The sequence below is a fragment of the Patella vulgata genome, chromosome 6 (assembly GCF_932274485.2).
Source record: "Patella vulgata chromosome 6, xgPatVulg1.2, whole genome shotgun sequence".
Classification (NCBI taxonomy): domain Eukaryota; kingdom Metazoa; phylum Mollusca; class Gastropoda; family Patellidae; genus Patella; species Patella vulgata.
In genome coordinates this window covers 6,283,722-6,355,810 of record NC_065884.2, presented here as the reverse complement: position 1 = coordinate 6,355,810, position 72,089 = coordinate 6,283,722, and the positions used below count along the sequence as shown (strand labels likewise).

General features: G+C 37.4%; 1 protein-coding gene and 4 long non-coding RNA genes across 11 annotated transcripts; 4 read left to right on the top strand and 1 right to left on the bottom strand.

Annotated features, from left to right (window-relative positions):
* The first annotated feature begins 11,455 nt into the window (after positions 1-11,455).
* On the top strand, positions 11,456-40,717 carry LOC126824930 (uncharacterized). Its single transcript, XM_050554384.2, has 12 exons — positions 11,456-11,736; positions 23,589-23,654; positions 27,612-27,810; positions 29,809-29,921; positions 31,385-31,516; positions 32,673-32,846; positions 33,670-33,740; positions 35,092-35,190; positions 36,450-36,523; positions 37,249-37,403; positions 38,377-38,469; positions 39,432-40,717. The coding sequence occupies exons 1-12, from the start codon at positions 11,611-11,613 to the stop codon at positions 39,522-39,524; spliced, it is 1,395 nt and encodes a 464-aa protein (XP_050410341.1). The 5' UTR covers positions 11,456-11,610; the 3' UTR covers positions 39,525-40,717.
* A 2,265-nt stretch (positions 40,718-42,982) lies between these two features.
* On the bottom strand, positions 42,983-47,752 carry LOC126824998 (uncharacterized). The gene is made up of 3 exons (XR_007681735.2): positions 47,557-47,752; positions 43,999-44,125; positions 42,983-43,111 (listed from the first exon to the last, which is right to left on the bottom strand). It is a non-coding gene; the product is annotated as an uncharacterized LOC126824998 (long non-coding RNA).
* Positions 47,753-49,243: 1,491 nt separating this feature from the next.
* On the top strand, positions 49,244-52,976 carry LOC126825007 (uncharacterized). The gene is made up of 3 exons (XR_007681746.1): positions 49,244-49,347; positions 50,875-51,001; positions 52,857-52,976. It is a non-coding gene; the product is annotated as an uncharacterized LOC126825007 (long non-coding RNA).
* Positions 52,977-55,322: 2,346 nt separating this feature from the next.
* Positions 55,323-64,546, top strand: LOC126824984 (uncharacterized). 7 transcript variants are annotated; one of them, XR_008788376.1, is made up of 6 exons: positions 55,323-55,341; positions 58,021-58,100; positions 58,845-59,013; positions 59,894-60,033; positions 61,046-61,172; positions 61,779-64,546. It is a non-coding gene; the product is annotated as an uncharacterized LOC126824984 (long non-coding RNA). The 7 variants fall into 7 exon arrangements; XR_007681715.2 differs by lacking the exon at positions 55,323-55,341 and adding an exon at positions 55,348-55,460; XR_007681717.2 differs by lacking the exon at positions 55,323-55,341 and adding an exon at positions 55,531-55,549.
* A 2,697-nt stretch (positions 64,547-67,243) lies between these two features.
* On the top strand, positions 67,244-70,145 carry LOC130013074 (uncharacterized). Its single transcript, XR_008788379.1, has 3 exons — positions 67,244-67,361; positions 69,253-69,379; positions 69,967-70,145. It is a non-coding gene; the product is annotated as an uncharacterized LOC130013074 (long non-coding RNA).
* The last annotated feature ends 1,944 nt before the right edge of the window (positions 70,146-72,089 follow it).

Genomic DNA, 72,089 nt, shown 5'->3' with positions numbered 1-72,089 from the left:
TAAAGTCTGCTTATTAGATGAAAACATCAAAGGGCTGTAACCTCAAAGAGTACTCCTCAATAACTTCGGATGCAACTATACCTAGGGCTTCGCTTCGACCCTGGAGACGGATATCCCAGTGTGAGCAACTGACCCTTGGTACTAGCGTTGTCAACTGATGGACAAAACCAAGCCCCATATGCAAGTAGATTGCTTGGCCAAAACTTCCGTTTGATCCGAACACCGTCCTCAGTAAAAAAAGAAATGTCAAATTCAATTTAGTACTATGAAAAACAAAGTAAAACGATCAGAAATTGGCTTCTGGTTTCAATCGGAATGGACAAATACATGCCTCACTGATTTAATAAAATTTAATTATTATCAATGAGACAGTCGCAAGTTATATTTGGGCGATGTACAAATCATATTTATCACCCAATAATACATTTTACAGTAGATATCACTTTTGTGATAAATTTCATAATCTACTGCGATATCACCTAGCAGTGGGAGGAAACCGGAGGACCCGGAGAAAACCCACGTACAACCGAGAAATCGAAACCACACCCGTTGACTCAGTGACAGAGCTTATGATACAGAGCGCACGTGCTAATCAGAGGCGTAGCCGTGAAATATATATTGGGGGTGGGGGGTCCGCAACCCTAACCCCTAACCCTAAACCTTTTTTTTAAAACCCCTAAAAAATATAAACAAACACCATGTGGCCATGCTGTCTTCACAGCTCGTTTGCTGATTGGCCCAGACACCGCGTGCAAAGCATTATGGCTGGCTGAGCGGGCTAATCATTCGGTCACCCCCACCCTCTCGCCTATGATCAAACGAAGCGCGAGGAAAAAAAATAATGTAAGGTTTTTGCATTGTCTTGAAACGCGTAGTCAGAAACCGGGATATGGGTAGTGGGTAGGTCGAAAGCGGGGGTGGGTTGCGGGTGGGGGTGTGTAATGGAGGGTATATTGAAGTTTGACATCTTCCATTAAAAATCTTACGTGGAGTCGTTTTTCTTCCAATTTACTGCACACAGTGATGACATGAATAATATAAAATACAACTAGACAAAATATAGCCTACATGTAAAAAAAACAATACTTGGATAATGCTAACCAACCAAAGACACGTCCTTTCTAATTACCTTGAAGGGAGCCTTACTTAAAGATACATTGTGTAAGATTTAGATAAAGAGCTAGCCATTCTTGCTATAATAGTTTGAAAATAGATGTAAAAATTTCATTCAAATTACTTTATTGCGAGCGACGATATTAGCCTTTGAAGGTTTGAAAAGACGTGTACAATAATTTCAACCACCGTACTGGTTGTTCGAAGCTAAGTCTCGCTCCTCCATTTTTAGCTTAAATCAAAATATGGCTGAACTGTTCTAATCTATTCAATATCGGAGGAATCCAGTGCCATCGAGAGTTGATTATGGCCTGGATAATTTAATTAATTTCTAATTAATAATTTAGAAAGACCTGCAATAGGTAGACTTAGCTCTTGCATAATGTAAAAGGTAACGTAAATTATACACGCTTAATGGGGAAGTAACAGTACGCCCTCGCCATTATGTTTATATATGCGACGTATTACGTCTGGTCAAGGACAAAGGGTTGTTCGCTAATTCTCCCGTCACATCGACCTTTGGACCATGTACTTCATCCCATTTTTCTTTACAGTAACACCCGCAGAAACCAAGGCCTACTGCCAGTAACACGGTAACGGGTAAAATAAAGAATAAACCAAACCACATAAGGAATCGTAAATGACAGTTCGGTTTCACCGAGCTCTTATGGTTGTAAGACCATTCGTCTCCGATCCTAATAATTAGTTCCTGCTCTTTACCGAAATCGAGTTCAAGGTCACAGTCTGTTTGTTGTCGGCATTGTCTAACTGTCTGGGACAAATCGTACACCGTGTTATTGATAGTTATGTGTTGGTCCACACCCTTGTACGGTGACCTTACTACGTAATAAATGTCATCTGACGTCACATCGTATACACCGGAATCATTTTAGAGCTGCAATCGTCCATGATATCGACGGATTTTCCTACGGAACTTGGGTGGTTTCCAAAATCCCACTCCTTCCAATTTCTGTCCCCTCTGATAATCAAAATTTCACTTTTTGGCAGAGTTTTGTTAATTATGCAGCCTTTCACGTGAATTGACGATCCCTGTCGTAAGAAGGAGGGGTAATAATAATAACCAGTCGTATAATTATATATTGCGTCAGTCTTCATCAAGTTAACAACATCACGCATTGTCTGGCTAATTTTCGCTTCTCCATTGATGAGGAAAACGTCAGCAGAGTAGTCTGTGTCCAATCCGTACTTGTCGCAGAATACCGTCGAGAAACCACTAAATATATCGCTTATAACGTATTGCTGTCTTTGATAGAGGGTGTCGAACCGGAAACGATTACAATTTATCGCTGAAGGTGAACAGGTCATAACAAGGACAATCACAGGTACACAAAATCTGGCGTAATAATAACAATATCCTTTCCAAGAGGTCATCGTTGGTTTCGTCAATCTGAAACGACACGGAATCAGTCTGCATTTTTACTTTGATAATTATGTCCACCATAGACCATCATAACACAGGAAGAGAGAGAGAGAGAGAGGGAGAGAGAGAGGGGTGGATGGGGGCACGTCCACTCGACACACACTAGATCATTTCGGGACTAACATATGGGTCAATTTTAATTCAATAAATCGCTTGCGCGTGGCCACCTACCTCCCCAGCGAAGAATGGGGTTTAACGTCCACTCGACACAAACTCGGTCATTTCGGGACTAACATATGGTTCAATTTTATTTCAATAATTCGCTTGCGCGTAGGGGTCTTTTGCAGTGGGAGGAAACCGGAGGACCCGGAGAAAACCCACGAGATTGGACAGGCGCCCCTTCTCCTTGTCACGTACAACCAGGGAATCGAAACCACGCCAGTTGACTCAATGACAGACTTTATGATACAGCGAGCACGTGTTAACCCCCCCCCCTCCACACACACACACACACACACCCACACACCCAACAGGAAGAGGGGACCCCAAATCATTTTTTTTTTAGATAAGTGGACTCATGAGGTTTTTCCAGGCGACCGGTGATATGATACTTTGCAAAAACCCAGACACGTGATTCAGCAATGCTTAGTGCATAATGTAATGTTTAAAGTGTAGCTAATTCAAAATTGTATTTTTCTTCAGAATGTATGAAGGCATTTTATAATGTACAAACTTAACAATTGCACTTTGTATTTTGAAAAGTATACTTTGCATTTTACATCATAACATTAGTACTTGGAAACATTGCAAAATGTCTATCTTCAGACTTTTGGCAACGTTTTATGCCCATAGCACTATATAGTAAGAGCCCATTACATACATCACAGAAGAAGCACAATAAATATGTATAAATTATGCTTGTTAAAAAGAGAAACAATATTTTTATGGTATTCAAGTAATCAACTGGCAATATAAAACTAATCGGGGTCAAAAGTTTCCAAATCGCCGAATCGCATAGTGAGAGAATAGTTCAACATTATTTTTGCCATTGTCGCATATTCTTTTTTTGTGTCACAACTAATGTGATCGAGGCCTAGCGAATTGACAATTTACACTGTTCTACATAATCGATACCCTCTAAAATTTCCTTATCCTGCTCCTGAGTCCCAGGGACTGGCCTCGGTTGTAATTGCCCCACCCCTACCCCTCTTATATGTTTAGACGTCTATCACTTCTGAATCATTAAAATGATACATCACAGATGTTTGGTCAGACTGCAAAGGAATATAAAATTGAAAATAATTAATCAACATAGGGTAGCAAAGAGAAATATTTCCTGAATTAAGGGATAATAATGAAAGCAGCGATTTGTTCAAATTTATCTGTAGTAATTCTGGGATCTTATGCACAAACTTTTTTAACTTAAAGATACATTATGGGAGATTAGATAAAGAGCTGGCAGTTCTCACTATAGTACTTAAAAACTAGATACTGTAAAAGGAATTTGCTGAAAATTTCAGCCCAATTGATCCACTATGAACCGAGATTTTAGCGATTAAATTTTCGGCCTAGCCTCGATCATCATTACTAAAGTCGGTAGGATAAAACAAACATAGACTCGATTATCCACTTTCATGATTTAATTATGAATGAAAGTCGAACAGCAAATCGGAACCTAATCCAATAAACATAGCGATGCCATCGAGAGTTGATTATGGTCTGGACAAGTTAATTAATGTCTAATTAATAATTTAAATAACATTTCAGGCGTAAAGAAAGACCTGCAATAGGCACATTTAGCTCTTGCACAATGTATGTTTAAACACTTTAAGAATACAGCCCTTTCATTGGCTGAGAGCTTGAATGAATACTACGATTTTAACCATCAATCATTTAAAGGGCTGCATCCTTCGATAGTGTAAATTTTCATTAAAATGACACCAAAATAAAAACAAGATATATTTACCTTTTATTTGTAACAAGACGTCTGCTGATTTGGGGGTTCCTTCCACTCGGTGTAACTGATTTAGTGTGTGTTGGTGTATCAATACATATGATTATATCGACATAGCGCAACATATGTGGCAATATGATAAAGGATTAAGAGATAATTCTTTTTTTAAAGGAGCTAAATCGCTAACATTTGGGACCTAGAAATTCACAAAAGTGGGTCGCAACGCATATAATACTGTAATATGAATGTATATAAACTGATTTACATTTAATGGTTTCCGTTTTTACTCCAATTTCAAATCAGTTATGTTCGGCGAAATAAGTCAGCAATCTCAATCGAGTACAAATTTCTAGCGTCTAGTTATTCTAGTCTACATAACTCCATTTGATTTGGTGCAATGTGTCTAGCCTCGTCCCTCGAGTCTCTCAATACAACTGGGGCTGAAGCGCATTATGGTACACGATTCGTGTACCAATGTTAAAAAAATTATTTTATCTTAAATATCGGATATCAGACACTCATCTTTTCCCGGTAAGTTTACATCATCAATGTTGATTTAAATTGACCAATAATTCGTGTTTTCGTTGTCGAAGATTTTGGAGGATTTTGAGTTACGGACTTAGGTCCTTTAAACGTTTATCATAACATTGTTGTCAAGATCTTTATCTTATCGACTTTAACCCTTCTTTGGAGGCAGTCTGGTTAAAATACAGATTCGTTTTTTTTATACTTTTGATGTCATACACTACATGAAGATCTGACAAGTTGTACTGGAGGGTCGCGTCGGGGGTCGTAAGAGCGGCTTTTGACCCTATGGCGTCAGACATTGATTAATCAATCAGGATCCGTGTTTTAATCAGATTACTTTGCAGGGTTTGGATGGCTGAATGGTTAGCACGTGTGCGCTGTATCATAAGCAGGGCTGGGGCCATTACATTGCCAATGTAATTAATTACATTACCATTACCATTACTTTTTAAATGTAATCATTACAATTACTTTCTCATTTTAGCAATGTAATTAATTACCATTATTCATTACATTGAAAGTAATTAATTACCATTACCCATTACTTTATGACTATATAAATAAAAAAACATTTTCATAGAAATAAAAAAGACAACATTATTTTTCTGCCATGAAGTACCTACAAAATCAAACTCAAAATAATCCTTGATTCACTTAATAGATATTTGTTTATGAATTATTATTTCTAGCAATTATAACATCAAGGCAAATTTTATAGTGACGGGCAGTGGTGACAAAAACTGACATTTTCACTGTATGACTTGAAAAATGAATCAAAACTATAGTTAATTAACTGAATTTTCTTTTAAGTAATTTTTAAAACAATTTAATCAGTCCAAATAGTTTTTCTATAAAATATTGTATAATAAATGGTAAATTATTCAGCATGACTCTAAAACAAAATATATATTAGTTTTAAGTAACCATAAAATGATGAGATACTTGAAGGTCATTGTTTGGTTTGTCACTTGTTACCTTGAGATTAAGATTAAAGTGCAGTAAGACTATTTATTGTCTTTTAATCTAATTGATTGATTGATTGATTGACTGAGTGATTGGCTGCAAATTAGTACTAATCTTTGATTATAATATACATCTTATCAGAAATCCACTTCTTAGGTTACATGTCTAAAAAAGGTTCCCACATAAAAAGTAATAAAGAAAATGTTTAATGCCTTCTTATTTTTCTTATAATTTTTTAAAACTGATTTAAATCTTTTTTTTTTAGAATTATAATGAATTGGATTTGTGTCAGATACACTTAATTACTTCTTTGGTGCTATAAAATTTGAGGCTTGTCATATTGGAAATATTTATATATGTCATAAAATGTAATTGAAAAGTAATTGACCATTACATGATTTTTGGAATGTAATTAATTACATTTCCATTACTCATTACTTTTGAAATCTTCCATTACTCATTACATGGCCATTACTTAAAAAATGTAATGATTACATTCCATTACCATTACCCCAGCCCTGATCATAAGATCTGTCATTGAGTCAACTGGCGTGGTTTCGATTCCCTGGTTTTACGTGACAAGGAGTACGGCCCCCTGTCCATTCTCGTGGGTTTTCTCCGGGTTCTCGGGTTTCCTCCCTGCTAAAGACCCCTACGCGCAAGTGAATTATTGAAATAAAATTGAACCATGTATTTCGACATTTGTACACTAAAATTAACACCTCTCTCTCTCCCTCTCTCTCTCTCTCTCTCTCTCTCTCCTTTGCGTTGCTTGGATTGGATTCAGTCGGATTACAAAAGAGTCCATCCTAATACATATAGGTTGTTTGCGATATCACCTCGGTGGAAGCGGACGTTAAATAAAGCTATTTCACACATACATATAGGTGTCACTCGGTTGTTTTATCGTCTGCAAAGGTGTGACATAGTGCCTAATAACTTGTCTATCGTATAAGATACGAACTATGGTTTAGATGGAGTGAACTTATTGACCCCCCAGCTAGTTTTGATAATATATGATATTGGCTGTTCAACTATACACTTTATTCTACACACGTACGCACTGTGTTGTAATTATGGAGTTACTTAATCCCATTATGATCTGTGTACAACCTGGTGACCAGCTAATTCAAACAACTCCATGACGATGACTTTGGGTTGTAAGACCCTGTTGAAAGGTATATAACCATCAGTTAGAGACAAGAAGAGAGACGGAGAGCCGGGAGAAAGGGAGGAATAGAAACTGGCGTATGAACTCACCCGTTTTCAGCCGCTGCCGTGGCAGAGGGACGGAATGGTTATCTATTAATGTACCGTGTTAATGTTATTGTTTATATTCCCGGTGTAGTTTAGTTCCTGTTTAATCCATGTTCCTGTTTTATACTATTCAAAAAAAGTAGGGGATATTTGATTTTGGGGGCATAATACTAAAATATGCAAATGACTACGAAAAAAGTCACTATACAACCTAACAGAAGAAACATTTCCAGTTACATGTGACGCCCAAACGCACCAATAGCTACCGCATGGAATGCAGGTGATGCTTGGGATCATCATGGGGGTCCAACCCAAGATTTGCACGACTCTGACTTTGAATGTTACAGTCATTGTGGCATTGAATTCCAGGGTGGAAACATCAGTTTAATTGTTTTAGTGACCAGAAAACAAATTTTGATATGCGTCGGCTTACCCAAAATGAAAGGTTACGTGCCCTTGGCATGCTACAGATCGGCACAACACAGGCGGTTGTGGCGCGGACGATGAATGTTTCACAGTCTGTCATAAGCAGGCTATGGTCCAGATACCGTGATACACAATCTGTACAGGACAGACCACGCTCAGGTCGACCAAGGGCGACAACTCAAGCCCAGGATCGATTTATCCGTACCTTGGCCTTGAGAAATCGTGTCATCACAGCAAATCAGATCAGCGCTCGTCTTCAAACAGACACTGGTGTGAGAGTGAGTGGCCAGACGATTCGGAATCGACTGCATAGGGGTCACCTTCGCGCCCGACGTCCTCGCGTGATCCCTTGTTTGAGAGATCATCACATTCAGGCAAGACGTCGTTGGTGTAGGGATCGTCAACACTGGGATAATCGACGCTTGAGCAATGTGATGTTTTCAGATGAATCAAGGTTCACTGTTGATTTTTTGGACAGACGTAGGAGGGTGTGGCGTCGTCGAAACGAGCGCTTCCAAGACGTTAACGTCATCAGACATGATCGATTTGGGGGTGGTTCTGTTATGGTGTGGGGAGGCATCACTGTTGCTGGAAGAACGGCTTTACATGTTGTTGCAGGGCGTGTTACAGGCCAGTACTACCGGGACAACATCTTGGCAGTCCATGTTGGGCCGTTCGCACGACGTCATGGCCGCCGTTTCATCTTCCAGGATGACAACGCAAGATGTCACAGGGCCAGGATCGTTACAGGTTACCTCCAACAACAGAACATCACCACATTACCTTGGCCAGCACTGAGTCCCGACCTCTCCCCCATCGAGCATGTCTGGGACATGCTTGGACAGAGGTTACGTCAACGTCAACAACGTCCTGCCAATGTCCAAGAACTTGCTGCTGCGTTGCAACAGGAATGGGACAATCTGGAGCAAAATGACCGTAGACGTCTCATTAGGAGTATGCCACGTCGGATCAATGCTTGTTTGGCAAACAGAGGAGGATTTACCCGTTACTGACTTGGTTGTGATGCTGTGGTAACTTTGCTGTTTGACCCCGGGTATCATTTTACCCTTATAATGGTCAGTCTGTGCCTTACTTAGTCTAACGATCATTTGGAATAAATCGATGAATGTGAACTTCATTTCATTTTGTCATTTGTTTCTTCGTCAGTTTCATTAGGTGACTTTAATAACACTTAAAAATCAAATATCCCCTACTTTTTTTGAATAGTATATATTCTGATACCGATGTAAACAAACCCTATATGTACGAGGCTGATCTCTGTTATCACTACTATAATAGTGTTGAAGATGATACCGAATGTTGTAAAATATTCAGTTCATCATATCTTTGTAAATACTGAACCTGGGCGGCATAGGCGTACGAGCTGGGGGGACCGGGGGCGGCCGCCCCCCCAATTTGGGCACCAAATGCTGGGAAAATTTGGGCACACAATTGTACTTTGTAAAAGTTGTAAAAAAAAAATATTGTGTTCTTGAGTGTGTTCAATTTAACAGCGAATTTATTATCATTATGTACTAATATACTAAGAACCTAACTACATTTTTTGGGCACCAACCACCACCGCCCCCCCCCCCCCCCCCAGTCAAAAATTTCCCCGTACGCCTATGCTGGGCGGGGTTGAATCATTTTAAGACTGGTTTTCTTTTCTGGCATTAAGGGGTTGGCCCCTTTTTTTCATAAATTGACTGGTGTAAATACTTCACCGATGCCTTAAAGGCATTTAGGCGGTAATCGTACAAGTAATTGATAAATACAGGATTACGAGGTAGTCTTTATTCGTAAGCACTATGGTTATGAATAACATCTTCCATTATATATGGGGTCACGGTGGCAAAGTGGGTAAGACGCTAGCTCGCTAGCCTTGAGGTTTCCCCTTGCCAGTGGTGCAAGGCAGAGGGCCTGGCAAGGGACAGCGTATAGTCGTTCGGATGGGACGAGAGACCGAGGTCCCGTATACAAATTGCCTAGCACGTAAAAGATCCCTTGGCAGTTGGGATTCGATATTAGAGTAGGCCGTAGTGTCGCTGTCTGGACAAAATTCCCCTCATAGTACACTGTATAGTATACTCGTCTTCATTAGCCCAGTCGGAGCAGAACAGTGGGACGTCGAACCCAATTTTATTTCATTTTTTTTTTTCTGAAGCGGAGCTATTGTGTACAGACAGCGTTTAGTAAACGAAGCTAGAAAATTCTGAGGAACTTTTTTGACCAAAGTTGGCATCAAACCGCGACCACCGTGTTTTTACAAGTTAGTGCCTCACTGAACCATCGTTGCTCCTGAAAAGATTTGTTGAAAGAATACTTCAGTTTTAAATTAGCATTTTGATATAACGATAAGCGGATAAAAAAAAAATAATATTGAAAACAATCACTGGTTTCATTAAAGGCTCAATACCACTCTTGTTGTAACTTAATAATATGTCCCAATTTTTATTCTGGTCAACAAATTGTACTATTTTACAGTATTCCAATTAATTGATGATACAAATTTCATCTTAACACACCTAATTTAAAAAATTGGACAAATAAAAACTAAATGATTTGAAAAGCCTAACGTAAAACTTTTCAAATGTGACTTGGATTTAAAAATATTTTCGAACCCTCTGGACGCGTAAAATAGGATGTAATGGATAATTTACACAACAGGTAGGACACTTAAACATCTAATACTTAGAATAAGGCTAATATTTATTTACTGGAGCTGTCAAGCCAGCAAGGGTGTTATTGTCCCTTTAAATGATAAGCGGATAAAAAAAAAAAAAATACTGGAAACAATCACTGATTTCATTAAACGATAAGCGGATAAAAAAAAATTATTGGAAACAATCACTGGTTTCATTAACGTACCCGTGTATACTAGTCGTCCCATAGAATTGTTTCAGATTTGTGATAACAATAATTTACTTTGGACGTTTTGATTCGAATTGAAATTATATGCAATGAAATGGGGTTTAACGTTGTACTATTCAGCATAGACTGGGCTAATGAAGACGGACATATGCTATAGTGTGCTGCGAGGGAAATGTTTCCCGGGCAGCGCCAATAAAACCTATACTCTTATTTCCAAAGGTTATTTTTATGGGTACGCCAATGTGTACACGGGCCTCTGTTTCTCGTCCCACCCGAACGACTAGACAACTGTCCTTGCCAGGCCCTCCACCCTGCACCTGCACTGACAAAGGGCAACCACGTCGGAAAATCCAGATGAACTTTCTCGACCAATACCGGGATCGAACACAGGACGTCCAGGTTAGCGATCCAACGTCTTACTTACTGAGCCACCGCGGCTACAGTTCAATATTAGATTGTATGCACAATTCCGAGAAATGAAATGAAATGAAATGGGGTTTAACGTCCAACTGTTCTGCTCTGACTAATGAAAACGTGCTCTGACTGGACTAACGAAAACATGCACATTCTAAGACTAATCTGCCAAGCCCACATCAAATACTCTACCATTTTGAAATGTAATAAAAAGAACTTCAAAATATCATATAATTTGTTTTTATTCCTGGCTAGAACTTAAAAAAAAAATGCAGTTTTGGAAAGCGTAGGCTGTGGACTATTTTAAAAATGTTGTCAGCTCTATTTTCATAAAAATGACCAAGAGCCTGTTTTTTTTTTATGGGAGCAACTCACTTATAACCCAACAGTTATTGTTTTGAAATCTGGTTGACTGTCTAACCGCAAAACAGGACTTTAAAACCACGTATCCGTTTCAGTGGTTATAGTGCGGCTGGAGTGCGAATCAACGCATCCTTGTTACCGTAGTGAGACGAAACATCCCAACGCACTGAACACTGGGATTGGCTGACTTAAAAATGTAAATAAAACTGTATAACATCGGCACAAGTGTAAAATTAAACACACGACACACTCGGAGGTCCGTGTTCGCACAATGGCTCTATAGTATCGTGAAATACGTCATTTAATAAGTGTTTAGCTTCATCATTTAGTTTATGAAATAATGGGAAATAGTAACACACCACCTAAAACTGACGAACCTCATCCTCTAGCTGATGGTTGGGGACACAACAGATCCAGAAGGGCTTCAACGAAAATTTATAATGCCAGTTTATCCAAACTTTTTGAGGTGAGTGGCACAGGCCTAAGCCTAAAATTATAAGATAATTTTTCTTTTCCATTGTCCGTGCTGCAAATCAGATTATTGACGATAATTGTAGTTACCAGTAGGCCTAGGGCCTACATGTATTTGAGGCAAAAATTGGCAATTTTCACTGACTGAAGTTAACCATTTTAAATTCATTTTAAGACCTAAATAATTAAGCTTAGATGTATTGACCCATGGACCCTCAACTCATAACGGGAGCCATGGTGGATCAGTAAGTAAGACGCTGGTTCGCTAACCTGGAGGTCCTATGTTCGATCCCCGTGTTTACCGAGAAAGTTCATCTGGAGTTTCAACATGGTCCCCACCCCACCCGAGGCCAGTGGTGCAGGACTTAGGTCCTAGCTAGGGACAATGTATAGTTGTCAGATGGGACGAAAAACTGAGTTCCAGTGTACATATACAAGAACCCTTAACAGTTGGAATTAGAAATAAGAGTAAGCCATAGTCACCCATAGTGTGCCACTGTCCGGGCAATACATGTATTTCCCTCATTGCACATTGTAGGCCTACACGATAAATCATTGAATCAATGTATCGTGATGCACCATCTCACGATTCGTGTATTGAATCACGAGATGCTGAATCAATGTATTGCGATTCTTTTTTTTTTCTTTTTTTTTTTTGTTGCTTCACTCACACATTATTCATAGGTACCGTACCGTACACAAACACTGTTAAAGTTTTTTGGGTCAGTAACATGATAAAAAAGTTTAATTTCTTCGACTAAATATATCATGATACATTGATTCAACAACATATCGTGCCAGCACTACTGTCCAGGCAAAATTTGTCTCATGTACCATACCGGATGTATGTATGTCCAACTTTATTAGCCCAGTTAGTGCAGAAAATGAAATGAGAGAGAGAGAGAAATGGGGTTTAACGTCCACTCGACACAAACTAGGTCATTTCGGGACTAACATGGTTTAATTTTATTTCAATAATTCGCTTGCGCGTAGGGGTCTTTAGCAGTGGGAGGAAACCGGAGGACCCGGAGAAAACCCACGAGGTTGGACAGGCGACCCTACTCCTTGTCACGTACAACCGGGGATTCGAAACCACGCCAGTCGACTCAATGACAGATTTTATGATACAGCGCGCGCACGCTAACCATTCAGCCATCCAACCCCCCGAAAATGAAATGAAATGGGGTTTAATGTCCTACTGTTTTGCTCCGAATTGGGCTAATGAAGATGGGAGGTTCAGAAAAGTAGGGGGAGTGGATGGCCGAATGGTTAGCATGTGAACACTGTATCATAAGGTCTGTCATTGAGTCAAATGGTGTGGTTTCGATTCCCCTGTTGTACGTGACAAGGAGTAGGGTCCTCTTGTTTCCTCCCACTGCGAAAGACCCCTACGTACAAGCGAATTATTGAAATAAAATTAAACCATATTAAGTCCCGAAATGACCTAGTTTGTGTGGAGTGGACTTACCCCCCCCCCTCTCTCTCTCTCTCTCTCTGTAGAAAAGTAGGATGCTAAACAATGAAATCCAGAATTAGAATGTACATGTAAAGAAAAACATTAAATCTTAAGACAACTGCATCTCCTCATTGGATTGGCAGATCAGTCTCAAAGTTTTCATGCAAACACTCAGAATATTACTACATCACCAATTTCAAAAATAATATATTTTGTCCACCATCCAGTGTGGTTTCCTCTTGTCAGTGGTGCAGGAGGGAGGGCCTGACAAGGACTGTATAGTCGTTTGGATGGGACAAAAAACAAACGAGGCCCTGTGTACACATCGAATTGGCATGCACATAAAGGATCCCCTGGCAATTGGAAGTCGATATAAGAGTAGGTCTTAGCTCTGCTGCCGGGCAAAATTTCACTCATAGCACACTGTACGTTTGCCCATCTTCATTAGCCCAGTCTGAGCCGAATAGTATTACGTTAAACTCCATTTCATTTCATTTCACCACCCTCTAGTAAATAACAAAAAAGTTGACCAAAGTTCTAATGCTTCTTTAATCATAAGGGGGGTTGGTTGGCCGAATGATTTGCACGTGTGCGCTGTATCATAAGATCTGTCGTTGAGTCAACTGGTGTGGTTTCGAATCCCCAGTTGTACGTGACAAGGAGTAGAGTCGTCTGTCCAACCTCGTGGGTTTTCTCCGGGTCCTCCGGTTTCCTCCCACTGCTAAAAACACCTATGCGCAAGCGAATTATTGAAATAAAATCATAAAAAAAAATATCAACACTAGTCAAAACCTGTGGCAAGACCCAATCTGATTAAAATATAGATCTATATTGCGTTTCGTTTTTTATATACTTTCGATGGCCTCAACTACATGAAGATCTGACCGGTTGTAGTGGAAGGTCAAGTCAGGGGTCATACGAGCGGCTTTTGACCCCATGACAGACATTTGATTAACCAATCAGCGTTGATGTTTCTTGTGGGTTACCCACAGTTCTGTGTACCTTGGGCAATCCCTCACATCATCCAGAGCGCAGGTTATATAACAACTCTTCCAGATCCTAGTGTTGTGAAGACAAGTAAAACGAAATTTTGAACTATAAAAATCAAAACGAAATAGGGTCTGTGTTTTAATCAGATTGTGGCAAGACCTTGAAATATTATAAAAGCATTTTCTGTTTTTAATAAATATTTCAATTGAGAGTAAAAATCATCCATTATTGTGTATTGCCATGTACTTTATTGTAAGGTCTGTTAATAAACTTATGTATAGTTGGTCCAAGTTATTCTATTTTTCTACTCTTTCTGTATAAACTGAATGTAATAATGTATTGTTATTTGTTTATGAATGTAAAGCTTGTGAAACATGTTCATGTAATCTTGTTTCTGAATGAAAGAGTATTTTTTTAAATTATACATGTAAAAAGTAAAAATATGTCATAGTGGTCAGTTCTATTTTTGAGTTAGTAGTTTAAACTGAGCTGTCATGTACATGTACATCTAAACATCAGATTCCTATCTATTCCCAGATTTGGGGGGTTGATGGCCGAATGCTTAGCATGTGCGTGTTGTGTCATATGGTCTGTCATTGAGTCAACTGGTGTGGTTACGATTCCCCGGTTATTCATGACAAGGAGTTGGGTCAACCTGCCCTGTCCAACCTCGTGGGTTTTCTCTGGGCCCTCCGGTTTCTTCCCACAGCTAATGACCCCTACGCACCAGCGAATTATTGAAATAAAATTGAACCGTATGTTAGTCCCGAAATTATCTAGTTTGTGTAAAGTGGCTGTTAAACTCTCTCTCTCTCTCTCTCTCTCTCTCTCTCTCTAATAGAAACTTTGATTGTACATGTAGGTTAAAACAAATTTTAATGTCCTGAAATAACCTAGTTTTTCATGTATATTGATTAGATATTAAAACTTCAAATGTGTATAAACATTTTTATCTTTTCGCATAAAAGGCAAAACAGACTTTTGGACGAGAATGCTTGAATTGAACAGAACAACAAGTGGGTTTAATTACAACTTCAAAATAATGTTTAATACAATCATAATTACCAGTACAACAACTGACTTCCACTTTTCAGCCAAATTAAGGTCAAATAAATACGATGGACTTGTATTTGTTCGGGAGGCCATTTCAGAAGGGCCTTGGTTCAATGTGACTCCGATCGTTTGTACCTGAAATTGATTATTCCACACAAAACTTAAACAATTTGCTACCAGATGGCGCCATTAACTGGGGTTCGTTGAAAAAGTGACTTAGATCGTTCTTCCCCGGGGCTCTTCATTTTGATCATTTCAATTACATATATTATAATTTAATCACTAAAAATATGTAAAGTAAGTAATCTAAATGAATTTATTTACAGCCACAAAAAACACGAAGCTTTGTTGAGAACCTAAACAATTTACAATGCATATATAATATACATGTACTTTATTGTATAATGGTAAATTCAAGTTAAATTTATAATTAATTCATAAGGTTTTTATGTGGTGAATGGTTAACACAAACTGAATGTATAGCATCAGTGTGTTTAAAGAAAAAAAGAAACAGATTTCCTTGTAGAAATTAAAACAAAACACCTTTTACTCAGAGTATATAAATAAACTATTATCTTACCTGGGAGATATAAAGGGGAAATAATGTATAACCCTAACTCGGTTGGTCATTATTATACCATAACTTACAAACAGTGGTTGGTCTTCTTTACAAATATTCATTATAATTACACATTAAAGGGATGTGTACATCATTGTTATAGTTTAAAGGGAAGCATACATTATAATACAGTAGTTTAAAGTACATCTACATCTACACTACTATTATAGCATTGAGGTCGGGTGTTCTATCCCTGCATTGGCCGAGAAAGTTCATCCAGATTTTCCCGTGTGGTTCCCCCTTGTCAGTGATGCAGGACAGAGGGCATGACAAGGACAGCTGTCTAGTCGTTCAAATAGGACGAAAAACCAAGGTCCTGTGTACACATAGACGTGCACTTAAAAAGATCCCTTGACAGTTGGAATCCGATATCAGAGTAGGCCGTAGTGCGACTGTCCGGCAAAATTTCCCTCATAGCACACTGTATGGCATATGCCCGTCTTCATTAGCCCAGTTATGGAGCAGAACAGTAGGACGGTACATGTAGTAAGATGTGTGAATACATGTATTTACATATAGGTTTATGTGTTTTGAGATTAGAAAGTACCTGTATAGGTGCCTGCATAATTTAAAACATGGTTTTGAGACAAGGAAGTATCTGTACAAGTACCTGTCGTATATTATATTTATATTTACATAAACTACCTGTTAGAGGAGTTCAAGTACCTGTTTATCACATGTCTCAAGAACGTGCAGGTATATTATTATTGGAAGGGAACAGGATGTAATCTCTTCTAATAATTATATATCTATACATATAGAGGGTGTGTACTACATCATACTATATACACAGTCGTCATAAAATCAGGTGTACATGTACGTAATGTATCTTAGGTGACAATCAGGGGTTGAGAGGTGGGGCTTAAGTGGTGGTATGCAATTAATCTAAAGAATAAAGATCCTGTTGTATTTAAGGGGGTTGGATGGCCGAATGGTTAGCATGTGAACGCTGTATCATAAGGTCTGTCATTGAGTCAACTGGCGTGATTCGATTCCCCAGTTGTACGTGACAAGGAGTAGGGTCGCCTGTCCAACCTCGTGGGTTTTCTACGGGTCCTCTGGTTTCCTTCAACTACGAAAGACTCCTCCGCACAAGCGAATTATTGTCGAGTGGACATTAAACCCCACCTCTCTCTCTCTCTCTCTCTCTCTCTCTCTCTCTCTCTCTCTCTCCTATACATATACCTAATACAGTTGTAGATCCTTTTTGAGAGGTGGGGCTTCAGTTTTGCGACTTAATCTAAAGATCCTTTGTATTTCTATTTAACACTTTAAATGTTTGCATTACATGCATGGGTTATGCATAGCTACTTGTGATCCATGCTTTTTATAATACATTTACAAGTGGTATTCAGGCGCGGATCCAAAGGGGGGGGGGAGGCGCACCCGACGCATGCCCCCCCCCCCATTTTTTGCGGTGCCCCATATATTCTCGTGGGAAAGGAAAACATACCTCAGCTGGTAGGTAGGTACCGAAACTCATGTTGCTAAATGAATTAACAGTCAGTTTAGGTTGGAAATCGTAATTTACTCCGAAACGAGCCCCCCTTTCTGAAAATCCTGGATCCACCCCTGGCATTGTATATTTATACATGTGTACATGTAACATATGAGAAAAGTTCACTTCTTTCATCAAATATCACATGTACACTCAAACATTAAAAATATTAATGGGTGCGGTGTCGAATTTCATTTGGTGCAGCTACATGTTGTTTGTATAAATGGTGTTAGCTTGAGTTAGAATTTTGATAATTTTAAAGGAAATGAAAATGAAATGGGGTTTAACGTCCTACTGTTCTGCTCCTACTGGGCTAATGAAGACAGGCATACGCCATACAGTGTGCTATGAGGGAAATTTTGCCCAGGCAGAGGCACTATCGCCTACTCTTATATCGAATTCCAACTGCCAAGGGATCTTTTACGTGCATTCTAATGTATATACAGGACCTCGGTTTTTCGTCTCATCCGAAGGACTAGACAGCTGTCCTTGTCAGGCCCTCCGTTCTGCACCACTGACAAGGGGAAACCATGTTGGAAAATCCAGATGAATTTTCTCGGCCAATGCAGGGATCGAACACCCGACCTCCAGGCTAGCGAGCCAGCGTCTTAATAATTTGAAAGGAGCTAAACCTGAGCTAGAATTCAATATTTGTCCATTTCAATCAATATTGATCATAATCATAATAATCGTTTTCTATAGCGCTGAACATTCAGTCAGTTTGACTGCTCTGTGGCAATGTAGATATGATTGTAAAAAACATACATGTATATACAAATATACAAAAGAATACAAAGGAATAGTCAAGTTACAATATACAAATGGAAAGTGAAGCATTTAAATTATAGTTCAAACTTTTGGGTAAAAAACAGGGTTTTTAGACGTCGTTTAAATATAGCCAAGTTTGGACTATTTTGGACTTCCAGAGGCAATTTGTTCCATTCTTTTGGTGCTGCGTATGATGTTGTTATCTTACTGTGAAAATATATGTGATCCTAGTATCCAATATTTAAGACACAATGAACATTTTTAAATCACTACTTAACTCATGTATTCTATGGACATAATGGTTTTAAGCTCCATTTGTAATGACCAAGAAGACAATGCAGAAGTGATTCAAAATGGCTAATGCACAAACAAAAAAACCCAAACATATTAATTAGATGAATGTGTGCTTTTAAAACCTTTCTCATCTATTTCAAGCTTCTAGGGGGTTGGTTAGCACATGCGAGTTGTATCATAAGGTCTGTCTGTCATTAAGTCAAGTGGTGTATGGGGTTTCGATTCCCCGGTTGTATGTGATAAGAAGTAGGGCCGCCTGTCCATCCTTGTTGGTTTTCTCTGTATCCTCTGGTTTCCTCCCACTTCTAAAGACCCTTACACGCAAGCGAATTATTGAAATAAAATTGAACCATATGTTAGTCCCGAAATGACCTAGTTTCTTTCTCTCTCTCTTCAAGGCTCTAAAGTATAGAGCTATTTTGTCCTTGATAAAAGAAAATATGTTTGGGTGTAAGGTTTTAAACTGTATATATTCTGTATTGTTACCATAACATACGAAAACTTCATCTACACTGTACCATGATCAGTATTTTATCTCAAGTAAATAGACATAAATAGTTCAAAGCAAAAACTATTCTCAACTCTCAACACACTATAAATTTATTAAGGTTTAGATAAAGATCGGCTGATTTAAACTTGTACGTGGTGATATATATATATATATCTATTATTGGGAATAACCAAATTGTTATCAGAAAGCACTCTATTTACATCGTTCCAATGGTATTTTGTAATCGAATATGAAATGGGGGTTATATAATGTTCTTCTGTTCTGCTCCGACTGGACTAATGAAGACAAGCTGTGAGGGAAATTTTATCTGGAATTCCAACTGCCAAGGGATCTATTACGTGCTCGTCAATGGGTACACTGGACATCAGTTTTTCGTCCCATTGGAACAACTATACATTGTTCCTTGCCAGGCCCTCGGTCCTGCACATTTGACAAGGAGGCACCTGATGAACTTTCTTGACCAACACAGGGATCGAACACGGGACCCCCAGTTGTACGTGACAAGGATTTTCTCCAAATCCTCCGGTTTACTCCCACTGCTAAAGATCCCTACGTGAAAGCGAATTATTGAAATAAAATTAAACCATATGTTAGTCCCGAAATGACCTAGTTTGTGTCGAGTGGACGTTAAACCCCATTTTTCTCTCTCTCTCTAGTATTTGGTAATTGAACATGGAAATGAAAACAGGCATTTTGTCTGGAATTCCAACTGCCAAGGGATCTTTTAAGTGCACGCCAATGTGTACACTGGACCTCGGTTTTTTGTCCCATTCGAACGACTATACATTGTTTCTTGCCAGGCCCTTGGTCCTGCACGTTTAGTTCCTTGAAAGTTAAAGAAGCATTATGTAAGGTCTGAATCTATCTATTTCCTCAAAAGTTATATAGTTCACATACCTCGCCCATAATCTATGCTACACCTTCAAACAGCCATAACTTCGCTCAGAATATAGTAATCTGAATGAAATTTTCAATAAACGGTATTTGTTTTTCATTATCTATTTTTGAACTTTTATATCAAGAATTGGCACAGTGTCAGGTTTTTTATCTAAATCTTACATAATGTGCCTTTAATGCAAGTTATTGTGCCTTACTATCCTTTGATCCTATGACGACTGTACTTGACCAGTACATGTGTAGCCTGTTATAACCATTCATTCATTCATTCATACTTGTCACACAAATATTTCAAACAATACTCATTCATAATATCTAATTTTATAAAACACCATACAAGTACAACACGAAGAAAATATTTTTATGGTTATTCATTTCTATTTAAAATGTCAATTAATTTTTACCTCAAATAGTTTTATTACAATGAAGATAATATTATATTTAAAATGTCAATTAATTTTTACCTCAAATAGTTTTATTACAATGAAGATACATACGTATTATATTTTTTTCCAGTCTGTCGTGACAAATTGTAAACTGTACACCACAATTTCTTCAGTTATAATACATAATGACTTCAGTAATTGTTCATGATTCTTTTATATACACGCAATGAAATTGTAGTTGGGCAGGTATTGTGAAGGGTATATAGTGCAGGGGTTGGTGGGGGGATAATACTCAAGACGCGGGTCCATTTTGTGGTGGCGAACAATTTGCGGGAAAGGAGAACAAAAATACTTAAAAATGGTAGTGGTCACCGTCATAATTTACTCCGAAACAAGCCGGTTGGTTACTTGGTTGATTGCCTGTCAGTCCGCCCACCAAGGGCCGGGCTTCGCACTCCCAAGTGGGGGCAGCACGCCCCCCACCCCTTTCTGAAAATCCTGGATCCGCCCCTGTAATACAGTTAATGTACCCTCCAGGCACAGGTATGAAGAAGTAACAAGTTTTCCTCTGGGATCCAAAATAAATTGGTTACATTTGTAAGCCAGTCTTACGATTAATTAGGGTTTGGACGACTGAATGGTTAGCACGTGCGCGTAATATCATAAGACCTGTCATTGAGTCAAATTAGTAGGGTCGCCTGTCCAACCTCGGGGGGGTTTTCTCCATGTCCTCCGGTTTCCTCCCACTGCTAAAGACCCCTACATGTAATCAAATTATTGAAAAAAAAATGAACCATATGTTAGTCCCGAAATGATCGAGTTAGTCCCCATTTCTTTCTCCCTCTCCTTATGATTAATACTGATGACTGTAACTTGAATAAAATGATTGGTTAGCACGTGCGCGCTGTATAATAAGGTCTGTAATTGAGTCAACTGGCGTGGTTTCGATTCCCCAGTTGTAGTAGGGTTGTCTGTCCAACCTCGTGGGTTTTCTCTGGGTCCTCCGGTTTCCTACCACTGCTAAAGACCCCTCTGTGCAAGCTACATGTAATTATTGAAATAAAATTGAACTATGTGTTAGTCCCGAAATGACCGAGTTTGTGTCAAGTGGAAGTTAAACCCTCTCTCTCTCTCTCTCTCTCTCTCTCTCTCTCTCTCTCCTTATAATTGATATTAATGACTGTAATTTGAATAAAGTGATGAGAGGGTAGAAATGACATTTCTGTATTTGTATTGCATTTTTTTTCTTCATTACTCAACCTGATTAAAATACAGATCTATATTTCATTTCGTTTTTTTATACTTTCAATAGCCTACAGTACACTACATGAAGATCTGACAAGTTATAGCGATAGGTCACGTCAGGGGTCAAAAGACCGACTTAAGTCCCTATGACCTCAGACATTTGATTAAACAATCAGCATTGATGTTTCTAGTGGATTAACCACAGCCTGTGCACCACACGCCAAAAGCTCACTGTGACAGACCGTTTCATTGCCTAAACCCTCAGATCATCCAGAACACCCCAATGACAACAACTCTTCCAGATCCTAGTGTAGTAAAGACAAGTAAAACGAAATTTTGAATTATAAAAAAACCGAAAAGAAATAGGATCTGTGTTGTAATCAGATTAATCATTACCATATGTAAATATGAATCATATTGTTGGGTCTAGTACCAGTATGTGGCATTCATGTACATGTAACCCTGACTAAAAATGACAATATTTTGATCCAGAGAGTCCTGATTTGGATACATGTATATTTAAGTATTTTCTACCATTTGCAATAAGATATAACAATTAACAATTAAACACCAATTGTACAGCTATTTTTTGTTGCCTTGTTTCAATGCAACTTTTGTACATCTCAGATTCATTATTAGACAGTCGATTGAAGGAGTGCTTATATTATAAAAGTATATAAAATGAGGGTGGCGAGTATTCTCTTGTCCCCTGAAACACACCTTCTAATCCACTTTTAACTCCTCAAATCCACTTTTAACTCCTCAAACCCACTTTTAACCCACCATTTACCCACTTTTAACTCCTCTAACCCATCATTTACCCACCTTCTGACACACTTTTAATGCATTTAACCCACTTTTAACTCATCTAACCCACCTTCTATCCCACTTTCTAACCCACCTTCTAACCCATTTTTAACTCCTATAACCCACCTTTAACCCACCATTTAGTCCACTTTTAACTCCTCTACCCCACTTTTAAAGCGGAAATTTCAAATTTTTAAGTTAAAGCCTTAAAATAGATGGTATCTATAAACAGTCCTACCTTGTTAAAGAATAATCATATTAATCCTATAATTCATTATTGCCAACTGAGAAATTGGCAAAAATATCATTTTCAACTTCAAATTCCAACGTTGAGGAAATGGCTGACCATTGTTTTCAATAGGAAAACAAGGGAGGTAATTGTGTTGTCATTTCCTGTGTAAATGAGTTTTAAGTGTGAGAATGACACCTATGATCATATAATAGTGAGTTGATAACCTACATGTATTGAGCAAAAGACATAGAAATAATTATGTTTTGACTTTCTTAGAAAATATGAAATTCTCGCTTTAACTCCTCTACCCCACCTTTAACCCACTTTTAACTCCTCTACCCCACCTTTAACCCATCATTTACCCAGCTAATCTTTTGAAAGATGACATGGAGGTAATGGTATATCAGGTTGGTGCATGATTAAACATTAGCTACGAGAACGTAGCTAAAAACGTTGAGATATACTGATGTGTTTGTTTTTAGCTACGATTGGATGCCTTTAGTTCCAAGTGGCAAACTCAATTTTAATGCATGTAACATCTTTAAAATAAGATAAGTTTATGCTATTATGATTAATTAAACTTACAGAGGCCAGTGTAGTGGCACAACTGTCGCCTTACTCCAAATATTCGCGTTTAAATTAATGAAGCGTTGTTTTTGTCTGATATACACCGCCATCGAAATCCATTCATAGTTACTGTGCTTTAGATTGCCCTATTGATTGGCTGTTATAAAAGCCTTATATTTAGCCCCGCCTTCATGATGACAGCGTATCGTAAAAAAAGATGGCGATCTTAGTAACCGCTTAACGCCTCGATTTTAAAAACGACGATTTGTACCCGTTTCAGGTATGATTATATGCTTAATTCTGGTTGGGTCTGGCAGAAATAATCAATTGTTGTTTTTATTAAAAATATTGTCAATTTTGTTTACAAATGCAGGGTGCGAATCGCTCCTGCATGTGCTACGTTGAAGGTAATGGCCTCATGTCTTATCTCGAAACACGGAGGGTTGAGAGATTAAGGTTTGTTATCATGATTAAACATATGAAAGATGACATGTGAGTAATGTCTGTTGTTTTATATTTTTCAGAAATTAGAATTAACAGCTGATGAAGGAAATGCGCATCCTGGTGAATTATCTCGAGTTACATTTGAGGTGAGATTTCACACATTTTATGGTACGATCTGTTATTGAGTCAACTGGTGGGGTTTCGATTCCCCGGTTGTACGTGACAAGGAGTAGGGTCGCCTGTCCAACCTTGTGGGTTTTCTCTGGGTCCTCCGGTTTCCTCCCACTGCTAAAGACCCCTACGCACAAGCGAATTATTAAAATAAAATTGAACCATGGGTTAGTCCTGAAATGACCTAGTTTGTGTCGAGTGGACGTTAAACCCCTCTCTCTCCTTCTTGTAATGGCATATGTATGCCTGGGAGAATAAATACTATGGAATTTGATATAGTGTGGTCAATTAACACATTTGAGTGTAATTTCCCCTCATCAGTGGTTCAGGACGGAGATAGAAATAACTAGTTATTTTGATGGGATTATTAACTGTGGTCCATGTGTCATATCTCATGTATTAAATGTGGTCTTATATTTATATTGTATCAGTTATGCCCCCTATAGGGATTCCCCCTTAGGATTGCTATTACTGTACGTCAGAGATTTGGGAAAAATACTGGATGTTTGTCTCTATAATCTACGTCTCATCCATGTCATCCTGTCTCACAGTTGACTTGTTCTGTCAACTCAGTATAATACACCCTAATAACCCACTGTTTCATCAGGAGTTTTCAGCATGATTTCAGCCTTGTCAGTGGTGCAGGACGAAAGGCCTGTCTAGTCGTTTGGATGGGATAAAAAACTGAGGTTCCATGTACACATCAACATGCATGAAAAGATCCCTTGGCAGTTGGAATTCGATATAAGAGTAGGCCTTAGCGCCGCTGTCCGGAGAAAATTTCCCTCATTGCACACTGTATGGCGTATGACCGTCTACATTAGCCCGGTCAGAGCAGAACAGTTGGAGGTTAAACCCCATTTCATTACATAACACACTGAATAGCATATGACTATCTTGATTTGTCCTGTTGGAGCAGATAAGCTGAACGTTAAACCACATTTCATTGTTGATTTAAACATACATTATGGGAGATTAGTTAAAGAGCTGGCCATTCTCACTATATAATAGTTAAAAACTAGATACTGTAAAGGGAATTTGTTGAAAATTTCAGTCAAATTGATCCACTATGAACCGAGATTTTAGCATTTGAATTTTTGGCCTAGCCTCGATCATCATTCCTAAAGTCGGTAGGATAAAAAACTTAGTATCAATTATCCATTTCATGATTAAATTATGAATGAAAGTCGAACAGCAAATCGGAACCTAATCCAATAAACATCGCAAGTTTGCGATGCCATCGTGAGTTGATTATTGTTTGGATAAGTTAATTAATGTCCTACTGTTCTGCTCCGAACTGAGCTATTGAAGACGGGCATACGCCATACAGTGTGCTATGAGGGAAATTTTGCCCGGACAGCAGCACTACGGCCTACTCTTGTATCGAATTCCAACTGTCAAGGGATATTTTACGTGCACGCCAATGTGTTCATGGGGCCTCGGTTTTTCGTCCCATCCGAATGACTAGACAGCTGTCCTTGTCAGGCCCTCCATCCTGCATCACTGACAAGGGGGAACCACGCCGGAAAAATCTGGATGAACTTTCTCGGCCAATGCAGGGATCGAACACCCAACCTCCAGGCTAGCGATCTAGTATATAAACACAGTGTTAAAATTTGCTGTCGTCAGTAGAGGGCGGGTCATCTTCTCCCATGATCATCATAATAAAATCACGTTAAAACAGGAGGTCCAGCTGACTGATGTTTGGTATCATCCATGTGGATAGAAAAAATATCTAACTCTCACGTGTTTTAACAAGTAGGTGTTAAGTTATTTAGATCCTTGAAGAGCCTTGATCTCTGTTCCTTGAAGTCTTATTAAAAAATCTAATACGAGATTATCTTTCTCATCTAAATTTTAAAAAAACCAAACATGTAGGTGGTCTTATGCATTGTCAGTGAAACCAAAATTAAATTTATAAAAACTATAATAATTGTACTTCATCTATGTAGGAAACAGGACATGAGAAAATGTATCAAGTTATGGGTTTTTTTTTTTTTGATAGAGTTAAATTAACATGTAACCCCTTATCATGCCTATGCACCTAAAAAGGGTCAAAATCATTTAAATAATACTGTATGACGTACGTGTCGTGTTTTTAGTACAATATTATGTCATAACATTTTATCTTTAGAAGAAAAAACCCCTGATATCCATGTGATCATGTTTATACACCCATATATGTTTAGTGTTTTGATAATTACCTTCAGAGTTATGTCCCTTTGTTAGAAATCTTGTTAGAACTTTTCATGGACCTTCGATGAACATTTTATGCAGCTTTTCATGAGCCTTCGATGAACATTTTATGCAGCAATAATTAACCTACATGTATCTGAAATTTGTATTTGTTGTCTGCCCTATTTAAGAGAAAAATATTGATTTGTAACGATTTTTCAGAGTTATTCCCTGTGAATATGAAATCGTTTTAGCACTTTAGCGGCTTCAATCATAATCCAATCGTTCTGAAATCTATAGGAGTTGTTGAACTCTATAAAATGTATTCCATTATTCGTTACATAAATTATCATCTATTTCTAGAATGTATTCCATGATCTGTTAAATAAACTATGATCCATTTCTAGAATGTATGTAAATTATGAATTATTGACTAAATTATTAATTGTAACATAAATTACGATCCATTTCTAGAAATTATTCCATGATCCACACATATATTATGATCTATTTTTATGTAGTCCATAAGTCGTTACATACATGAATTGCTACATAAATTGTGATTTAGTTGTAGACTGTAGACTGTATTCCATGATCCGTTAAACAAATTTAATGATTCATTTTTATACGGCCACATAGAAATGTGGACGTATATTGCTGTCGCCCCCGTCCGTCCGTCTGTCCGTCCCTCGATCTTTCCGTCCCTCGATCTGTCCGTCCATCCGTTGACAACAATTTCTTGTGAACGCTCTAATGCCAAAAGTTATCATCCAATTGTTTTAAAATTGATATATGGTGTTTACATTAGTGAGATGAAGAATCCTATTTAATTTCAATAACTTCCGTTTATAAAGTCTAGAGTTATGGCCCTTGTTTCACTTTGTTGAACCTTGTGAACGCTCTAATGCCAAAAGTTAACATCCTATCTTTGTGAACTTTATATGCAAAATTTAAATTCTGGAAACGAAGAAACATATTGAATTTCAGCAATTTCCTTTTATTATGTCTAGAGTTATGGCCCTTGTTTCACTTTGTTTAACCTTGTGAACGTTCTAACATCAAAAGTTATCTGCCAATCTGTATGAAATTTATATGCGTCATTGAAATTAGTAAAGAGAAGAATCCTATTGAATTTCAGCAATTTCCGTTTATTACTTCTAGAGTTATTGCTCTTGTTTCACTTTGTTCAACCTTGTTAATGCTCGATTGATGAAAGTTATCATCTGATATGTATGAAATTTACATGTATGATTTAAATTTGTGAAACGAAAAAGCCTGTCAAATTTCAACAATTACTTCCAGATTTGAGACCCTTGTTTCAATTTGTAGAAACTTGTGAACCCTCAAATGGCAAAAATTATAATCTGATCAGTATCGAACTGTTTTGTAAAGGCCCCCAATTGCCTACAAGTACAAAGGAATAAATATGCAACAACCCTTGTCGCCCGCTCGGATGATTTGCTGCTGTGGGCGTATGTTTCGTTGCCTGGCAACCTAACTTTAGAATGTATTCCTCGGTCCATTACATAAATTATCATCTATAATCAGAATGTATATTTCACGGTCCATTATGTAAATTATCTATTTTCAGAATGTATTTCACAGTCCATTACATAAATTATCATCTATTTTCAGAATGTATTCCACAGTCCATTATTATCTATTTTCAGAATGTATTTCACGGTCCGTTACATAAATTATCTATTTTCAGAATGTTTTCAGAATGTATTCCACGGTCCATTATTATCTATTTTCAGAATGTATTTCACGGTCCATTACATAAATTTGGTAAATTGATGTACAGTACAATGATCAACGGAACAACTAAAGAACGTATTACACGGGAACAATTCACAAAATCAGGCCGAGAAGTTTTAAAGAAATTTGATGAGAAAGATCAACAGGAATATTATTTCCGCTTATTTTCTGGTGGTAATAACACGTTAAGTAAGGCAGGTCAGTATAATAGTGGGATTATCTCCCTTTATAAAGTACCTATAACCAGCTATCCATTGTCTCAAATTGTTTTGGTCCTTTTTTTGATCCACATCAATATCGTGATAAAAAACAGTTTTATTTCTACAATATCGGCAGGACTAAAAATATCAATTATTCATTTACCCTGTTGTTTTCTTGGTAAATATTGACCTGATTATGAATCGTGTTGTGACTGCAGTGGCAATACCCAATGCTATTGGGGATATAATTAATATACTGAGTTACTTTACCCAGCTACATGTTGCGTAGAATTAATAATAGACATCACATCTAGATTATCTTTCCTGAATTTTTTGTGTTACAAACGAATATTTTACTGATTTACGTGGTCTGTTTTTGAACTGTTTAATGATAACCATTTTATTTTGTCTCCTCCATCTGACAAAATCGTAGATTAAGGTATTTGAATTCAGATTATACATGTATACACTTTATCAATTCAGATTAAACATGTATACGCTTTATCAATCGTCGAGACCCCAGCTGGGGTCACACAGCACTTTTCATGGGGCCATGACGAACTACTCTGATAGATTTGAAAAAATGCTACATATGTTTCCATGAAAAGCATATATATAATACATGTAAATCCCTGATCTATTCAGCTCATGCCACATTGTTAATCGCATTTCCTCTCGATTTGTTTCGTCAGTCTCTCATTACATTTTGATCTGGAAAGTGAAACTAGTTTAGGAGTTTTCAACTCGTATCTAGGATATGTTCTTTGAGGAATTGCGATCAGATGATGGTTGCTGGAATAGGGTCGCAACCAACAAATGGTTAGGAAACCACTTATTTTGAGTTTGTTTTGTCTACAAATCCTGTGGCGGGGTTGGGGGGTCAAATGGTTATTGAGTCAAGTGGCATGGTTTACATTCCAAGTATTTATCCAGAAATGACCTAGTTTGTGTCAAGTGGATGTTAAACCCTGTTTGTCTCGCTCTACATGTACATTAAATCTCGTTTTTTACCTTTCTCATTAATTTGTTTTTATTCCATCTTTTCTCTTGTTCATTTTTTGATCATTCTGGGGGTGATTTTATAACACTTGCAAACTACGATATTGTTAGAGTTGAAACGTGTTTAGTATTTAAATTGATATGATAAATTAAGAGACATTGTCTGCGATATCACCTCGGTGGAAGCGGACGTTAAATAAATCTATTTCACACACATTAAGCACATACAAAATATTCTTGTTAAAAAGATCCCATGACCTGGTTTTATTTTTTAATTCTCATTAATTTCATTAATTAACACACGTAAATATTTTAGCCTAGTTAGAGGAAGTAAAAAAATCTAAATGAATCCCTAAATGTGCCTTAGGCTCATTTATCAAGTACATTATCCTGATAAAGTTTATAAAGCAATCAGAAATAATACTGGATAATCATACATGTGTATTTAACTCTAATGTCTTTCACATTTATTCAATTTCAAATCTTTTGTTTGAAAATTCATAGAAATGTCTAAGTCACCCAAATTATCTAATTTAGTTCCAGTTTACAGCTGACCGTAAAATTTTGATATACATACAAGCATCCAATTTGCAAACTTTTAATTTCCCAATCACTGTTTAAAAATAAGCAGCCCGATTGATTATTGATGTATAATGATTAATTGGGTGTTATTTGAAGATTAAATGATACCCGGGTTACAGTGGTAAAGGACACACAGAAATTTAAATGAATTTTTATGTATGTATTTTTGTATTGCTGATGCCCTAAATAGACTTTAATTTAAATAGATGTTTATGAACATATTTTTGTGTTGTAGATGCCCTTTAAATCAATGTTTATGTATGTATATATCTGTTGTATTATAGATGAATGTTTATGTATGTATTTGTTGTATTATAGATGAATGTTTATGTATTTGTTGTATTATAGATAAATGTTTATATATGTATTTGAGTATTATAGATGAATGTTTATGAATTTATTTGTTGTATTATAGATGCCCTACAGATGGTAGAAATAGCGTACGCTTTAACATTATCAGCGTCTAAAATACCCTACAGTAAAGATGAACGGGATGAGAAAGTATTTGAATCAATAGTGACCAGTATGGTAAGATACCTTGCCTCTAAACATATTTAAAACCAGACTAATAGTCATTTTACTTATGGGGGGTTGGATGGCCGAAATGTCTCATTGAGTCAACTGACGTGGTTTTGATTCCCTGGTTGTACGTGAAAAAGAGTAGGGTTGCCTGTCCAACCTCGTTGATTTTCTCTGGGACCTGGGTCCTCCGTTCCTCCCACTGCTAAAGACCTGTATGCGCAAGAAAATTATTGAAATAAAATTGAACCATATATTAGTCCCGAAATACCCTAGTTTGTGTCGAGTGGATGTTAAACCCCATTTCTGTCTCTGTCTCATTTTACTTATATAAATTAAACAAAGATTTTTTTTATATAAACACTATTTTATGGATTTGAGGATTGGGAAACATTCAAAGCCTATATAATTCTTTTAAACAAATATAATCCTTTAAGATACATTGCCCGAAAGTAAGGCAAATGTGCTATATATGGAAAGTATAGACCCCCAATCTTACTAGAAAAATATTGGATTACCTAAAAAAAAACCCACCCATGGGGCAAGCACTGGGCAAAAATGTCAGGGTTTTACTAACCCACAACCCGACTGTTATCTGCCAGTTTATTGTGTGCTAGCTTGACTGAGGGAGCGGGTTAGGCGGTTTTGGGAACACTGAGGGGTATAAAACATACAACAGTCTCTGCAATTAGATGACAGATAAAGAAGTTGGGAGAGGATATTCCAAGAATTTACTTAGGCTTTAGTAACTGTAACCCAGGTATCATTTAATCTTGTGTATCTAGCACTAATTTCTTTCACATTCATTTAATATCCAATCTTTGTTTAAAAATTCATAAAAACTGTTTAAAATCACCATAAATCGTTTAATTTGTACTTCTGTCCAGTTTAAATCTGACTATTCAATTTTGATAATGAGTGTCCAATTTACAAGTGTTTCATTTCTCAATCATTGTTAAGAAATAAACAACCCAATTGATTATTGATGTATAATGATTAATGTTTGGACAGTGGTCACGAAATTAAATACTTGTAAATTGGACACTCATTATCAAAATTAATCAGTCAGCTTTAAACTGGACACAAGTACAAATTAGATGATTTTTGGTGATTTTAAACGGTTTATACAAATTTTTAAACAAAGATTTGATATTGAACGAATGTGAAAGAAATTAGTGCTAGATACACAAGATTAAATGATACCTGGGTTACAGTGGTATGGTAAATGAACAGTAAGTTACATGTACATGTATGTAAAATACATTCTGAAAATTGGACCCTCCCTTAATGAACTGAGGTGACAGACATGGCGTCTAACAACAGTTTATTTATAGCTTGAGGTATCTCCCTGTGAACACAAAGTTTTGAGAAGGATTTGAAGCACATTTTCTATAGTTTGAATATGTTTTTAGCTCAAACAGAGCTAACATTAGAAGCATCCTAGTATCATTCTAAATCTTGTATATTTTTAGTTTGGTATCGAAACAGAGCTAACGTTGGAGGCATTTGAAAGTTGGTTAAATTGGAACTGTCCCCATTTTTTTTGTGGAGTACACAACTGGGTATTCAGTATATTAACCGGATCTACACTTCCATCAGAGTTGGTAAGTCCTTGCTAACATTATATTGACAGCTTCTGTATTCTCATACACCATTGTCCTGGAAATGTGTAAAATCACTTTAAAACCATGTATCAGATTACATTAACCCTTTGTACCCGAGCGGCCAAAAGACCGCTGGAGTACCAAACAATCAGTAGCCAATCGGTAACGAACAAGTATCTGTGGCGGCTGATATACCGGCAGCTTAGTATTCTTGCCAAGGTATTCTTGCCCTTTTTTTTAGACTGCTCGGGTCCTAAGGGCTCATAATATTACCCAAAAAATTTTTGGGTTCATTTTTACCCTGGGAGGCTAGTATAGAGTATATAAGCCTAATGTCGTTCAGGGTGTCAGTCTCCAAAGGGTTAATATATGTATGTGCTTTTAGATCCATTTTCGACTATTTTAAAATTCCAAAGAATAGAGCCATATGCCCTTTAAATCAAATCTAAAAATGTACCAATGCTTTTTCCATTTTATTCACCTATATGACTGACAAGCAATCTGTAGACTATGGTGAATATCTTAAAGCACATTTATATACATGTAATATAGTTATTTTGGTTTTATTTCATAATTTAATATGCAAATGTATATATCTTAATGTTTGGAACTTACTGTCTATATATATATGTCCACCATTGTTTATTGTATAAAATTTAACTTGTTCTGTCTGATTCAGTTTATTGAATGAAATATTGGTTTAAAGATACATTATGTAAGATTAAGATAAAGAGCTAGCAATTCTGGCTATAATAGATAATTGAAAATGAATAATTTGAAAATTTCATTCAAATTACTCTATTGCGAGCGAAGATATTAGCCTTTGAAGGTTTGACAAGATGTGTGCAATAATTTCAACCTCCGTACTGGACTGGTTGTTCGAAGCTAAGTCTCGCTCCTCCATTTTTAGCTTAAATCAAAATATGGCTGAACTGTTCTGATCTATTTAATATCGGAGAAATCCCATGCCATCAAGAGTTGATTATGGCCTGGATCAGTTAATTAACGTCTAATTAATAATTTAGATAACATTTTAGGCCTAAAGAAAGACCTGCAATAGGCAGATTTAGCTCTTGCATAATGTATGTTTAACTAAACGGCAATAGAATGATATATCTACTGTTTATTAAGTCTTTGTTTGTTTCTGTTGTCATAGGAAACAGCTCCAGTTCCACAGTTGGAAGGTTTTGCGGAAGGTAGATATCTGGTAACCATGGGAATGTTGTGGGTACTATCGGCAACCATTCCTACAAGTTTTACACGAACTCCTACCGGTGAAACGTCGTCCAATAATCCTCTACTTAATTCTTATAATCTGATTATGAAACTGGTAATAGTCTAATCTCTTTTAATATTTGGGTGTGGGTGGGTGTGGGTGAGATGATTAACGCGTGCGGGCAAAATCATAAGGTCTGTCATTTATTCAAGTGGTGTGGTTTTGATTCCCCGCTTGTACGTCCAACCTCGTGGGTTTTCTCCAGGCTCCTCCCACTGCTAAAGACTCCTACCTACCTGTGTTAGTCCCAAAATGACCTAGTTTATGTCGAGTGGACGTTAAACCCCATTTCTCTCTGACAAGGAACAATATTTAGTTGTTTGGATGGGATAAAAAAAAAAACGAGGTCCCATGTACATGTTAATGTGCACGTAAAAGATCCCTTGAAAGTTGAGATTCGATATAATAGTAGACAGTAGTGCCACTATCCAGGCAAAATTTCTTTCATAACACACTGAATGGCATACATGGATATCCGTCCTCATTAGCCATTGTTGGTGCGTGCCTAAAAGAAGCATGGAGTATGCCCATTTTCATTAGCTCTTGTTGGTGTGCGCCTTAAAAGAACCATAGCGTGGATTATGTCCATTTTCATTAGCCCTTGTTGGTGTGCCCCAAAAAGAACCATAGCGTGGATTATGTCCATTTTTATTAGCTCTTGTTGGTGTGCGGCTAAAAGAACCATAGCATGGAGTATGCCCATTTTCATGAAGAAAACTAATACGTTAAACCCTATTTTGTTTCATGAGAAAAAAGAATTTGCTTTCAAATTTATTATCATATTGATATGTTATATTTGTATAGGCTAGATTAACAAGAATCATCAAAATTTATAATCATATGATGGAATCTACATGTATATTTTATGTTTGTGTAGGCTAGATTAACCAGGTGTCAGAGTTGGTCATTATTATACAGCAGCTCACAGCATGGTCAGTCGTTAAACAGGTAAGTTGTAGTCTTGACAACCAGGGATTATAATCTACTAGCGGATAACGCGACACTGCCTGGGTTGTACCTGTAACTCTGAAACCGGAAGTGATATGCTAACGCCACCTAGTGTATATTACTCCCCGGTCCGAGCTAACCCCTATACGTCAAATTTCAGCCTCGGGACAGCCCTAGTGTAGCCACCAACCCTGAACAGACAGGCCACAGTCACAAATATTAGCAGAGTTGGGGAGGGGGGCCCAGTGGTTCAGTTAGTAAGACATTGGCTCGTTTACCTGGAGGTCCCGTGTTCGATCCCTGGGTTGACTGAGAAAGTTCATCAGGATTTACCAAGGTGGTTCCCCCTTATCAGTGGTGCGGGACGGAGGTCATTTCAAGGGACAATGTATAGTTGTTCGGATGGGACTGAAAGTGGAGGTTACCGTATACACATTAATGTGCACATAAAAGAAACCTTGCCACTGTCTTGGCAAAATTTCACTCATAGCACACTGTATAGCATACTGTATGAATGTATGCCTGTATTCGTGAGCCCAGACAGAGCCAAACAGTAGGACGTTAAAACGCATTTCATTTCATTTTTAATCTATGAAACTTTTCAAATTACAATGGTTTTTTCATGGAAATATTTGGCTTATAAGTCTTACAAATGTTCTGTTTAGTTTTCTTGTGCATTGAAAAATGAATTAATTAATATCCAGATAATTTGGAAATATCTGTAGATGATTGGATGTAAGTGTACCGCTGTTTATCATCGTAAATGTAAATTTCTGTTATTATAACGGGGGTTGGATGGCCGAATGGTTATCATAAGGTCTGTCATTGTATCAACTGGCGTGGTTTCGATTCCCCAGTTGTATGTGACAAGGAGTAAGTTTGGCTGTCCAACCTTATGGGTTTTCTCTGTGTCCTCCGGTTCCCCCCCCCCCCTACTGCTAAAGAACACTACGCGCAAACGAATTATTGCAATAAAATTGAACAATGTGATAGTCTCGAAATATCCTAGTTTGTGTCAAGTGGACGTTAAACCCCATCTCTCTCTCTCTCATTATAAGCCACATCAATGAAGATTATTTTGTTGACAGGTGATTTTCAATTGTCGTCGGAATCCGTCTGCTTAAATAAAATTGAGAGTTATGCCCCTTTATTTTCTGTAAATATGTCGGACAAGAATAAATTTGAAATAGCAACACTGGTTTGAAACTAAACATTAAATACAGTAACCTCTGCTAAAACAGCCCAACCGGTCAATACCTGAGTTATAGGGCATGCTACTTAGTCAAAGGGAGACAACTGCTTTATCTATGTTCTTATTGTATGATTATCCAATCAATGTATTTATTTGTAGATTTACTCATCATGTGACATCGTATTCTGGACCAACCATGACATTTTTATCATTTGAAGGAAGAAATCTTTACTGTATAGCTGCTGATTGTGGCTGGAGGTTGGTTTATTATATATTTCAGATTTGGGGTAAAAATAGTCAGGGCCCCGATTCACGAAATCTTAACTAAAGATAAAATCCAAATTTTAGTAGATACCTCAGTTTTGATTGGCTAAGCACTATAATCAATCTAATATTATCCAATCAAATAACTAAAATTTTGATTTAATCTTAGTTAAAATTTCATGAATAAGGCCCCTGTTTTCTTTAGGGATACTTGATTGACAATCCGAAATTGAATGTTCTCAATCCCAAATATAGTGACAATCGAGTTAAAAGAAAATATGTCGACCAACCATGACATCTGAAACATATTGGTTGTGTTTAATTCTGTCATGATTCTACGCACATTACCTGTGACTGGACTAGAATCCGCATCACTGCAATCGAGCATCTGCTTGGAACCTGTATATCAACATCTTCAATAGAAGACTTTGTCTCACTTCAACTCTGTACATCTTATCAAGGCCTTCACGTAATACCCTGCATATTTCGGTAGCCTACTAATTTTGATTGGGTGTTCACTCAGCTTGAGAGTCTATTAGGTTCCTCGATCATTGCGAATACCAAGTCTTGCGCTTTCCAGCAAAAATGTCTACCTGTGATAATCGAGTTGCAAAGTTCAAGGCTCATTCAATAATTCAATGTCAAGGTTTCTGTGGAGGTTGATTTGAGCATGTTTGTGTCACAATCTCTGAAAGTTTATAGAGAAAGTTTATCAGACTGTATGATGTTTTATAGAGAAAGTTTATCAGACTTTGATTTTTTATAGAGAAATTTTATCAGACTGTTTGATGTTTTATAGAGAAAGTTTTATCAGACTGTATGATGTTTTATAGAGAAAGTTTATCAGACTTTGATTTTTTATAGAGAAATTTTATCAGACTGTTTGATGTTTTATAGAGAAAGTTTTATCAGACTGTATGATGTTTTATAGAGAAAGTTTATCAGACTTTGATTTTTTATAGAGAAATTTTATCAGACTGTTTGATGTTTTATAGAGAAAGTTTTATCAGACTGTATGATGCTTTATCGAGAAAGTTTATCAGACTGTATGATGCTTTATAGAGAAAGTTTATCAGACTTTGATGTTTTATAGAGAAAGTTTATCAGACTGTATGAGAAAGTTTATCAGATTGTATGATGTTTTATAGAGAAAGTTTATCAGACTGTACGATGCTTTATAGAGAAAGTTTATCAGACTGTATGATGTTTTATAGAGAAAGTTTATTAGACTGTGTAATGTTTTATATTTATAGAGAAAGTACAAGTTTATTTGGAGGACCTGATTGTATGTTAATACAGTTATCCCCTGTCTATAGAGTTGTACAAGGTTTGTATATATTACCTAGTTTATAACATCCACTGATTTTCTTTATTCATGTTTTTCTTTAGGGGGGTTGGATGGCCGAATGGTTAGCAAGTGCGCATTGAGTCATTCGGCCTGTAATTAAGTCAACTGGCATGGTTTCTTTTCCCTGGGTGTACGTGACAAGGAGTAGGGTCGCCTGTTCAACCTCTTGGGTTTTCTTCGGGTCCTCTGGTTTCCTCCCACTGCTAAAGACCCCTACGTGCAAGGAATTTGTTGAAATAAAATTGAACCATATGTTAGTCCCGAAATGACCTGCTCCTACTTGTTTGGAATTCCAGCGCTATAATATGACGATTCTTATTTTATTTTGGGGGGTTGGATAGCCGAATAGTTATAGTGCGTGCGCGTTGTATCATAAGGTCTGTCATTGAGTCAACTGGCGGGGTTTCGATTCCTGGTTGTACGTGCCAAGGTGTAGGGTTGCCTGTCCAACCTCATGTTTTTTTTTTAGGGTCCTCTGTTTTCCCCCCACTGCTAAAGACCCCTTTGCGCAAGCAAATTATTAAAATAAAATTAAACCATGTGTTAGTCCCGAAATGACCTAATTTGTGTCCAGTGGATGTTAAACCCCATATCTCTCTCTCTCTCTCTCTCTCTCATATTTTATAGATTGTTAATAGAGCTGATTATTAGTATTTTAATTGCATGTATTTAGCTGAAAATATTATTTTTATTTTGTCCCATAGCTGGTGAGAATATGTTATTATGGAATGAATATTCACGTGATTTACCTAAAGGTATACAAGTAGGTAAAGGTGATCAGAATAAAGTCATATTTCTACCACAAGATTTTGAACAGATAGAACATTATGGTGTTTCCTGTACGCTACATAAAATAGAGGTTGGTTTAAATTTATTTCATTTCTATATACCCTAGGTGGGGGGAGGGGGGAGGATAGCCGAATGGTTAGCACATGCGTGCTGTATCAGAAGGTCTGTCATTGAGTCAACTGGCAGGGTTGTACATGACAAGGAGTAGGGTCGCCTGTCCAACCTTGTGGGTTTTCTCTGAGTCCTCAAGTTTCCTCCCACTACTATGTGCAAGCTAATTATTGAAATAAAATTGAACCATGTGTTAGTCTCGAAATGACTTAGTTTGTGTCACGTGGAGTGGACGTTAAACCCCATTTCTCTCTCTTTCTCTCTCTATAACCTGGGGGGGCTGAGTTTTGTTTCTTTTTTTGTAGCATCTGGACAACCAGACATTAGATTAGGGGATGCTGGAGTTCTATTGTCCCATCCATTGCACTACTGATACTAAGATTGATGTGGGACATATTGATAGGACTGCAACGATATGCTAACCTCTTGATACGATACGTATCACAGTATTTTCTCTTTTCAAATTTACTTAAAAAATAAAAAGGAGTATATGATATTTAATGGCGACACACCACATTATTATCCACAGCTTTTCTATCTGTGAACCAAACCATGGCTTGTATATCGAAATATACCATCTCAGGGTATATCATTAAAACCCTACATATTGGTGTGAGCCAGTGCCTTTCTCACTGGGTCACCATGCCCCATCCAATAACAGAGCCTTAGATCGGGAGTAATGGTTGATACATTCTGTTCAACTAGACGTTTATTAAAATAAGCATTATAGCATATAAGCCTGCATTGCCAGGAATTGACCTTGCCGGCGATTTCCCCAAATGCAATTGTCTTGCTAGCAAAAACGGTATTGTGTGTGAGGGAGGATGTACTACTTAGTGAACATAACATAGACGGCATCCAATTTGAATAAATTATGAAATATTTGGTATTTTTTTTAAATAAAATAAAAATTTTATTTGGTTTGTTTTCAGGTGTGGGGATGTGGAGGTGCTACAGCTAAAGAAGCTCAGATACAACAAAAACAGTGGGAAAATAAAGATACGCAGAGGCATCAGAGTAGAAAGGTTGGTAATAAACCAATCTGATGAAAATACACATCTATATTTCGTTTTGGTCAGGTGTTCGATCCCTGCATTGGCCGAGAAGGTTCATCCAGATTTTCCGGCGTGGTTCTCCCTTATCAGTGATGCAGGATAGAGGCCCGACAAGGACAGCTGTCTAGTCGTTGTGATGGGACGAAAAACCGAGGTCCCGTGCACACATTGGCTTGCACGTAAAAGATCACTTGACAGTTGGAATTCCATATAAGAGTAGGCCATAGTGCCGCTGTCCGGGCAAAATTTCCCTCATAGCACACAATAGGATGTTAAACCCCATTTCATTTCATTTCGTTAATATTGCGATCTGTATCTGAAAAAGGTGGTGTCATTCCTTTTGAGACTACACCTTTAAATACGGGAATCGAGAAAAAGTGAAATGATCTCATGGTGAGCTTAAAGGAGCTAAATCCCTATTCTTTGGCACCTAAAAATGGACACAAATGGGGTTGCAACACATATAATAATGTAAAATGAATGTATATAAAATGATTTCCATTCAATCTTTTCTGTTTTTACTGTAATTTTTAAACAGTTATGTTCGGCAAAATATGCAGAGTCTAAATTGAAGGGCAATCTTTGGAATCTAGTTATTCCAGTCTACACCATTAGTATTCCCCTGTGGGATATGTTTAGCCTCGTTCATCGAGTCGAATGACACTCGGAAACATACTGGCATGCAATTTATGTGCCAATTTTTAAATTTTCATCTTGTCTTAAATATTGGATATCAGAAGCTCATTTTTTCACAGTAAGATCACAACATCAATGTTGATTTAAATTGACTAATAATTCTTGTTTTCAATGTCGAAGACAATGGATGGTATTGAGTTACAGACTTGCCCCATTTAAAGGGAGTTGACAAGGCAATATACTCATTAACTCCCATGTAAAATCATAACAATGTTTTAATAATAATTTTATTTCAGTTGAATTTAGACCTGGATGGAAATTGGCAAGAAAATCCTGACAAAAAGTTATTAGAATGGGGAGGTATTGGTACCAGCCATGCACAGAGATGAAGTGGGAGGAGAAAGTAACAGCTGTGTATTTATATGCATTTGTGATATAACTCTCAATTTCTTGTTTCTAATCTAGTAATAACAGGATAATTCATGAAAGAAAGAAAATTTATTTTAATGAATTTTAAATTGTCTACAAGAAGAAATTGGTGATAATAGTTGTAGCATATTAAAGAATTTTTGCTTAATATATATATATATATATATAAATATATAAAAATATATGTGTATATAATTTACTAGTCCCTATAAGTCAAATAGTCCCTGTAAATAGCCCCTGTAAGTCAAATAGCCCCTGAATTTGGTTGTTAAACAGACAAAAATGATTATCCAGGTCTGTCATGTATAAGTAGGGATAAATGCATTTAGTTTTAGACAGGTATCCCCGTCCTATGCTATGGTTTTAGACAGGTGTCCCCTCCCAAGGCCTACGGTTTTAGACAGGTAACCCCTCCCAGGTATCTCCTCCTAAGGCCTATGGTTTTCGTCATAGTGACTTTGACTTGCTGTTCAGGGTTTATTCAAGAAAACTTAAGCTAAAATATTTTGAGAATGCAGGCTTTTCATTGGCCAAAAGGTAAAATTTGTGCTATGAGTTGAGTGCTAGGCCAATGAAATCATAAGGTTTGTCATTGAGTCAAGTGGCTGGTTTCGAATCCTCGCCTGTTCAATCTCATAGGCTTTCTCCATGTCCTCCGGTTTTCTCTGGGTCTTCCAGTTTCCTCCCACTGCTAAAAGACCCCTAAGCACAAGTGAATTATTGAAATAAAATTGAACCATATGTTGGTCCCGAAATGACCTAGTTTGTGTCGTGTGGACTTTTAACCCCATTTCTCTCTCTTGTCTTAAATGTTTTTTTTTATAATTGATATTTATTAGAGTCCCACTTGCTAAAACAATATTTAAAGTAGCAATATAAAGTTAAATAAAAAAAAACGTGGAGTCTTCACATTTAGTTAAAGTATACAAATTCAAGTACAAACCAGCACATTTCTCAAATACAAGGTTTGAAAACTCTTGATTGGTTTTCACCAAAATAAGTTTGTTTAGATAAAGATGTTTATTTTGATTTAAATTCAACAGTTATTAGGCTTTAACATATTGTTGCCATGGTAATATAAACTATGACCTGTATATATTGAAATTGTTATGCATTCCTTCTATGAACCACAATAAAGTTATTTAAAATAATAAAATATTTTAATAAATGTTTGTCGTTAGTAATTGTGGATGTGTAACCATGAGCATTTATAGTTTTATTACAAGCAGAGAGCCAGGGATTTGTGGTTTAGACATGGGAGTAATTAAAATGAAGGGCATATATTTTTGGAGCTTTCCGGAAAAGTATCATTTGACAGATTAGATTTGATCCAACCATGTATGGTGGTCAGAGGTGGCTTCCATAGGTAAACCAGACAACTGTCTTCGACCCATTAGATAATGAATAACATTTATAACCAATCCAACGTAATTCTGATAAGACAGTTCGGAGTGAATGACGACCAGTCTATTCCGAGGTGTCAATGTTCCGATGTATATCGTTTGACAGCTGATCTGAACCCGAAACCACACCATGAGCGCAGGTGTGGCTGTCGGGACACGATGCTACATCTGTGCACATCATCGGCCAGTTGACACAATTGGTATTGGCTTCTTTGCGTCAGGGTAATACAAAAAAGGGTTCTGTGAAATCCCAGTTTTGGTGCTTTGACAACATGATCCCGAGCTGCCGTATATAAGTAGAAATTATAAGGTCTGTATAGGGCCTGGAGGTCGGGTGTTCGATTCCAGCATTTCGAGAAAGTTCATCCAGATTTTCCGGCGTGGTTAACCCTTGTCAGTAATGCAAGGCGAAGGGGGTGGGACGAAAAACCGAGATCCCGTGTATACATTGGCGTACACGTAAAAGATCCCTTGACAATTAGAATTCGATTTAAGAATAGGCCGCAGTGCGGTACAGGTGGATTGAGATCTGACATGATTCTCGTATCTACACCTATATTCCGGGTTAATTTTTTTTTCACTGAAATTCATTGCCCGAATAGTCTCACGGAACATAGCCGTTTGTCAAAACATTCCTAGGCTCAATGAGTGTATGACGTTGGCTCGCATGTTCCGTGTTCGATCCCTAGGTTAACCGAGAAAGTTCATCGGGAGTTGTGGTGCAAGACAAAGATTCTGGCGATTGACAACGTATAATCATTCGGATAGGAAGAAAAAACGAAGTTCCGTGTACACGTAAAAGAACCCTTGACAGTTGCAATTCGAAATAAGAGTAGGCTGTAGGGCGCAGGCCAGGCAAAATGTCTCACATAGCAAACTGCATGGCGTATGCCCGTCTTCATTAGCCAAGTTCGGAGCAGAAAAGTGGGACGTTAAACCACATTTCATTTCATAAGGTCTGTCATTGAGTCAACTGGCGTGGTTTTTGATTCCCCAGTGGTACGTGGCAAGGAATAGGGTCGCCTGTCCAGCCTAGTGGGTTTCCCCCCCGTTCCTTCCACTGCTAAAGACCCCTACGCACAAGCGAATTATTGAAATAAAATTGAAGCATATTTTAGTCCCGAATTGACCTAGTTTGTAACAATAGAATCACTGGTGTCCAACATGTATTAAAGATACATTATGCAAGAGCTAAATCTGCAGGCCTGAAATGCTATGTAAATTATTCATTAGACATTAATGAACTTACCAAGACCACAATCAACATGAGATTCAATCGGATGGCTGCGATATAAGTAGATTTAATTATTTTTTGTGGTTGATGCGGTTACCGTAAAAATAGATAATCGAGACTTTGTGTATTGTAACAACGGTAATAATGGCAATCGAGACTAGTCTATAATTGTATTGCTAATATCTAGGCTCAGAGTGAAATAATTTGACTGGAATTTTCCGCATATTCTCTTTTATCATCTATTTTTTAAACTATTATAACGAGTACTGTCAGAGTGGTTATTTGACTGAAATATTCAGCATAATATTCTCTTTTTATTATCTATGTTTTAACTAATATAGCTCTTTATCTAATCGGGGGGGGGGGGGGGTGGCTGAATGGTTAGCACGTGCGCGCTGTATCATATGGTCTGTCATTGAGTCAACTGGCGGGGTTTCGATTTCCAGGTTGTACGTGACAAGGAGTAGGGTCGCCTGTCCAACCTCGTGGGATTTCTCCGGGTCCTCCGGTTTCCTCCCACTGCTAAAGACCCCAACGCGCAAGCGTATTATCGAAATAAAATTGAACCATATGTTAGACCCGAAATGACCTAGTTTGTGTCGAGTGGATGTTAAACCCTCTCTCTCTCTCTCTCTCTCTCCCCCCCTCTCTCTCTCTCTCTCTCTCTCTTTCTCTCCCTCTCTCTCTCTCTCTCTCTCTCTCTCTCTTTATCTCTTTATATCTAATCTTACCTAATGCCCCCTTAAGGTTATCGCCGATTTATATTTAAAAATAACAAAAAGATGTTTGAATTTTTATTTGTGTTAGATTATGGTGGAGAGCTGTTGTTACTCTTGTTATGAATCCGTAGGAATCATTTCACTGACTACACGTTCCATTATGCACCGTCCACACGCCGCGTATCTGGCCTCTACAATATATCAAAAAAATATCAACACAAACCCCTAGGATACACATGACACTAAAAATACTTGAAAACAGTGAAGGTTTGAACAGAATAAATATTCTGACTGATAAAAAAAAAAACAACACAAAATAAAAATATATATTGTCATCATATTCCCTTAACAAAACCCTAAGATATACTTGTACTTCTTCTCAATTACCCTAGGGTATACATTTATTCTCTCTACAAAACCCTAGGGTATACATTTATTCCCTCTACAAAACCCTAGGGTATACATTTATTCTCTCTACAAAACCCTAGGGTATACATTTATTCTCTCTACAAAACCATAGGGTATACATTTATTCTCTCTACAAAACCCTAGGGTTATACATTTATTCCCTCTACAAAACCCTAGGGTATACATTTATTCCCTCTACAAAACCCTAGGGCATACATTTATTCTCTCTACAAAACCCTAGGGTATACATTTATTCTCTCTACAAAACCCCAGGGTTATACATGTATTCCCTCTACAATACCCTAGGATCATAGGATGTACACATATTTCCACTACACACCCTGGAATTATACACGTATTCTTTCAACAAAACCCTGGGTTATACACATATTCCCTCTACAAACCCTCAGGGTTATATAACCTAGGTTATACATGTGTTCCCTCTACAAAACCTAGGTTATACACATATTCTTGTACAAAACCCTAGGGTTATACACATATTCCCTCTACAAAACCCTAGGGTTATACATGTAAATGTAATCGCTCTACAATATATACATTAATATGTCAGTTAAAGATTTAGAGTAAAAGACACACGACAAATATCGGGGTTTACCAGTTTGTTTAAAGGTTTAAATATGTTTTAAGATAAACAAATTGAGAGACTTACGAGCAAATCATTAAATCAAAAGTACAGTAATTAGTATATGTTACACCGTCACTGCCACACACAGGTGCCCTGGTTAAAACACCACAATGTATAGTACGACAATCTCGTATTGGTGAACTCCAACAACCTGGAAATAAATAAATAGTTGCAACTATAATAAACAATAAACCAGTGATTCTTAACCAGTGTGTCGCGACATTTTGAACAGCACACTAAGAAAATGCGAAAAAACATGTGATCCCAATTGTGTATTCACTACTGATAAGTTTATTGCTGTGTTTTCTTTATTTAGTTTGAGTCATTCAATGTGTCAATGACTAGGTATTTACGGATGTATGTCGTCTATGACTTGCCATGTTTCTATTTGGTAAAAATTCAAATATTTTTCATTTTATATTTAGCCAGACGTGCAGCTATTTTTTCATGTGTTCCAAGGTGTGCCTTTCGCAAAAATAAGGTTGAGAACCACTGCAATAAATAAAGGCGAAATAGTTGGTAATCGGAAGATTGTTTAGAGATGTATGTAAGGATTTTACTTAAAATAAAATGAAATGGGGTTTAACGTCCTACTTTTCTGCTCCGACTAGGCTAATAAAGATGGGCATACGCCATGCAGTCTGCTATGAGAGAAATTTTGCCCGGCCTGCTCCGTACAACGTACTCTTATTTCTAATTGTCCCCGGTTGTACGTGACAAGGAGTAGGGTCGCCTGTCCAACCTCATGGGTTTTCTCCGGGTCCTCTGGTTTCCTCCCATTGCTAAAGACCCCTACGCGCAAATGAATTATTGAAATAAAATTAAACCATATGTTAGTCCCGAAATGACCTACTTTGTGTCGAGTGGACGTTAAACCCCATTTCTCTCTCTCTCTCTCTCTCCCCCGAAATTTTTGGAAAACTAGACGCTCTAAAACGCACTCTGTGGGTATTTTCAGCATCATTTTCTGGCAAACAATTCTAATCCCTGAGGCAGAAAATGATACGAAATCTAATCTAAAGACAAATCTTTACGCCACCGTTCACGATTTATTCTCTCATGTACACTACAAGAACTAGAAATATTTACACTACTGAGATTTCAGCTCCGCCTCCATTCCCAGTAGTGTTCGAAGACTACGTAAAGTCTTTGAGCAAAATGTGTATTCAATTGGATACACAAATGTACAGGCCTACAAATCTTTTAATTTATATAAACTAAAACAAGCCACACATACAGCTAAACATATCAATATTCAATCCCAATTGAAATAAATGTAACATTTTACAGTATTATTCATTGGTGATTAAAAATCCGATGGCAAAGGCGATTTTTCCCACGTTAAAATTCAAAAATGGCGACCACATATGAAATAATAACTTTTCGCTTTTTTAAAAGTTAAATCTAGCTGTTTATATTGTTCTCATAGCTATTTTAATGATTCACATAGTACCAGGACCGACTATATAACAGAACGCCGCTGGCGTGAGCCGCTAGAAGTGGGAGGGGGCTTTTACAATTTTTTTAATTTTTGTTACAAAATGATGTCTAAATATGCATTCTCAGCGATTCTGAGGAATTTTTTACCAATAACAAAATAGTTCAGAGAGCATTTTTTTAATCGAAAAAAACATTCAATAAAGTGTTTAATATATTTAAAACTAAAGAACAGTACACTTATATCCACTCTAGATCTGCCCGTTTCTTTTCCCCTTGTCTTCTTTCTGGACGGCCCATGACAGGTTTTAAAAAATGTCTTTTCCGATAAATTTCCTAAATTTCTAAAAACCATCTTCAGCCAAAAAAAATTCACCTACTTGTAATAATAAGTACACGATTCTTGGCTCATTAAAAATAGAGGGTTCGAGTCTAAAATTTTAGATTTAAAAAAAAATACGTTTATTTAGTATGGCAGCAAATCTAGCAATGAAGGGTTCCCCTGATATACAAACTAAATCCTTTATCACCCAGTATACCAGATAAAAACAAAATCTCAGTTATTCCTTAACCCTTTTTTAATACTCAGCATATCAGATATGCACACCTACATGATATACATATTATTATAATCCCTATGGAATATTTTAATTATTTACTGTTATAATATGAATTATCACTTATTCCCTGTTAAATAAAAATCAATCACCGGGTGCAGCTGTAGGACCCTGACCTCAAGTGCCTGGGACCAACTCTACACTTTCTGAAATGTCAATAAAAGCTCTGGAATTGTTTCAATTTTAAAAAAAATTAACAGTAAGCAAAACATGGAAAATAAGTGGTGGGGACACAGTATATCATATCCCCACCACTACAAATACTGGTGGGGACGCGTCCTGGTGTCCCCACCTTGATCTGCGTCCATGGTCACTCGCCAGAATCTTTGTCTTGCACCACAAATCCCGATGTACTTTCTCAGTCAACATAGGGATCGAACACGAAACATCCTGGCCCCGAGTTCACAAAGCATTCTCAGACTTAAGTTGAGAATTTGCTCAACTTTCAATCAGTTTATGAGAAATATCTTTGATCCAGAAACACAAAACTTTGCATATAGTTTCTTATTGATGTATTTGATACATTAAAACAACAAAATTATTATAAAGGGCTATATTTTAGTTAAATTAAGGCGAACAATTTTGAGTAAATTCTCAACTTAAGTCTGAGAATGCTTTGTGAACACGGGGCCAGGTTAGCGAGCCAACGTCTTACCCATTCAGCCAAAGAATTTTTCGACAAACCGGAATGTTCCGTGATACTATTCGGGAAATGAATTTCAGTGAAATATATTAACCGGGAATATTTGTGTAGATACAAGAATCATGTCAGCACTCGATCCACCTGTATCGCTGGCACTATCACAGAGTTCAGGTCTTATACATATGGGGGGTTGGATGGCCGAATGGTTAGCACGCGCGCGCTGTATCATACGGTCTGTCATTGAGTCAACTGGCGGGGTTTCGATTCCCCGGTTGTACGTGACAAGGAGTAGGGTTGCCTGTCCAACCTCGTGGGTTTTCTCCGGGTCCTCCGGTTTCCTCCCACTGCTAAAGACCCCTACGCGCAAGCGAATTATTGAAATAAAATTAAACCATATGTTAGTCCCGAAATGACCTAGTTTGTGTCGAGTGGACGTTAAACCCCATTTCTCTCTCTCTCTCTCTCTTATACAGATTTGGAGGATAGGTCTTTGCATCGGGCTCGGCCGTGGGGGAGGGGGGGCATTGGTATCCAGGTCGCCGAATGGTTTACGCGCGAGCGTTTGATCGTAAGGTCACTGAGTCATCTTGTGTGGTTTCTATTCCCCTCTTGTACGTGACAAGGGGTGGTGTCGCCTATCCAACCTCGTAGGTCCTCTCCGCCCCCAACCCCTCACTGCTAAAATCCCCTAAGCACAAGCGAATTATTCAAATAAAATTGAACCATGTTAGTCCCGAAATGAACTAGTTTGTGCCGAGTAGACATTAAACTTCATTTCGCCCTCCGCTCTCGTTTTGTCACCTAAAGTATTGGAAGATAGATCATCCAGTCGTCTAAAATATTGGTAGACGGGTCATCCAGACGCTTCGAATATATATCACTCACCCGTTGTTAAAAGTAAAACGATAGTTAACACCAAAATCTTCATGATGTTTCAGCCCTTTTCTGGTCAAGCGTTTGTTAATCAAAACAGTACTTTACTTTAATAGTAACTGTTGTCAACCCCATACAACTAGTTCGTCATGAGACTGTACTGATAACAGCAGGCCGAATATCGATATTACAGTACTACTATTGTGAAATACTGGTGGCTCAAATTTATGGAAGACCATATGGGACACTATTGATGATTTTGTGTTTCTATGTTCCAGTGTAAACATTTTGTATTATTTTAAACTAATTTTTGTTTTTATGTCAACATTTTATTTACCAAATCAACATTTATTTACCAAATCAACATTTTAAACCCGAAATTTATTATATGTGTTTTATCGGGGAAATTTATATAATTAAATATTAAAATTAAAAAATAATGTATTATTTTGAAAGAAGAAATAAGTTTTACTTCTTTCTTTATTGTGTTCCTTGTTCTGCTCCGTGATTCTATCCCAGGTTATTCGATCCTTAATATAGATACCATTAGCACACAGGAACTTATTATAAACCAAGAAAACACAGCAAAGGCAATATTCTTACTCCTGTTTATTATCTATATTTCTGGAACAGATACATGTAAAGACACACAGAGTAGGATTTCGATGAAGACAAGCAATAGACTCTTCCACTTCTGAGTTGGACCAGGAAAATGTATAAACCAATTTTTTTATAATTTTTCTGGAACATTAATAGTTTATTTTATCATCTTTTTTAGAAATATCTTATCAGACCCCTTTATCTCCCTTAAGATTTTCGAGGACGATGAAACTGTATTTAAATACAACTGAGCAAAGTCGAGGGTGATGACGGATGTGTGTGTAAGAAAAGTTTATCACAGTGTCAGAAATATTATAGTGGGCCCAAGATCTTGGGGCCTTAGACGCCATCCTGCCAAGTCTATAGGTACATCTTGAGGCCCTAGATGCAAGCCAAGCTACCAAGCCTATGTGTAATTCCTCAAATGTTGACACAGTAACTATGAAATAAGGATTGATACAAGACCCACATGTGCTTAATATATCTTATCTCAATTTGATTTTTAAGAGCTGCGCCAAGCTCATGTATTAATTTAGTATTGGACAATACGAGATTAAAAATGCAGTATGTAAGAGCCAAATCTGCACATTCTAGGTCTCTCTTTTGGCTTATCAGCTGTTATCTTTTATATAAATTTATTAATAATACATTTATTTACATGGCAAGCCCATAAAGAGGTATCTAGACCACCGGATAGTTAAGATTTTCAACAGAGTGAAATACGATCGCCACTTAATAATTTAATTTAAAAATGGATAATCGAGACAAGTTTTATTAACGAAATAACATGAAAATCGAGACTACGTAATACTTCAAACATTCATAACTTCGCTCAGAAAAAAAGTTATTTGACTGAAAATTTCAACACTATCCCTTTTCATTATCTACATGTATTTTTAAACTATAAAATCGAGATCGTCAGCTCTTTGTTTAAATCTGACATAATACATCTTTAATATAAGAGAACATGGGGGTTCTGATTTTAACGGCCGTTCTACTTTTTATACATAGACAAAACCAGGGCGTTTTTTTTTTGTTTTGTTTAAACATCCTATCTTGGAACCGATATTATCTGGTTTATTTTTTATCACGAGGTCAGTGTAACGAAGTAAGGTGTTAATCGTGATAAGACAACAGTTTGTTGATAGAACTAAGACAACATGAAGCTTCTGATTTTAACCGTCGTTCTTCTTTTTACAGCAGGTAAGCAAACTTATTTATATGGAATATTCTCCACATGACTACACTATAGGGTTATTTCGTGCCATTGTTTTACAATTGTCACCAGAGGAGGTTGGAAGGCCGAATGGTTAGTGAGCGCATAGTATCCTAAGGTCTGTCATTTAGCCACCTACAGTAGGATCGCCTGTCCAACCTCGTAGGTTTTCTCCGGGTCCCCGCAACGCGCAAGTTCCGAAATGACTTTGTTGGCAAAGCCCAGCTTAGGCATGGGTCTGAGGCGCCCAGGCCCAGGGCCCGGCGGTTTACGGGGCCCGGCGGTTCATGGCCTAAAGAGAAAAAAATCAAATTCCAGAAGAAAGTTTCACGGCAATCGATCTAGCGGCGCGAGGTCGGGGACTGAGCTATCCCTCAACCTTCTCTGTGAAGTTCCACTCGGTGATCGGTCGAGGCTTCTAGCGGCGCAATGGGCAGAGACTGGGTGAGTCTGCAATCCCTCAACGTTCTCTGTGATTGGCCGAAACCCATTCAAAAGGATATGAAATAATCTAGTCAGGCCCAGGGCACCGCTCTGGCTAAGCTGGGATTTGCTTGTTGGTGTCGAATGGACGATAAACCGTATGCCCAAACACTGTCGATGTTACGTAACATGACTTAAACGTATCTCAAAACTTTATCCGTTTAACATGGCGTAACCATTCCCCTTTTAAAATCGCGTAACCGTGTGTCCAAACATTTTCCGTTTAATATAAACGTAACCGTAGGCCAAAACATTAGCCTAACCATTCAATATGACGAAGTTGTATGTCCAAACATTGTATTTTTAACATGACGTAACGGTATGTCCAAACATTGTATTTTTAACATGACGTAACGGTATGTCCAAACATTCTCTGTTTAACATGACGAAACCGTATGTCCAAACATGCGCCGTTTAACATTACGTTACCGTATGTCCAAACACTCTCCGGTTAATTTGACGTTACCGTATGTCCAAACATTCTCCGTTTAATATGACGTTAACGTGCAAACATTCACCGTTTAATACATGACGTTACCGTATGTCCAAACATTCTCCGGTTAACATGACGTTACCGTATGTCCAAACATTCTCCGGTTAACATGAAGTTACCGTATGTCCAAACATTCATCGTTTTATATGACGTAACCGTATGTCCAAACATTCTCCGGTTAACATGACGTTACCGTATGTCCAAACATTCTCTGTTTAACATGATATAACCGTATGCCCAAACATTCACCGTTTAATATGACCTTAACGTGCAAACATTCCCCGTTTAACATGACGTAACCGTATGTCCAAACATTCTCCGGTTAACATGACGTTACCGTATGTCCAAACATTCTCCGTTTAACATGACAGTTCGCGCGAGCGAGTATCCCATAACTTTCATAACTCTGCATTTCCTTCATTGGGACACTGATTAATTGTTGATTTATTAACCAGGCAGTCTGTGTTGTCCAATAACAGATGATCCATGTCTTATTATTTGTTCCTTTATTTATGCTCCGATGATATTTATTAAACAGGGTGTTGGTGTGCTCCAACAGCGGAGGATCCATGTCTTCGTGCTTGTCAATTCATTTGGATGCCAGTCTGTGGTGATAATGGTGTAACCTACAGTAACTTCTGTACCATGAAATCTCTGACCTGCATGTACGTTTTTTTCATTTTTTTTTTATCCCAATCATTAAACAAAACAATAAACTAGATAATTTTGTTGTAATCTGTTTGTCGTCCAATTTGTCAGTTATATATTGACAAATATATACAATGTATACACGGGACCTTGGAGGTCGCGTGGCTGAGAAAGTTTGCCCTTATCAGTGGTGCAGGAAGGAGGGCTTGAGAGGAACAGCTTTGTGGTCGTTCGGATAGGTCCCGTGTATACATTGGCGTGCACGTAAAAGATCCCTTGGCAGTTTGAATTCGATATAAGAGTAGGCCATAGTGCCGCTGCCAGGGCAAAATTTCCCTCATAACACACTATATGGCGTATGCCCGTCTTCATAAGCCCACTTTAGGAGCAGAACCATAGGACGTTAAACCCCATTTCATTTCATTTCATTTAATACACAGGCCACAATCCTGTGCAATACAATTATTGTTTAGTACTGAGAAAGGTTTCGACTGGGCTCCAAGCAATAGTTCAAGTTGCCGCTGTCAATTTCGGCCTTGACTTTTGTTTAGTTCTTGTTTTTGAAACCGCCGTACCGGGACGTTTTTTTTTTGTTTTTTTTTTGTTAACCCTGCTTATATTGGCAAGTTTAGCAACTGTACCGAGACGTTTTTTTTTTAATCCTGCTGATGCTGCAACTTTAACCGCCGTACCGAGACGTTTTTTAATCCTGCTAATGTTGCAACTTTAGCAGATGCCGAGAGATGTTGTGTTTTTGAACCTTGCTGATGTTGCAACTTTAGCAGCCGTACTGAGACGTTTTGTTTTATTATATCCCCAAAAAGTTTGGATCATGGAGGCATTCCAAATCCTCGGACCAAGGGATACAATTTCCGAACTACCCACTATCTTGCCTTTTATATGCATCTTGTTTTCATTTTGACAAGTTAAAGGACAATATTGGTGTCAGTCAGTATCACATATGTGATAAAACTGGTTAAATACGTTCCAAATATAATTTTAATACAGAGATCATTGCTACGATAGATGCGTTGTGAAACTTTCAAACATGGTAATAAAAACATGGTAATGCACGGACTTTTTCTATTTTTCTCGTGAGAGTCAATTATTTTTTGAATTGTCAGATATCCTCCCTCAGTCTCATATACTTTTGGTCTTCGAAGGAATTGTTAGTGAGCAAAAATTTGCCCGTGAATCTGTTATCACTCGTCACTTCAGTCAGTTATATACAGTAGAAGGATAACTCGTGTTTTCCTTTTGCGTTCGTCACTTCCCTTTCATGAATGCTTCATAACGCATCTATTGTAGCAGTGGCCTTTGTGTTAAAATTATATTTGGAATGTGTTTAACCAGTTCTATCACATATGTGATATTGTCCTTTAATATTGTAATTGTCAATCTCGCACCCAGAAGACTTGGCCTTAATGCGCATAATATTTATTTCGCGAACCTTCCGAGTCCTGTAAGGAAGGGCCATTTGAAGGCTTGACATATTGTACAGGAAACATTAAAAGTGTTTAGTCAGACATGAAATGAAATGTCCTAATTTCCTGCTCCGGTTTTGCTAATGAAGACGGGTAAACGCCATGCAGTGTCCTGTTCTTTTTCTTTTCCGTGCACGCCAAATGGCTTGCACCATTGACAAGGGGGAACTAGGCCGGAAAATACGAAGGATGCCAACGCCTGACTCACTGAGCCACAGCGGCTTCGTGTTTAGTTAGAATATATGTATTTCATAAGGTTTCTGATGATTGTTGTTGGTGGTTTTTTTTACACATTTAACGTCCAATACGTTGTACATGATATTATGGACTGGTTGATTTAATTAAGTTATTTACATGTTGTTAATCACCGTTGTCTTATTTATTATAGGCAAAATATCCAGGTGGAAGTAGCACATGATGGAGTTTGTGATACCATTCCACAATTGTAAAGGAAGAGTCATCATCGCTCAAGACAAATTGTGTAATATAATACTGGCATTGTGAAAAATCATTGTTTATTTTTTTCTTTAAATATCTCTGAGCAAAGAGATAAGCGCGAATAAAGTTGTTTTCAGAACAATGCTGAGAGATCTGTACAATAAGCACAATTCTTATCCATAAATTACAACCATCTTCTTTCTATTGTAAAACATAGGATATGGCCGGTATTGATATTAATGGAAGAGTCGCCAGTCAATAATAACGGCATCTGCTTTTGAGAGTCATCGCTAGAAGCGTCATTATCATTACTAGCGATTTCTAGAGAAGTTAAAACAGTAGAATTACCACCATCTTCTTTCTATTGTAAAACATGGGGTATGGCCGGTATTGATATTGGAAGAGTTGTCGCCTTTCAGCAACGTCTATAATAACGTTATCTGCTCTTGAGGTTCATCTTTAGAAGAGTCCTTATTACTAGCGATTTCTAGAGAAGTTATCAATATATTTTGATATTTAGCCGCAAAGGGTGATGGACACTAGTGTCGGGCACCTTTCTCGTAGTTGAACATACTCGATATGTTAAATCTCGGAAAGTTATTTGAAGCTCAAAATTGGGATTTCATTTCGCATTAGGCACCAGGTTAATTGCCCCTGCTTATTCGTTTTGAATTGGTTTAAATTAAAGCTACAATTTCATATTTTTAAGTTATATTTTTAAAATGTATTAAAATAAAGCCTTAAAATCGATGCTATGTATAAACAGTCCTACCTTGTTAAAGAATAATCTTATTAATCCTATAATTCACTATTGCCAGTTGAGAAATTGGCAAAAATATCATTTTTAACTTAAAATTCAAACGTTTGGAGATAGCTATTCCATGTAGGGAGTAGAAAAACAAGGGAGGTAATTAGGAGGTAATTGTGTTATTATTTCCGGTGTGAAATACTTTTGAGTGTAAGAATGATATCTATGATCGTATAATAGTGAGTTGACAACCTATTGAGCAAAAGACATAGGCATAATTATGTTTTGACTTTCTTAGAAAATATTAAATTGTAGCTTTAAGCAATGGTTTTAATAAGCCCTTACATCTTCTGAAAACCAAGCATCTAAATATATATATATATATATATATATATATATATATATATATATATATATATATATATATATATCTCTTCTAAAAGCGGGCGTAAACGTCGACTAATCTTTTGGTTGGAAAAAGTTATGTACGCTTTTATTTTAGTGAAACGAGCATTGTGCACCTTTATTACTATGTAATTATTCGCTAAGGTTATCTCATAATGCATCTAAAATATAGGCTAATACGTTTTGGAATTCTTGTTGGCTTGAATCCTACCGATGGGCCCTACCACGAAAGCCAAAACAAGGAGTAAGAATCAAACACCAGATTTCACCAGCCTTAAATGATGTCACTGTCATAAATATTACTAGCCACATTATTTATCTCGTGGTAGCTTCCCAAACGGTAGCGGATCTAGAAGCTGAGAATGGGGGTGGAGCGGGGTCTAAATCTAGGACGCCATCAACAACCCCACCCACAATGAATGCCAACAAATTACAGGCCATAACACTGAGCGTCCATTTCGCCTCTGCTGTATGAATTGGCAGAACATTTGTACAGTCTGTCGCCTTAGAATGGAGCTTGAACGTAGGCTACTTGTTGACAACTATACTATTAAAGTAAGGAATTATACTGATCTACAAACGCTTCGACCAGAAGAGGGCTAAAACAACTTTAATAATAATTTAAAAAAGGTTTTAGATATTGATTTGCAGAGGAAAACAGTTTATATTGAGAACTAATTAACTCCCCTGCCACAATTCACCTCGCATCACATATTATTGCAAAAATGGAATATGTCTCAGGCGGAGATTTTACTAACTGGAGTACTAAAGTTCTCGTTGACCGTTTATTTTATCTCAATATTCACAAATTTTATGTTCAAAATATTAGTCCCGAAATGACCTAGTCTCTCTCTCTCTCTCTCTCTGTGCGCGAAAGATCTACGAATGACATTTCCTAAAGATGTTGTGTATGTAGTACACGCCATACTTTAAAACCGGGAACCTTTGATAACAACTGTATGTGTACGGTTTTCAAGGTATGGCTGGCTAGTCCACTTAAACCAAAGTTATTCAACAATCTCTTAAAAAGAATTTGGTAACCTCTCTCTCTCTCTCTCTCTCTCTCTCTCTCTGCGCCTCTGTTGGGAATTTTACTGTCAACATAAGCCTATGCTAGTCTATGCTTTCAATATACGTAACCTTGACCTAACACAGGTATATCGCCTGGATGAACACGTAAATATTATACAGGTGTGATGTTGACTTGACCTTGACAAAATAGAGACAAACCAGGACATGCAATAATATAAGGGTCATCGTGACCTAATGTTCATCAGATACGGTAATTATAAGCGATGAATAGAATCTCGTGATAACATTACCAGCGAATGCACTTAGTACAATTACTGCAAGGATCGTGTTCAATGTACGCGCTTTTGCGGTGTTTTCCCTGGCGCAGAGGTTAGTCTAATGTAAATTTAAATTGACCGTTTCCATGTAGCCGGCGCAAACGCACTCGAAAACCCGGACCTGGATGACGATCCTTACTGGTAAACTGAGAGAGAGAGAGAGAGAAAATATGGGTTTATCTGAAAGGCTTCACTGAAGCATGGTGTTTATATATTATATTGTGCATGTTATTTTCATATGACTAAGAATAATATGGTGTCGTGTATTTTTCTTTGTTAACATGTATTTTAATGCAGGTATAGTATATATTTATATTAATGACCGCCTTTCCGTAAATAGATTTTATTTTAAAGCTTTTAATAGAGAAAAAAATGAAAATACTAGTTGAAAGGAAATGAAATGAAGTGGGGTTTAACGTCCTACTGTTCTGCTCCTAACCTGGGCTAATGAAGACGGGCATACGCCATACAGTGTGCTATGAGGGAAATTTTGCCCGGGCCACGGCGCTACGGCCTACTCTTCAACGAAATCCAACTGCCAAGGGATCTTTTACGTGCACGCCAATGTGTACACGGGACCTCGGTTTTTCGTCCCATCCGAACGACTAGACAGCTGTCATTGTCAGGACCCCATACTGCATCACTGACACGGGGAAACCACACCGGAAAATCTGGATGAACTTTCTCGGCCAATGCAGGGATCGAACACCCGACCTCCAGGCTAGCGAGCCAACGTCTTACCCACTTAGCCACGTGATCCCCCCCTAGTTGAACGGCAATGGTGTCCTGTATTTTTAGTTGTTAACATAAACTTTAATGCGGGTATATATTTTTGTTTATGATCTTGACTGACCGTTTTCTATTAAATTAGAAAATGAAAAAGTGTGTGTTATTTGTTATTTTATAATTGCATGGTTACTTTTATATTCCTATGAAACCAATGAAACCTATCATTAGATAATTTCGTAAAAAAATAAAGAAATCAATAAGGCACGGATGTATTATGTAAGATACTAATTTCAAACATTGAAACCAAACAAATGTAGGTATGACTCAGATGTATGTTACTTTATACAAATCTGCGACACTGTTAAAAGTCGTATATTTAACATACATGATATATTTAACGTACATGGTATATTTAAAGTATATGGTATATTTAACGTACATGGTATATTTAAAGTGCATGGTATATTTAAAGTACATGGTATATTTAACGCACAATGGTATATTTAACGCACATGGTATATTTAACGTACGTGGTATATTTAACGTACATGGTACATTTAAACTACATGGTATATTTAAACTACACGGTATATTTAACGTACCTGGTATATTAAATGTACATGGTATATATAACGTGCATGGTATATAATGTATCCCCCCCTCCCTCGGCTTGAAATTTTTTGAGAAAAACATAGTCTTTATCGTCATTTTGGCGTATATACATACACATTGAGCTTTATAAACAGAGAAATCCAACATCCTGTTTGACGTCAATTTTTATTATGAATTAATACGATGACATTGTGATTCAATTTTATTGATGCAAAGCATTAATTGTGATATCACATATGTCTATATCATTATCTCGCGCTTTGAGTGCCCATCCTGTCGCACCGTCTGATGATAAAGAATAAAGCACAATTATGACACTTTTCCCATAAAAAGGTTGTTTTACAATTTATGTAGCTGAGCACGAGCCCCCCCCCCCCCCTTGATCCGCCCCTGACATGGTATATATAAAGTACATGGTATATATAAATGAAATGAAATGAAATGGGGTTTAACGTCCTACTGGTCTGCTCCTAAACTGGGCTAATGAAGACGGGCATACGCCATACAGTGTGCTATGAGGGAAATTTTGCCCGGGCAGCGGCACTATCGCCTACTCTTGTATATATAACGTACATGGTATATTTAAAGTACATCTCCCATGGTTTTGTTTAAATAAACATCGAATGATCCAATGATTCTAGTTAAGTTACGATTTTATTATTGTGCGTCAGTTTAATCCACCCATGTACATATGTATGTAGACGCTATTATGAAGTTATATCGAATGGGGAGTGGCCGAAAAAGTTCATCGGGATTTTCAGGCGTGGTTGCCCCTTGTGCAAGACAGAGAGAAGAGGGATAACGCATAGCAGTTCGGATGGGACGGAACACCGGGATCTACTGTACAGTTGGAATTCGATATGATAGTAGGTCGTAGCGCCGTTGTCCGTCTTCATTTGCCTAGGTTAATCCCAATTTCATTTCATTTTATATCGATGGCTTCAAGGGTTAAAGTTAAGTTCAATACAGAACGAAAACGTTACTGCACAGTATAATCTCGTCAGAATAAAAATAACTCATACTAAAAAAAGAAAAATACAAGCAAGAGATTTGTACGCTCTGATAACCATCCCAAGTGAATCTACGACCCGGATCTCTCAACAAGTTAACGCCCATCAAATTGAAGCAGTTTTAAGGTGAAAGAAGAAAACCAATGAATCACCTATATTATATAATTGGGCGGTGTTTATATATATATATATATATGGTACAGTATCTGATCAAATATTATAAATATATCAGCCCGTATTGACGTCTTGTATATATTTCAGGTGCGTACTGAGTTACAGAATATACCAGATCTCTGATCAGAAAATGTCTCTGAAAGTTCTCCTGTTTGGCTCAATTATAGGTACGTTTTTTTTAACCTAAAATCTATTTAAAGTAGCTAATTCTCTAACGCAATATCATTCAGAGACTTTGACACTGAAAACACGACTTATTTCTCAATTTAAATCAACATTGATGTTGTGATCTTACCGAGAAAAGATGGGCTTCCGATATCGTGTACCATAATGCATTTCAGTGCCAATTGTAACAAAGGACTCGGAGAACGAGGCTAGACATATTTCAAAAGTCATGTCAGACGGTTACGCCATATTCTTATCTGGAGAGCACACGCAATAAATCATATTGATTCAGACTGGAATAACCAGACGCTAGAGATTGTCATTCGATTGAGACTTCATACATTCATATTATATTATTATTTGCATTTCCGACCCATTTGTGTCCATTTCTATCTGCCAAATATTAGCGATTTAGCCCCTATATAAACCATTCGGCCAGCACCCCCCCCCCCCCCACATTTGCTTGGTTATATTACATACTTTATATCTGGCATGTTCGACCGCTCCATTATTTTATGTTTAAAGTGACAATTTGCAACCGATCTGTTGGTTTACGAATAATTAATTTTTATCGGATATTTTCTGAGGACCCACCAACAAAAACAAACAATTATCGTTTGTCATGAATGTCCGTTTGAGGATCCACCATTTCAGGTATTGTCACAATTTTTGTCACTTTACCTTGCCCTAAAAAAGGCTCTCTGAGCTTTCCAATAATGAAATAGGGATTTAAATTTCCATTGCAGGCGTAACCAACGTAGTCAACGCAAAAAAGGAAGATCTATTCAAAGGGTGTACAAGTTATATTAATGACACCAACCAATGTATGACTGAATATCCCGTATTCACTGACGTTAATAAATCACGTCAACAAATTTTGACTCCTATTACCTTGAATGCTTCGATGGTGTGTAGGTAATTAAGCTTCCATAGTTTTTTCCAGCTCAGCAGTGGGAGAATGGAATTGGGTTTCTCGTCTAAGGATCTGTTTACAATTCTTTAATAAGTTTAGTATTATATCCTTTAATATCTATTAAATGAAAAAAATGGGGTTTAACGTCCTACTGTTCTGCATCAACTGGGCTGAAAAGACCCTACGACTAACCCTCGTTGGTGAGTTGGCTCAATTAAACGCCCCTCCCCACCCCCAGTGTTTATAAGTGAAGCTGGCTCTTTCAATAGATTATCCTGCCTTAATGCTGGCTCTTTCAATGGACTAACCTACCTTAATGCTGATTCTTACAATGGACTATCCTGCCTTAATGCTGTATATTACAATAGACTATCTTACCTTAATGCTGAATTAAAATGGAAATCAGAGAGTACAATATATTTAACCTGACCAGATAATCCATTAAACTTAAAACTATTTCGTTTCAAAGACTCGACCAATTGGAAGTTAAAACACTGTAGTAAACATTCGTGTTGGGCGTTCAAACTTACTGTAGCACATGATTGTCTTAACTTTGTATCGCTTGATTACAATTATCTATAAGAATCGTAAATATGAAATGAAATGGGGTTTAACGCCTTATTACTCTGCTCCGAACTCGGCTGATGAAGACTGGCATATACTACCGCTATACAGTGTACTATGAGGGACATGCTGCCTGGATAGCGCCCCTACGGCCTACTCGTATATCGTAAACGGGACCTCGGTTTTTCGTCCTACTCGAACGACTATACACTGGCCCTACCCGTCCTTCACCACTGACAAACATTCCATATGATAACCCCAACACGTTCACACATATCATTAAACCTAGCATAATGATATAAACATTTACATTTTCAGCAATAAGACAGAATACGTATCGCTGATGACCTGTATTCGAGGTGCCATGAGCAAATGTCTCTCGGAGGAATTTAATAGCATTTTTCCTTCAGCGAAAGCTTATGTTACAAACTACTTGTATTTTTGCCAGAACAATGAATGTAAGTTATTTTACCTGGTCTTCATGCATTTTAAATTCTACAGATATGTTAGCACAACCGTATATATGTGGCCTTTCTCTCTCTACGAATAATTATAACAATATTAAGACCTCGACGAAATATTTGTTCCAAATTCACAACACGATCATTCGCGACACGAGCGCGGTGGGCACGGGCATTATCATCTTGAAAGATGAAAAGTCGACCTGCACGTTGAGCAAAGGGCAGAACTATCGGCGCCAGCATGTGGTAACGGTAGTACACGCCAGTGACCCTTCCTTGAACAATATGCAAGTCCGTTCTGCCAGTCATGGTGATTCCTCCCCACCCCATAACAGACCCACGCCCGAATCTGTCTGACGTTAACGTTAGCATGACGCTCATTTACACGCCTCCAAACGCGAGCACGCCTATCGGTGAAACATTACACGCGTCCATCGACGATTACCCCAATTTTGACACTACCTACACCATTGGTGCCTGTTTACTATGTGCTGGCGAGTTATGTAGCTGATTTCTAATCATTTGGGAGTAACTCGAATTCCTCAAAGTTGGCACAAGTTTACAGAAAGCTAATTGGCCGTTTGTCCTCGATTTTGCAGGACCTGTGTACCAATGTCTCGATCCTGGGCTTGTGTAGCGGCTCTAGGACGATCTGAACGAGGTCTATCATCAACATTGTTTGTTTGTTGATACCGGTGTCACAGTCTGCTGATCACAGACTGTGACACATTAAGCATGTGCCAATAGCACGTAGACGTTCATCATGTTGAAGACGTTTCATTGCAAATTAAACTTAACACACTAAAGCAAAGATACGCTAAACAGTAAATCTTATACAAGAACCGATAGGAAAGCAAACATGGATAAGATAAACCAGCACGCAGGAATCGAAATCACGCCAGTTGGCTCAATGGCAGACCTTATAATACAACGCTCACGCGCTAACCATTCGCCCCCCTCCCCACCAAGGATGCTGTCTACTGTATATATATCATTATTCTTATTTCAGATTTTCACTTGAAATGTGCGATAGAAATTAGTCGAGCAAGCTTGGGATGTATTCTTGAAAATGTTAACATGATAAACGTACCCACCCTCGACGATGGGTTCAATAAATGGAAAGACTACGCATGCAGGTAAATAGTTAGCGATTATTGATTCAAGATGCATACAATACATCAGACAAATCTACACAACAACCGATTTAATAATGTATACAACTGTTAAAATGTTATAAGGACAAGTGATTATTAAACAATGCACATGATTCAGTCCAATTATACCAATATTCGGTTGAAATCTTCTTCGCTTTCGATGCTTCTATTGCTTTGAAGTAGTAGTTTGTAGACACTCCTTTACAGATGTTTTCTCGTCGTTGCCGTAGTAATTCCAACGTTGGCAGAAATCGGAACCCATCCCCCCCTCCCCTTAATAGTTAGGATTAGTCTATCACTTATCTAGCACTATGTGGATGATGTACTTGATGACAGAGAGAGGTTTAAAAGTTTCATTTAATCTGGTCATCTCTCTAACCTACAACTGACTTATCAACTTCTACTGCTGTAGAGTTGGTCAATATCTATATGGCTCTTCATTCCAATACGCTGAAAAAATATGAACATAATCGTACGATGATTGTGGAACAATTCCTTATCCAAGGGGGAGTAACTATGGGAAATACACTTGTTCCAAACCAATTGGTGTCTTTTATTAACTTCGTCATTCTCATATTATAATTACAGATCTATAGAAATTGGCAATGAGTGTTTTGTCGAGAAAATCTCATCCGAATCCTGTCGGAGTACATTTGAAATAATGACGGATATGAATCAAGTATTAATACCACCGGTTTGTTCTACTGTTAATGTTACCACCGATAACCCTAATAATAGTGTCAACATAAATAATAATAACGTTATCTTGTTCATGGTTGGCCTTGTAATAGGTGTATTTGGTCATGGAATATATTTTCCTATCTAATTAGTAAATCTATTGTATATTATCATGAAATATTTCATTAGTAAATCTATTGCATTTTATCATGAAATATATTTTACTATCTATTATCATGATATATTGTTTGGATAGTCTATTGTATATTATAATGATATATATTTGGATATATAATTTATTGTCATTATATATTATATAATGTAATCTATTGTATATTATCGTGCTATATGTTTTACAATATATTGTTATCTAATTCTTTGGGGTTTCTTTTGTCGTGGTATCTGTTATGTCATGGTATATTTTTGGTCATGGTATATGTTTTGTCATGGTATATGTTTTGTCATGGTATATGTTTTGTCATGGTATATGTTTTTGTCATGGTATCTGTTTTGTCATGGTACATGTTTTGTCATGGTATATGTTTTGTCATGGTATATGTTTTTGTCATGGTATATGTTTTGTCATGGTACATGTTTTTGTCATGGTATATGTTTTGTCATGGTATATGTTTTTTGTCATGGTATATGTTTTGTCATGGTACATGTTTTTGTCATGGTATATGTTTTGTCATGGTATATGTTTTTGTCATGGTATATGTTTTTGTCATGGTATATTACAAAATTATAAGTATATTGTTTAAAATTAAAATTATATAAAGAGTTTGATAATTATTATATAAATCTTTAAATTACAAGGAAGAATGTATATCATCAAAGAACCGTGTAGTGTAGCTACAAATGTGCCAACTCCAAGACGCCCTCACTCGTTCCGTCTCGCCTAGCCGCCTCTTCGTCGATTCGTTTGTATTCTGGGTTTGTAAACCCTTCTAGACGAAGGATGTCAAAAGATTACACATCTGGCCATTGCCCGATCAAGTCTTCGGTACAGATTGCTTTACCAGACAAAGGCCTTGCGTTAGTCGTGTCAAGCTAGTGCCATGTTTGATCATCTGATAAGATTGCTAATTGATTTCAATGTATGGAGGATTTTAAGTGATATTTCCTCAATTGTGTAACAGTCTGTCTGATTGTCCATCCGTCCGTCTGTCTGTCCGTCACACATTTTGGGACACAATAACTCTCTTTCGAATTAGCTAGAATGTTCACACGTGGTGTAAGTGTTCATTAGGTCAATGCCTTGATGGAGTTCGAAGATGAGCATTTTCTGCTTAGGGTATGCAGAGATAAGCAATTTGATTGGTTGATGCTTTGGGGCACGATAGAGAGTGATCGATCTTAGTGTATAGTTGATAATCAGTTTGATTGCTTGATACTTTTGAAAAAAATAAATGTGCTATTAATTAATATGTGTCATCTATTTATTTTTTGATTTCGGCGGTGGACATCAGCCTCACTGTTGGCTTGTTAATTATGGAATGGGTTTTAATTGGAGAGAGAGAGAGAATTAGGGTTTAACGTCCACTCGACACAAACTAGGTCATTTCGGGACTAACACATGGTTCAATTTTATTTCTATAATTTGCTTGAGCGTAGGGGTCTTTAGCAGTGAGAGGAAACCGGAGGACCCGGAGAAAATCCACGAGGTTGGACAGGTCACCCTATTCCTTGTCGAGTACAACCGGGGATTCGAAACCACGCCAGTTGACTCAATGACAGACCTTATGATACAGCACGCACGTGCTAAACATTCGGCCATCCAATCCCCCAGGATTTAATTGGTATCATTATCATTCGTGCAGTGTCTGTTTAAAGATGGGTTCCCGCGTACAAACTGGGTGATTTAATGGTATATATGGACTAAAAACATATTCAAATTAATTAATTTGTCATAGTTATACTTCAAATCCTTCTCAAACATTGTAATTGCGAAGGAATGCCCTGCTATTAAAATTCGATCAAACCAGGTCAGGTTTACGTCACGTCTTGGAAATCAGCGGAGAATTCATTGCATACATAAGACGATGTTGTCTTTAATCGCTTACTATTTATTACAAATATCGAATCCTAATTAAATTCTCGGATTATCCACTACCCGCGTCTTTTTCCGTCATTTTTATCTCAGAAAGTGTTGTACGTCTAACTCTTCATAAAATTTATCAACTTGTACATCAAGCGCTCAATGTTCGCGTGTGACCTTTGACATCACGCGTGCAGAAATTCTTAATCGTCGGGCTGTTGAATAGGGGAACCCTTACATTTTTGTCCTGTATACGCTCCATGAGTGTTTTCGGGGAATCCAGTATTTTTCTAGTAAGATTGGATATCTCTACTTTCCATATATACCAAAATTGCCATACTTTTATTGGAAATAACCACCCGATAAATACTTTTCTGGGAACCCATATATAAGAAATCCTGCAATTCGTATGTCAACGGGAAGATTTATTAATTAAAGCTGTAAATTTCCTAACTATCTTTTACGTCTTACTAATTGCCACTTTTATTTTAGGATTTTAATTCGTTTTTATTATTCAAAGACTTTTTATTTGTATAATTCATTGATCTTTTATATGAAATGCTTTACCGAACAATGGTGTTAATGTATTGTATTGTGCATGTTGTTTTCATATGACCAAGAAGGTAAGCCAATGTTGTCCTGTATTTTAATGCAGGTATATTATGTTTGTTTATGATCTTGAATGACCGCCTCTCCTTAAATAGATTTTATTTTAAAGCCTTTCTATTAAATTACAAAATGAATAAGTGTGTGTGTTATTTGTTATTTTATAATTGCATAGTTACTATTATATTCTCAAGGTTTAAAGAAACTAATGAGGATTTCGTAAACAAGTAATTTCAAACACTGAAACCAAACAATTGTAGGTATGACTCAGATGTATGTTACTTTATACAAATCTGCGACACTGTTAAATGTCGTATATTTAAAGTTCATGGTATATTTAACATACATGGTATACTTAAACGTACATGGTATATTTAACGTACGTGGTATATTTAACGTACATGATATGTTTAAAGTACATGGCATATTTAACGTATAGAGTATGTTTAAAGTACATGGTATATTTAACGTACGTGGTATATTTAAAGTATATGGTATATTTAAAGTACATAGTATATTAAACATACATGGTATGTTTAATGTGCATGGTATATTTAAAGTACACGGTATATTTAACGTACATGGTATATTTAACATACGTGTTAAACTTAACGTACATGGTATACTTAACGTACATGGTATATTTAACGTACATGGTACATTTAATGTACATGGTATATTTAACATACGTGGTATTCTTAACGCACGTTGTATATTTAACGTACATGGTAGAGTTAACGTACATAGTATATTTAACGTACATGGTATATATAACGTGCATGGTATATTTAAAATACATGATGTATATAAAGTACATGGTATAGTTAACGTTCGTGGTATATTTGTAGTATATGGTATAAATTAACGTACATGCAGGTTCCTGAGAAAATGTATTTCCCCCACCCCCCTCGGCTTGAAATTTTTTGAGAAATACATGGTCTCTATCGTCATTTTGGGCAATTTTGGCGTATATACATACACATTGAGCTTTTTAAACAGAGAAATCCAACATCCTGTTTGACGTCAATTTTTATTATGAATTAATACGATGACATTGTGATTTAATTTTATTGATGCAAAGCATTAATTGTGATATCACATATGTCTATATCATTATATCACATATGTATTTAAAGTACATATCCCATGGTTTTGTTTCAATATAAAGTAACATCGAATGATCCAATAATTCAAGTTAAGTTACGGTTTTATTATTGTGCGTCAGTTTAATCCAACCAGGTACATGTATGTAGACGCTATTATGAAGTTATATCGAATGGGGAGTGGCCGAAAAAGTTCATCGGGATTTTCAGGCGTGGTCCCCCTTGTGCAAGACAGAGAGAAGAGGGATAACGCATAGCAGTTCGGATGGGACGGAACACCGGGATCTACTGTACAGTTGGAATTCGATATGATAGTAGGCCGTAGCGTCGTTGTCCGTCTTCATTTGCCTATAGGTAAATCCCAATTTCATTTCATTTTATATCGATGGCTTCAAGGGTTAAAGTTAAGTTCAATACAGAACGAAAACGTTACTGCACAGTATAATCTCGTCAGTATAAAAATAACTCATACTAAAAAAAGAAAAATTCGAGTTAACCCTCGTTGGTGAGTTGGCTCAATTAAACGCCCCCCCCCCCCGCCCCCACCCCCACCCCCAGTGTTTATAAGTGAAGCAGACTGGCTGGCTCTTCCAATAGATTATCCTGCCTTAATGCTGGCTCTTTCAATGGACTAACCTACCTTAATGCTGGTTCTTACAATAGACTATCCCACCCTAATGCTGGATATTACAATAGACTATCCCACCTTAATGCTGGCTCTTTCAATAGACTATCCTACCTTAATGCTGTATATTACAATAGACTATCCTACCCTAATGCTGGACCTTTCAATAGACTATCCCACCTTAATACTGGACCTTTCAATAGACTATCCCACCTTAATGCTGGACCTTCCAATAGACTATCCCACCTTAATACTGGACCTTTCAATAGACTATCCCACCTTAATGCTGGACCTTCCAATAGACTATCCCACCTTAATACTGGACCTTTCAATAGACTATCCCACCTTAATGCTGGACCTTCCAATAGACTATCCCACCTTAATGCTGGACCTTTCAATAGACTATCCCACCTTAATGCTGGACCTTCCAATAAACTATCTTGCCTTAATGCTGTGTATTACAATAGACTATCTTACCTTAATGCTGAATTAAAATGGAAATTAGAGAGTACAATATATTTAACCTGACCAGATAATCCATTAAACTTAAAACTATTTCGTTTCAAAGACTCGACCAATTGGAAGTTAAAACACTGTAGTAAACATTCGTGTTGGGCGTTCAAACTTACTGTAGCACACGATTGTCCTAACTTTGTATAGCTTGATTACAATTATCTATATCATTAGAATCGTAAATATGAGATGGGGTGTAACGCCTTATTACTCTACTCCGAACTGGGCCGATAAAGACGGGCATATAATACCGCTATACAGTGTACTATGAGGGACATGCTGCCGGAACAGCGCCCCTACGGCCTACTCGTATATCGTAAACGGGACCTCGGTTTTTCGTCCTACTCGAACGACTATACACTGGCCCCATTTGTCCTTCACCACTGACAACCATTCCATATGATAACCCCAAAACGTTCACACATATCATTACTCCTAGCATAATGATATAAACATTTACATTTTCAGCAATAAGACAGAATACGTATCGCTGATTACCTGTATACGAGGTGCCATGAGCAAATGTCTCTCGCAGGAATTTAACAGAATTTTTCCTTCAGCTAATGCTTATGTTACAAACTACTTTTATTTTTGCCAGAACAATGAATGTAAGTTATTTTACCTGGTCTTCATGCATTTTAAATTCTACAGATATGTTAGCACAACCGTATATATGTGGCCTTTTTCTCTCTACGAATAATTATAACAATATTAAGACCTCGACAAAATATTCATGAACAAGTAAGACGAAACTCAGTTAACATGTTTCCAATACCGTGAGAATAACAGGATATGAGGTCCTACAGCCATGAAGGTTAACTTTTTCATTGCTCAGAACTTTTGTGATGTACCAGTTGCGTCATTAGATGTAATTGCTCATTCACATTTCATAAATCCAGGCAGGTCCCCACGTGACAGATTTCTCAAGGCCAGTGCCCATGTTGGCAATTATACCAGGAAAACAAACCACGGCTCAAATGTTTAGACATCATGTATATTCTTTAGAGACCAGACACACATTAGGTTCTTTAGGAGACACCGTTGAGATTCAAGAGACACCATCTGGATTCAGTAGACCCTGTTGATTGGCAGGAGAACCTTGATGTAGTGGGATCCGTTAGTGGGGTTGAGAGTATGGCGTGTTTATTTTAAATATTGTAAAGTAAACTATTGTGTAACTTGCTACCATATAAAAATATATTAAAGAAACTGCTGTACCGTTATTCCTGAAACCATATAGTTGGCTGCTGTCCTGGCGACTAGCAAATTACAATAAAATACGCCAGAGACAATCTAGACGATTATAAAGCCAACAAGATGTGTGGCAGAGAATATACTGTTCAAAAAAAGTAGGGGATATTCAGAAACAATACAAAACAGCGGAAATGCACTACTGTTTTTATTAGAGGTAACCAGTGTATGTTGATAACAGGCCAATGGCCTACACATGAACATAAATAGTTCATATGGGCGGCTTATCCGACGGCACCCTTCACTCGCAAATAGATACACTGTCAGAAGTGAAAATGGACGATTTTGATTTTTGTCTTAATAATGAGTAATTGCTCCACCAGTCCTCGGACATTCAGCAATTCGTCGTGGCATGCTCCTAATCAACGGTCCAATCACGATTTGGGACAATCTGACCTACTCCTCTTGCAGTGACATGTGCAATTCTTGCAGTGTTGTCGGTTGACGTTGACGTCGACGAATCATGTCCTAGACATGCTCTATAGAGCAAAGGTCCGACCTGCACGTTGAGCAAAGGGCAGAACTATCGGTGCCCGAATCTGTCATGTTGTCTGACGTTGACGTTAGCATGACGCTCATTTACACGCCTCCAAACGCGAGCACACCTATCGGTGAAACATTACACGCGCCCATCGACGATTTACCCAATTTCGGCACCGCCTACACCATTGGCGCCTGTTTGCTATGTGCTGGCGAGTTATGTAGCTGATTTCTAATCATTTGGGATTCCTGTAAGTTGGTACAAGTTAACAGAAAGCTAATTGGCCGTTTGTCCTCGATTTCGCAGGACCTGTGGACCAATGTCCCGATCCCGGGCTTGTGTAGCCGCTCTAGGACGACCTGAACGAGGTCTATCATCAACATTGTGTGTTTGTTGATACCGGTGTCACAGTCTGCTGATCACAGATTGTGACGCTTTAAGCATGTTGGCTACAGCTCGCTGTGTAGAACCCATTTGAAGCGTGCGAATAGCACGTAGACGTTCATCATGTTGAAGACGTTTCATTGCAAATTAAACGTAACACACTAAAGCAAAGATACGCTAAACAGTAAATCTTATGCAAAAACCGATAGGAAAGCAAACATGGATAAGATAAACCAGCACGCGGGAATCGATATCACGCCAGTTGGTTCAATGGCAGACTTATAATAAAACGCTCACGCCGTTACCATTCGGCCAGCTTCCCCCCCCCCTCCTCACCACCAAGGATGCTGTCTCATGTATATATATCATTATTCTTATTTCAGATTTTCACTTGAAATGTGCGATAAAAATTAGTCTAGCAAGCTTGGGATGTATTTTTGAAAATGTTAACATGATAAACGTACCCACCCCCGACGATGGGTTCAATAAATGGAAAGACTACACATGCAGGTGAATAGTTAGCGATTGTTGATTCAAGATCCACACAATACATCGATCAGACAAATCTACACAACAACCGATTTAATAATGTGTACAACTGTTAAAATGATATAAGGACAAGTGATCACTAAACAATGCACATATTCGGTTGAAATCTTCTTCGCTTTCGATGCTTCTATTGCTTTGAAGTAGTAGTTTGTAGACAATCATTTACAGATGTTTTCTCGTCGTTGCCGTAGTAATTCCAACGTTGGCAGAAATCGGAACCAAACCCCCTCCCCCCTTAATAGTTAGGATTAGTCTATCACTTATCTAGCACTATGTGTATAATGCACCCGATGACAGAGAGAGGATTAAAAGTTTCATTTAATCTGGTCATCTCTCTAACCTACAACTGACTTATCAACTTCTACTGCTGTAGAGTTGGTCAATATCTATATGGCTCTTCATTCCAATTAGCTGAAAAAATATGAACATAATCGTACGATGGTTGTGGACCGATTCCTTATCCAAGGGGGAGTAACATGGAAAATACACTTGTTCCTAACCAATTGGTGTCTTTTATTAACTTTGTCATTTTCATATTATAATTACAGATCTATAGATATTGGCAATGAGTGTTTTGTCGAGAAAAACTCATCCGAATCCTGTCGGAGTACATTTTTAATGATGACGGATATGTATCAAGTATTGATACCACCGGTTAATGATACTCAGGATAACCCTAATGTTAATTTTACCACCGATAACCATGAAATGTAATCTATTGTATATTATCGTGCTATATATTGTTTATCTAATTCTTTGGGGTTTCTTTTGTCATGGTATATAAGTGTATATCACTATGGTTTATATTTTACTATATAATTATTGTATATTACAAAATTATAAGTATATTTTTTAAAATTAAAATTATATAAAAAGTTTAATAATTATTATATAAATCTTTAAATTAAGAAAGAATGTATACCATCAAAGAACCGTATAGTGCAACTACTGATTTATCGTTTGGTAGAGCCGTTCAACAGGCTACCACGAGCTGCCCCATGTCGTCATAATGTTCAGGTTAGATAAAATTGGAGAAATGATTTTGTCATTTGATTTGTAAGATTGGTATTTGGAGATTTTTATTTTGAAATTTGTTGTTCGAGATTTGTATGTGTCTGATGAATTGTTAATGTATCTTTTTTAATTTTTTAAAAATGCAATTAAATTAAACAAATTAACCTTTAAATTCAGAAGCTCCATGTTACCGTGTTCTCTGTTGCTTAGTCTTGAAATTGTATCTTACTAAAATAGCACATACAACTTACATGTTTTGTAGGTGTTACATTGCGTCAATTTGGCGTAACCACTGTCAGCCTACACTCGGTATTGGGTCCGGTGTTATTTACTTTACACACCAGATATCTTGGAAGGGTGAACATGAGTTTCTTAGACACAGTGCACCTACAGTCAGTAGTGGATCCGATGTTATTTACTTTTACACACCAGATATTTTGGAAGGTTGAACATGGGTTTCTTAGACACTTTTACGATCCACACGTCATGACAATATTTGATCCATCCCCAATTTCAGCCTTTCCAGATTTATAACTGTTACTGTTAAATCAAACATTGGGTCATTCCAACAAACTCAAACCCAACGCCGAAAAAAACTGAAGTACTTTTCCTGGGTCCAAAGTCAAGAAGAGACAGTTGTGGTATTCAAGACATTACTGTTGGCGTTTCTTCCATTCCCCTTTCTACAAGTGCTAGAAACTTAGGAGTAATGTGTGATTCGGAATTATCAGTGGAGACTCACATTATTCATATATCTGTGGTACTTATTAATACGAAATAGTGGATCTATTAGAAAATTCTTAACTGCAGAATCCACCAAAATGTATCGGTTTGTATCATTTTTGATACTCTCCATAATAGACTTCTGTAACGACTTTAGCCACATAACCAATCTGATTAAAATACAGAACATAAACATTTGACCAGTTGTTTTGGGAGCTCGCGTCAGACGTCACACGAGCGGCTTTTGACCTTATGACGTCAGACATTTGATTAACCAATCAGTATTGACGTTTCCAGTGGATTACCTACAGTACCGTGTTCCTCGCGCCAAAACCTCGCCGTAACAGACCGTTTCATTGGTGAATTCCTCACACCATCCAGACCACGTCATTGGTGACAACTCGTCCAGATCCTAGCGTAGTAAAACGGAATTTTAAACTATAAAAAACGAAACGAAATAGGATCTGTGTTTTAATCAGATTGCCACAGAACAAGCACCTTGAAATTTTGTACTTTACTTTTCATTGCATGAACTGTAGAGTGCCAAATTATCTCCCGAACCTACCGAAAACCGTTAATCTCTGCTGCTAAAATAGATTTAGTAGACACGAGGAGGCCCTTTCTAGATGTTAAGCCACTGGGCGTAATTAGCCAGTCACAAATTATTTGCAGAAGTCTAAATACATGACGTAAACAATTCCATTTAAAAGTCCACCGAGGGGTCAGTTAGGCAGATAACCCGCAGAATCCTTTGAGATGGTTCAAATACATAAGAAATCGATGATGTTGTTGTTCATTGTTACGTCCTTGGGAGTAATTATTTGCAGAAGTCTAAATTCATGAAATAAGCAATTCTGTCTAAAAGTCCACCGGGGCTTCTTTAGAGATGGTTCAAATACATCAAAAGGCAATGAAGTTGTGGGTTTCAAAAGTC

Excerpts from the sequence above, each read along its gene's own strand:
- LOC126824930 (XM_050554384.2), top strand. The coding sequence starts at position 11,611 with ATGGGAAATAGTAACACACCACCTAAAACTGACGAACCTCATCCTCTA. Across the intron at positions 27,811-29,808 it reads TAACACGTTAAGTAAGGCAG|ATGCCCTACAGATGGTAGAA; the intron begins GTCAGTATAATA and ends GTTGTATTATAG. Across the intron at positions 38,470-39,431 it reads AGAGGCATCAGAGTAGAAAG|TTGAATTTAGACCTGGATGG; the intron begins GTTGGTAATAAA and ends ATTTTATTTCAG.